Here is a 72,089-nt window from a genome sequence, read left to right as displayed (position 1 = left end):
GTGCAGGTTGTTAGAAGACCTAGGGGTGGGCAGAGGCTGGTGGGGGGTGAGAGCTGAAGTGCAAGGACTTGGCCACTTTGGTTTTCAAAGGCACCTCACAACCGAATATCCCCACTTCTGGTGTTTACTTTCTCAGTGAAGGGCAACCACAATCTATCTAATCGTGCAAGCCAGAACCCTAGGGGCCACCTGCAGCTCCCGAGATCCAGAGCGTCGTGTGTTCATGATTCCTCCTTGCTCTCACTTTCCTGGGGCGGGGTCTGATTCCCAGTCCCAATGTCTTTGCCCTTTGCCACTTGGCGTCCCAGGGCTGACAGTGTATGAGCAGACTCTTTTCAGGCCTCATCTCACCAGAGTCTTGAAATGTGCTTGTGTGTTTTGGCTTGGCCTCTTGTCCTTCTGTTGTCCACCATGGAAGAGCTTGCCCCAGGTAGCTGCAGCTTCTAGAATGAGAAACACATGCATCGGGACTTCCCTGGCGGTCCAGTGGCTAAAACTACTCACTCTCAGTGAGGAGGCCAGGTTCGATCCCTGGTCAGGGAACTAGGTCCCACATGCTGCAGCTGAAGATCCTGAATATGACACTAAGACCCAATCAGTTCAGTTCAGTCACTCAGTCGTGTTCAGCTCTTTGCGACCCCATGGACTGCAGCACGCCAGGCTTCCCTGTCCATCACCAACTCCCGGAGCTTGCTCAAACTCATGTGCATTGAGTCGGTGATGCCATCCAGCCATCTCATCCTCTGCTGTCGCCTTTTCCTCCCACCTTCTATCTTTTAATACAGTCAAATAAATAAATTTAAAAATTCTATTTTAAAAAAAGGGAATACATGGATCCCAACCAACCTGAGACCTATAACAAGAAGAAGAAATGATTACTGTAACCACGGAGAATTTGTGTTACCCAATATTACAGTGGAAACCACTGATAACTGTTTGTTATTTCACTGTGGTACAAACCGAATCAGTATAATTATCTTGTACTTCCTATCTACTCCTCCATTTAGTGCTGTCAGTTTATCTCAGTAATACCTCTGGAGCCTAATCATATCTCTCTGTCTGCAAGACCACCATTATCTTAGCTCAAGCTCTGGCCCCTTTTTCGCCTGGACCTTGGCAAAGCCTCCTGCCTGGTTACACCCCTTTGGCTCTGGCCCCTTGGCACAATGCTCTCTACTCTGTAGCTAATATGACATTTGAAAAGGACTAGCCTCATTTTAAAGATTCTCGACGATCTCCTGGCCCAGCTGACGCTTTGATTCTCACTCTGCTCTGATAATGGGGGCTTCCTTATCCACGGTGCCCCTGTCCCCACTGGGGCACATCCAGGTTACCATTCACCATGGCCTCTTGGGGGCAGAACTGACACTTGTCAGGAGCCTTTGAACCAAGGGGGACAGTCTGTTTGGGCTGAACAAAGGGTGAAGTCCCTTTTGCTGGGCTTAAGATGTGGGGGGAGCACGCAGAGAGAAAGATGGCCCCTTAGCCCAGGCAGCCCCCAGCCGTGCGCTCTCCCGGGGTATGGACAGGCTGCCGAATGGGCCAGGGTCCCACCTGGCGCTTCTGGGGCAGAGTGTGGACAGTCCCTCCACGCCCTCCTCTCTGTACAGTTCCCGCAGGCCAGCAAGTCCCTCTGGCCTCGTGCTCAGGTTCCCCTTGTCCACCTCCCCGGCCCCCCATACAGTCCAGGTTAAGATCTGCTCACTGCAGATGAACTTCAGCCCCTGATCTCCTGGGACATTGCCTTTTAATTCCTTGGATGCTCTGCGCTTACAAATCAGAGCTCCAACCTTGACCCCGTCTTTTGTCTTTGCCGTTCAGGAAAGCATAGCCTGCTTCCTCCCCTAGGAAGAGCCATGCTGGTTTAGGAGCTCAAAGAAGAAAGGCACAGTAAGACATGAACAGATTTGAAACATATCCTAGCCTGATAACATCACTGTCCGTCTCCACTTAAGACTACTCAATGGCTTCCTGCTGATCTTAAGATAAGAATGAAATCTTAATCATGGCCCCAGAGAGCCTGAATGGTCTGGCTTCCGGCTTCCCCTCCAACTAATCGTCCCCTCCAGCCCCTCCAGCCCCTCCCCTCCCCTGCCCACCAGGCAAGACCCTGTGATAAACTACCATAGCCTTTCTCCTTTTGAGGAACTCCTTTCACTTGCTGGGTTATTTGGCCACCATCTCTCTCTCCCTGATGTAAGCTGTGACAGAACTAGTATGTAGTTGTCTTTTTCATCATGAGTTTTTCTTTAGTGAATGAATGAATGAATGGGATAGATGGATAAACGGATGGATGCAAGGGTGGTAGTTACTGGTTAAAGGCAATCTCGTATCTCTGGGTCCTAATCCAATTTGGTTCATCAGAGAACAGACCCAGCCTGATGAATGGTTGGAACATTAGCTGCCTACTTGGGTTTGAAATAGCTCCTAAATCACTTGGTCCCACCCACTGGACATTTTATCGCTTAGGGTTTTTCTTTTGTGCTGATCCTCAAGATCTTTTACTAAAATTCCAATAATTCTAGGAGAGTTCAGCCCTCTAGGGCTATATTTCAGGCCGCAGAATTCATAGCTGAGCCCTGGAGATGAGAGGAGAAGGAGGATGGGGAAGCCAGAGAAATGAGAGGTGGGGAAAGAGGACAGACGACCAGGGAGACTCTAAGAGTCAGCTTCTCAGATTTGCCAAGATCCCATCCTCTTACTTTAAAGCGTCACGACCCTGCAAAAAGTCATTTTGCTGTTTTGAATTTTGCCCCAAGTGACAAGGTTACAAAAACAAACAGGGAAACTCCTTTCAATGTAACTGGAAGCACATTTATCTATTTTTCACTATTAGAGAAATGTTGTTGTCAGTCACGTGTCTGGCCTGGGCAGGGCACTAGAAGTAGAGAATGAACAGAACAGACCATGTTTTTACCACCTAGGATAGTGGGGACTTCCCACAAGGTCTTTTAGAGAAAAAGACACACGTTCTTTTGGGTCCACCCAGACTCCCCTGGCTTGAAACTGCCTGGAAGCAGTGGGGCAGGGGTGGGGATCAGGGGACAGTTGGGGACCATATTGTTGGGAGTCACAGAAAGCATCCAAAGGGAAAGGAAAGAATATTCTCCTTTCCCATCTTCCAAAGTTTTTGGTGCCAGGACATGGGAAGATGAGGGGAGAGGGAGATGTTGGAAGTTCCAACTGGGAAGTCCGGTTGGAAGCCGGACTCCAGGCGTCTTCATGGTGGTTGGAGTCACTCCGATGGCCTGAAGCCAGCCTGGAGTTTGAAGCTTTGCTACAAAGAGAGAAAACCTGTCGAGTCTGCAGAGGAGAGCTTAACTGACTTCTCTCCTTTCCCTTTCTTCCTGGTTTTCAATCTCTACCCCTCTCCAGTTACGTCAGCGCTTCCTCTTCTAGCATCCCACCCTTAATGAAATCCCTTCTATTCCTTCTCTTACTTGTATTACACATTCTTCCACCACCCCCACACCAGGCCATTTTAGACAGCACGTACAAAATACAGTGATTCTACAATTTCAATAAAAGCCATGTAATCACTTCCTAAAGCACCGCTATGCTTTGAAAAAATCAATATTCCTCCATTGGCAATTTCCCATAATGTGGTTAGTTTAACAACATAAAATTTGAAAAGTCAAAATGTTGTGAGAACAACTACATTCTTCCAAGCTCTCTTTAATTTCCTACCCTCCAGTGTTTCTTTCATGGCCTCCTACCTCACTGCTGGCGAAGGGAGAAAGTCAAGGAGAGCTGACCTTGGACCATTTCAGAAGAAAAAGTTTATTAGCCAGGGTCGCTTGGCTGTAAGTGATAGAAACTCGCCGGGGCGTTCAGCCCAAATGGGAAAGGTGTAGAGGGAGGGGTGGGCTTGTTAGCAGAGGGCGGGGAGAGGGCCTGGCAACAAAGTGAGCAGATGTCTCCCCACTGAGACCCAAAGCAAGTGGTCCCTTTGCACCTCCACCCTCAGCTGGGCATTTATGAGGGTGGTGGGGATGAAGCTGGAGGAAAACGCTCTCCTGTTTGGAGAAGGTTTCTGGGCTCAGGGGTTGAGGGGTTAATTGGAGGAAATCATCTCTTTGCCCCAGGGTTCCCACTTGGCAAACAGGAAGAGGTTTCAGCAGAGCTGTCCACAAGAACTGCATCCACTTTCTCACCAGCAGAGCTCCCAGCCGCCAGCTGTGTGTCTTGATCACCCACAACTTCCGTATGCCAACACCAGGGCACTCTACTGAACATACCTGACCGTTCTTCTTCCTCTTTTTAATTTGGCTGCATCAGGTCTTAATTGCGGCATGCGGGATCTAGTTCCCTGACCACGGGTCTAACCCAGGCCCCCTGCATTGGGACCCCCGAGTCTTAGCCACTGGACCGCCCGGGCAGTCCTGCCTGTCTTGCTTCTCGAAACACTGTTTTCTGGGCGTCTCCAGTTCGCGTGTCCCTGTTCTCTCCTCCTGCACTGGCCTCTCGCCCATGCTGTTCTGCTGGCTCTGGCTTCCCCCTTGGTCCCCCAGATGTCAGATCTGCTCAAGGCTGGGTCCTGAGCCCTCTTCTAGTCTCTGTGTCCTCTCGTGAAGCAATTCCACTGGTGAACATTCCCACTTAGATGTGCCCTGGACGTGTCAAACTCAACACGCAGAATAGAGCCCTAGGAGCACCTCCGTCAGTCGAGTCGGATCCTCTCCTACTACTCGTAAGAGGCCCCGTTCCCCACCCCTGCCCCGTCACTATCACCTCTGGTTCCTGGGATCCGTCCATGACTCCTTGCATTTCCACTCTCCATGATGGAACTGGATCTGTTATTGTTTAGTTGCTAAGTCGTGTCCAACTCTTTTGTGACCCTATAGACTGTAGCCTGCCAGGCTTCTCTGTCCTTGGGATTCTCCACGCAAGGACACTGGAATGGGTTGCAGTTTTCTCCTCCAGGGGACCTTCCTGACCCAGGTCTCCTGCGTTGACAGGTGGATTCTTTACCTCCTGAATAGGGAAGCCCCTTAGCTTGTAATTACCTCCTTGCAATTCCTTTAAGAAAAAGAAAGATGGGGGAGATCTTTTTCAGTAGCTGGAAATTTTTCAATAAAAATAAGCTTACCCTTAAACCATGGTACCATTGAACCCCCCCTTTTTTTTGAGGTTGAGCTCTGATAAAAAGGTCAAATAAACTTGCTTTATTTTTCATTACTTACCATGATATAGTCTTCATTCCATGTAGCTTTTGCTTACTTTTCAAGCACTTTGCTTTAAATAAGATTGTCTAAAAGTTTTATGTTTGCATGATAAAATACAACCATTATAAAAGTTTTCCTTAGTATTTGCATTATGTTTATAATTTCTCTGATGAGCAAATATTTTGTTTTCACTCTTTTTTTTAAACTTGGTAAATTTCACACTCATAAAAATATCTGTGAAAGAGAACGCCAGTACTTCACGGTAAATCTAAAGAGATGCTGGCGTGCCCACATTGTTATCCTGAACCAGGACAGGTGCACTGTGTCTCAGTCACTACAATAACCGCATGGCTGAGTAGCTCTGGTATTATTAATATTTTTCAGTTGAGGATACTAGGGCTTAAGGAAGTTACAGAAATCCCCTAAGATCCCACAGCTAGAGAGTAAAATAGGAACCAAGAGCTGAGCCTGTGCAGGTCTGACACCAAAGCCCATTCCACTCAGCCGCCTAACCCCATGGCAGAAACCACCAGAAACTGCGCTTTAGCAATAACTCAGCTCCCGGCTTTCTAAGAGAAAGAGGTGAAGGGACCAAGTGGGGTTGTGAAGTGCTAGAACTGGGATGGAATTTCAGAACCAAGCCCAGGGCTGCAGACGGCGAAAACTGGCCCCGGCAAGTGAGCTGGGTGCCCTGCAGTGGCACCCCACCTTCTGCATATGCTCCTAGCCAGACGCGCCCTGGAGAAGGGTTTTTATTCTCTTTCTGGTTCTTGCCTCCAAGAAGGGTTAACCCATTAGCAGAGAGGGGACCCGCATCTATGAAAACACCTACACAGGCTTTTCTCAAGTTTCAATTCCTGTAAATACCAAAAATCCTGTAAGAGTTTAATTGCCAGTGTTTCATGTATTAAGCTGGGTGATAAATACTCCTGCTATTTCTGTTAATGCCACCACTAATACTACTCTACTGGTTAAGGTTTTCTGATAGATCTAACTCCATTGTCTTCCAGTGGACCTGTCATCTCCCAGGGTGTGATGGAGCTTTGGAGAGAGGTTTGTGAGTGTTGATGACAATTTACAATAAGCAAGTTTTACTGCTTTTTATGGCTTCCCAAGTGGCTCAGTGGTAAAGAATCCGTCTGCAAATGCAGGAGATGTAAGTTCCATCCCTGGGTCAGGAAGATGCCCTGGAAGAGGAAATGCAACCTACTCCAGTATTCTTGCCTGGAGAATCCCATGGACAGAGGAGCCTGGCTGGCTACAGTCCATGGAGTCTCAAATAGTTGGGCACAACTGAATGTGCACACACACACACATACACACTTGCTTTTTATGTTCAGAATTACAAAGTTCACATTTTTAATTGGTACTGTAATATTTGAACACATTATCTTTAAATTATCACTGTTATTTAGTTAAAGCTGGATGTTCTAACTATAAACCAATAGGTACTTAACGTTAACTTACATCAGGACTTTCTGTACACTGTTTGCCTCAAACTGATTTTTAAATAAACTTCATAGATTTCAAAGGACAGACCACATACATGTGTGCGTGATCCAATTGCTGCTGGGTAGCCCCAGAGATATTTTTTAACCAGCACACATCTGTCCAGATTAGTGTGTTTGCTTTTGTTTTGGATTTCAAACACAAGCTATTTGTTGCTAAATTGAATGGGTAAAATGTACGAATAATAATTGACAAAGCATTCATGGCTATAGTCGAAGTAAAAATCCTTTGGAAACGCAATAAAACAATTGGATGCACCAGAACTGTTGTGAAACAGTTGAATCTCTCAAAGGTATTGGAAGGGCTGTCACATCTGGTATGTTGCCCTGTGTCTAAAATAAATTTCATCAGCTTTTCTTTGCCCGAGGGCTGATTTTAACTAAAAACATTTTGGATCCATACAAGTTGCAATAAAATGCAAGTGGTCATTGAGGCTGATACAGTCCCAGGGCTGCAGCTAAAGGCTAAAGCGGAGTCAATCCCACCAGGCCTTACAGGCAACATTCAATTGACGTTTTAAGGAATTTAAGGCTAAGAAATCAGAAATCCTTTCTGGTTTGGGTGTAAATTCTATGTGCTGAAATAAGTACATTGTCCTATTGGAGTTTTTTTTTTTTTTTTCCATTAAAACCATCACAATAAGGAATATGCTAAATCACTTCAGTCGTGTCTGACTCTGTGCAACCCCATAAACAGCAGCCCACAAGGCTCCCCAGTCCCTGGGGTTCTGCAGGCAAGAACACTGGAGTGGGTTGCCATTTCCTTCTCCAATGCATGAAAGTGAAAAGTGATAGTGAAGACGCTCAGTCGTGTCCAACTCTCAGCGACCCCATGGACTGCAGCCCACCAGGCTCCTCCGTCCATGGGATTTTCCAGGCAAGAGTACTGGAGTGGGGTGCCATTGCCTTCTCCAAATAAGGAATATAGCTCTGCTGAATTCTTAAGAAACTTCAAACTCTAGTTATTTCTGCATTTTTCTTTTTTTTTGGCCCACAGAGCAGTGTGCAGAACTTTCCTGACCAAGGATGGAACTTGTGCCCCTGTGTTGGAAGCAAAGTTTTAACCATTGGCTCACCAAGGAAGTCCTTCAAAGGCATGACAGTTTATTCACTCATGACTGTTCCTAGTCTCTGTACAAGTTTAAAGACGCTGGACTATTGAAACTACCAACTGGACTGGAAGTACTATTTTTTTTAAATAAAGAATTTACTAGCAAACACTGGAGACAATTTAAAAGTATATCAATAAGGAATATGGTAAAATACAAAAAAGATCTCAGAGCCATACAATTAAGTAAAAAAAAAAAAAGCTGCAAGTTAATGTAAAATACCGTAATATTTATAAAAAGACTCCTTTAGCTCATACACACATGTACATACACCCATCAAATTGTAATACAGGCTACATGGGGCAAGGAGATGAGGATGGGATAGAAAAGGGAGGTGTGTGTATTATTTTCTTGTTTATTTTGGGCATGCTACATGGCTTGTGAGATCTTAGTGCCCCTGCCAGGGATCGAACCCATGACCCCTGCAGTCGAACCTCAGGGTCTTAACCACTGGATCTCCAGGGAAGTCCCTGTGTGTGCTATTTTGAAAACATTCAGAAGCAAAACCAAACTGAACGCCAGCAGGCGAACAAGCAAACCCTGAGGACCGTAAACTACTAACTATGTGTTAGACTTCCCTGGTGGCTCAGCTGGTGAAGAATCGGCCTGCAGCTCAGGAGACCCTGGTCTGGTGCCTGGATTGGGGAGATCCCCTGGAGGAGGAAATGGCTACCCATCCTAGTCTTCTGGCCTGGAGAATCCCATAGACAGAGGAGCCTGGCAGCAGCAGTCCATGGGGTCGCAAGGAGTTGGACATGACGGAGGGACTGAGCAAAACACAACAGTGTGTGTTGGTTTGCTCAGACCATCACAACAGCATACCAGAGACTGGGTGGCTTAGACAACAGAGATGTATCTTGTTTTCCCACAGTTCTGGAGGCAGAAAGTCCACGTTGAGGTGTTGGTAGTGTTGGTTCCCTGAGCCTCCCCTTCCCTGGCTTGCAAACCGCACCTTCTCCCTTCAAACGGCTTTTTTCTCTGTGTGGGGTTGGATCCCAGGCATCTCTCCCCGTCTGCCCTGATCCCCTCTTCTCATAAGGACACCTGCAATCTTGGATTCAGGTCCTACCCTGAAGACTTCGTTCTAGCTTTAATCACCTGTTTGTTGGTCGACTCTCTCTGTGTACAGTCACACTCTGGGATATTGGGGATCAGGGCTTCAGTGCAGGAATCTGGGGGCAGACTCAAGTCAGGTCAGCCACAATTCAGTATTTTTATTTTATTATTTTACTTTATCTTACGTTATGGGAATTACTAAACACAGCACAATTTTGATAAACCACGTTTGGAGAACACGTTTTCGTGAACATCTGAACACTGATAACAGACTTAATTGGATGAATTTTCTAAACCATTTAAACTAAAATTATGGTCTGACCATGGATCCTTCAAAATTTGAAGTATTTTTATTTTAAATTCTAGACCAGATGGCTTATGTGCCACAATATGTTCATTTTAACAACCATATGATTTTACACTATAGAAAGGCTGCTGCTACTGCTGCTAAGTCGCTTCAGTCATGTCCGACTGTGCGACCCCACAGACGGCAGCCCTCCAGGTTCCCCCGTCCCTGGGATTTTCCAAAGAACACTGGAGTGGGTTGCCATTTCCTTCTCCAATGCATGAAAGTGAAAAGTGAAAGTAAAGTCACTTCAGTCGTGCCCGACTTCGCGACCCCTTGGACTGCAGCCTACCAGGCTCCTCCATCCATGGGATTCTCCAGGCAAGAGTACTGGAGTGGGGTGCCATTGCCTTCTCCTAAGGATACACTAAAGATGACTCTGAAAGTGGATTCGGGGGCGTCCCTGGTGGCTCAGTGGTTAAAAAAAAAAAATCAGACTGCTGATGCAGGAGACAAGGGTTTGATCCCTGATCTCACATGCAGAGGAGCAACTGAGCCCATGTGCCGCAACTCCTGAAGCCCGTGTGTGCCCAGAGCCCGTGCCCCACAACCAGAGAAGCCACTGCAAGGATAGGCCCACACACCGCAACCAGAGAGGAGCCCCCACTCACCACAACTAGAGAAAGCCCATGTGCAGCAACGAAGACCCAGCATGGCCAGAAACAAGAGAGTTATTTTTTAAAAAAGAAGTGTATTCTGTTGAAATCTCCTTCATCAGACTGCGATGCATTTTAAAGGTTGTGCCTAGTACTCAAAAGTCATTTCTCTGAGGTGCCCCCCTTTACACTCCCTCGGAAGATGACTGATCCTTCCAGGGTCCTGCTGATGGGCTGCAGCCTACTTGTAGAAGGCTCTGCTAAACGCATTCCAGTCTGGATAATGCAAAGACTGCATATCCACCTGTCTTTCCATCTCCCAGCATCTAGCAAAGGTGTGCCCCCAACAGGTGTCCCCACAAATTCATGCCTGGAAGCTCTAACTGCTGGTACCTCAGCACGCGACCTTACTTGAAACAGGTCATCACGGATGTAACTGGCTCAGGTGAGGTCCCACTGGGATGGGGGTGGTGTGTGGAGCAAGTCCTTGATCCACCATGACGGGTGTCCTACACAGATATGCAGATACCTTGTGAAGATGGACAGATGCTGAGACTCTGTTACAAGCCACAGGACATCAGAGATAGCTCATAACCTTGGGGAAGCCAGGACGGAAGTGTGGCACAGTTATCCCCTCCAGCCAAGCCCGCTGACAACTTGGTCTCGGACTTCTGGCCTCCATGATACCGTCTCAGTGTTTAGGGCACCCAGCCTGTGGTACTTTGTTAGGGCGCTTCCAGGAAGCTGATACCGTGAGGATCAATGAACAGAGTGAAAAGGGGCCCTAACAGAAGTGTAGCCAGGGCCTTCCCTGGTGGCCCAGGGGTTAAGACTCTGTGCTCCTTGCAGGGCAGGAGTAGAGCTGCAGATGTAGAGAATGGGCTTGTGGACCAGGGGGAGGAGGAGGGGACAAATGGAAAGAGTAGCGTTGACATTGGGCTTCCCAGGTGGCTCAGTGGTTAAGAATCTGCCTGCAATGCAAGAGACACAGGGGCTTTGGGTTTAATCCCTGGGTCGGGAAGATCCCCTGGAGAAGAAAGGGAATGATTGCCCAGTCCAGTAGTCTTACTTGGAGAATCCCACGGATGGAGGAGCCTGGTGGGCTATGGTCCATGGGGTCACAAAGAGTCGGACATGGCCAGGGTGACTGAGCACAGCATAGCCCTGGCTTATACACACTGCCATATGTAGAATGGAAGGCTAGCAGGAAGCTGCTGCAAGTTCAGCACGTGCTCTGTGATGACCCAGAGGGGTAGGATGGGGGTGGGGAGGTGGAAGGCTCCAGAGGGAGGAGATATATGTACACCTGTGGCTGACCCACTTTGTTACACAGCAAAAACTAATGCGGCATTGTAAAGCAACTATGTTCCAATAATAATATAAGAAAAATGTCCTCGACAGAACACAAACAGAAACCCTCTGTGCTCCCAATACAGGCTGCCTGGTCAGGGAACCAGCTCCTGCGTGCTGCAGCTAAGGCTCAGCACAGCCAAATTAAACAACATCAAAAAGAAGTGTACCCAGCACAGCAGAAACTAACACAAGATTGTAAATCAACTAATACTTCAGTAAAATTAAAAAGAAAAAACATTGCATCCAGACAACAGGCATCACTGGGCCACGTGGTTCTCCTTCCTATAAATTACTTGTTGGACTTGAGTCTGTTCAGTCTCTTGTCCCCTCTCCGCCGTGTCTCCTCCTGACAAGACCGCATGAGGCTCTTAAGCTACGGGAAGGAGACCTGTTTTCCCGTCCTGCACACACAGTCCCCATCTGTCTCAGATGCAGCAAATATTTCTTGAGAGCTGCCGAGGTCGTCATTTGCCCGGAGGAAAGCACACCCAAAACAAGGGCTCAGATGAGAAGGAATGAGCTTTCTAACCCAAAGTCACCAGCACAAACTTATTTGCAGACTCATATTCTTAACCAGCCCAGCCTCTGTTCCCGGGCCAGGCACAAACTGTTGCGATGCTGGTTCTGGCTCCCACACTTGTTTACGATCTTGGAGACCATTCTCAACTGTTTACAGCGATGGCTGCGTTTCTTCCTTGGGAACTCGTCTTGGAGATCCCCACAGCCGTTTTGGGGAACTGAGACAGAGAACCAATTTGCATTCGTGGCTCATGCCTTTACCCTCTCCTGTCCCACGCCAGGTCCTGACTGTCCTCATATTTACAATTCAGGTGTCCTGGCCCCTGGGGGCCAGGCTCCACAGAGCCCCTTATCTTCTTGTTTATTTCTTTGTCCAGTACGGATACCTGGCCTACCTCCCAATGTGTTCAGAAGCAAGAAACGGCTGGGATGGGTCTATTTAAAAAAAAAAAAAAAGAAGAGGCAAGAGAGTTCACATCTTTTGCGCGTTTACATGTGTGGGTTTTTGCGTGGGTATTAGCTCATGGGAGCTCAGCAATCATCCAACCACTGGGACACTGGGTGTTCTATCCCTGTTCACATGGAGAATCGATGTGTAGAGGAGTGAGACTGTGCCCACACTCGTCAGACTGACTTATGCTGGGCCTGGGGCCAAAAGCACCTCTGTCTGATGGTGGGGCTTGTGTTTTTCCATGTTACCTACAGGGCTTATGTAGAGCCTGGACAGCTGTGTAGACAGTAAATGGAAAAGGAAGGCTAAGGGCATAAACAGCTGCCAGCGGGTGTAAAATAGAGCTCAGAGTTTTCGAGCACCAAGGAACGGATTGCTGGCTCTGGTCTGATAACTAGGTCAACACAATTCATGAAGAAGACACTTTTTTGAGAAATTTGCTGCAAAGACCTTCTGTCATTATGGAGTCAACCCAGTGATGTCTAAGGTCTTCCACCAGTCAGGAACTGTCGAATCTCCCCCCTTGGAAAGTGGGGCTGCGCTGGTGCGGGTTTGGCTGTGGGACGTGTCCAGGTATGCGGGCAGCCTGGGGAGGTGAGTGGCATCTAGAAGCAGGGCCTGGACACCTGGTCTCCAAGGAGCTGCCAGGCCAGAGTCAGAAAGAATGGGCCAGTGCTGGGTTTCCAGGACACATGAGGCTGGGCCTAGGGGTGTGTGTGTGTGTGTGCGCGTGTGTGTGTGTGCATGTGTGTGTCTGTGTGTCTGCGTGTATGGAACCAATGTGCAAAGGGGTCAAGCAGGTGGAAACAGGGTAAGTCTGGAGTCATTCCAAAATAAAGGCAATCCACTTCTGTGCTTCCTTTTTTTTTTTCCCTCCTGGATATTCCTCTTCTTCTTTTAGTTGGAGAATCATTTTATTCTCCAGTCATTAATTGGAGAATCATTGCTTTGCAATGTTGTGTCAGTTTCTGCTGTACGACCACATGTATCAGCTATACGTATATACACGTCCCCTCGCCCTTGGACCTCCCTCCCTCCCCCTCCCATCCCCTAGGTGGTCCCAGGGCCCGCGCTGAGCTCCCTGCACTGTGCAGGAGCTTCCCATCAGCTGTCGCACACACAGTCGCGCATACATGTCAGCGCTACTCTCTCAGACCCACCCTCTCCTCTCGTTTTGTCCGTGTGTCCGCTCTCTATTCGTGCCCTCTAGATAGGTTCACCCGTACCAATTTTTTTTTAGATTCCACATGTATGCACTAATATACAGTATTTGTTTTTCTCTTTCTGACCTGCTTCACTCTGTAATATCCAGATCACCTTCTTATTTGTGTGTGATGGATTTGGGGTAAAACAAAAGTGGAAAAACGGTTTTCATCTCTTCACCTTTAGGAGTCTTTGAATTCTTTATAAAAAAGTTTTTTTTTTTAAGTACAAAAGCAGTTTGGTAATTTATAATTTATTACAGTAGAAAGGCTGGAGGGGCCAACTGTCTTCTAGAGGGTGATCTCACTGCTCCAACCCCCTGCAGGAAAAGTCCAGATTTCAGAATTGGAGAGGGGTTGCTGCTGAGTTTCCCCACATTGCATTCCTGGCTGGATTTTCAAGGCTCAACTTTCTCATTTCCTCCCCCTCAGTCAGGGACTCGGTGTTCTAGACATACTGTGTGCATGCCCAGTTGCTTAGTCGTGTCCAAGTCTTTGCAACCCCCCGGACTGTAGCCCAACCAGGCTCCTCGGTCCATGGGCTTCTCCAGGCAAGAATACTGGAGTGGGTTGCCATGCCCTCCTCCAGGGGATCTTCCCGACTCAGGTTTCAAGCCCGAGTCTCCTGCTTTGGCAGGAGGACTCTACCACTAAGCCACCTCGGGGCTACTCACAGTTTCCTGGCCAGCTCACCCACTCTTGTGTCTGGGCCTTTGCATTTCCGTTTGATTGCATCACTGCCCCCCACCTTAGCCCCAACCTTTCTCTCTGACCCTCCACCATGCTCCTTTTCCTGGCCAAGGCCTACTCATATTTCTGGGCAAAAAAATTATTTTTTTATTATGGTAAAATACATGTAAGACAGAATTTACCATATTAACTATTTTTAAGTGTACAAGTCGGGGCATGACATACATTCATTGTGTTGTGCAAACATCACTGCCATTCATCTCCAGAACACTTTCGTCTTCCCAAACTGAAACGGAGTCTCTATCTCCCCAGCCCCACTTTCCCCGACTCCCGGTCACCTCTATTCTACTTTCTGTCTCAGTGAATTTGCCTATTCAATGTACTTTGACTAAGTGGAATCATTATTTGTCATTTTGTGAGTTGTTATTTCACTTAGAATAGTACCTTCCAGGCTCCTCCAGGTTGTAGCCCGTGTCAGAATTGCCATGCTTTTCAAGGTTCTGTTGTCGGACAATGCAACATTTTGCTTCTCTATTCACGTGTTTGAGCGGTTGCCATCTTTTGGATACTGTGAATAATCTTGCTATGAACACTGACCTGCAAATCCCTCTCGTTTTTTACTCCACTTGGACACTGTCTACTCCCCAAACCAGTTCTGATTCCCCTACCATTCAGGTAACCTTCCCCCTTTGCCCACCAAATTTCTGATTTTTTTTTTTTTCTCATTCCTCTTGTCCTGTGAAAACAACCAGCAAAGCCTTAGCACGTAGGCTTTGCCTCAGCCTCTACTCTCTAGGGAACCTCAGCTCAGAAATATATACAGTGAGTCCCCTATATATGAACCTTTAACTTTCGAACTTTGGAAGATGCGGACATGTGGCCTCATGCCCAGTCAGGTAAGTCAGCTCATGAGTCTGGCGCACATTGTCGCGCGTGTACATCCTCTGCAACACGTGTGTGGCTGTGCTTTTCTGTACTCCACTGTACAGCATGCATGGAGTGAGGCTCCCTAGTGGCTCAGTGGTGAAGAATCCACCTGCCAATGCAGGAGACGCAGGTTTGGGTTCCTGGTCTGGGAAGATCCCCTGGAGAAGGAAACGGCAACCCACTCCAGCATTCTTGCCTGGAAATCCCCAGAACAGAGGAAGCTGGTGGCCGAGTCCAATGGGTTGTAGACACAACTTAGTGACTGAACAACACTGTACAGAGTACAGCAGTTCAGCATCTTTATTTCAAGCCTTGGCAGGATGTCTGGAAGTAGTGATGTAGCTGGCACTGCTAAGAAGTGCCAGCTGGGATCCTGCACTGCTGTCCTTTTCAAGGTACTGTACAGTCTGAGATGTTTTTTGCTTTTATGTATTGTGTGAAAAGTACTACAAACATACTACAGTACAATACTACTTGGCCGCTTGTGTTAGTTGGGTGCCCAAACTAACTTTTTGGACTTAATGGACAAATTGGACTTACAAACACGTCCTTGGGATGGAGGGCTTTCCTTGTGGTTCAGCTGGTAAAGAATCCACCTGCAATGAGGGAGACCTGGGTTTGATTCCTGGGTTAGGAATATCCCTTGGAGAAGGGAAAGGATACCCATTCCAGTATTCTGGCCTGGAGAATTCCATGGACTGTATAGTCCATGGGGTCACAGAGTCGGACACAACTGAGCAACTTTCACTTTCTTGGCATGGAACTTGTTTGTATGTAAGGGACTTACTGTACTAAGTGATGGTCACATTTCAGCTAAAATGTGATGGTAGTTCTTTGGAGACATTGAGGATTAAGGAAGTCTTAGTAATTACGTAGGGTTCCCAAGACCATCCTCACTGGTAAGAAAGGCCACACTGGAGGGGAGAAGGAAGGGGTGGGTGCCTAGAAATGAACGAGGGGTGTGGTGGGGGGTGGTGGTGAGAGAATAACGCTGATGCAGAGGACAGAAAAGAACAGAGAAATTCAGGAGGGAGTCAGATTTAGCTCCTGTTAAATAATCCATTCTTGCACCCAATGTGTGACTCCCCTGTGCATCCTCCCTGCAAGAAAGGGCCTTTGTTCCTTCCAACAGCCTCTGTTCGAACACTTCCTATAACAGCAGTCTCACTACTCAAAAAGAGCTGCTTTCATTTCTGCACTTCAGAACCAAATGGAATCAAAATCTGCCTACTTGCAATTTCTGCCCCTGAGTTCTGTTCTGACCACCGCAGCAGCTCACATGAGGTACCTGGCCTTTCCTGCATTACAGACCTTCAAACATGTGAAGTTATCTGCTTCTGTTTTTTCTTTGGGGGGTTAACAGCTCACTGGTGACATCATTTCCAGGTTGTTTGGTACCCTGGTTGGTCACCTTTGGACACACTCAGGTGTGTCACTGAAACTTCAAACGTGGGGCCCAGCACAGAACCCAGATACAACATCCCAGGAGGGGGTCTGGGGCAATGGTGGGAGGCGGGCAGGGGGGCGGTACTGCTCAGGCAGCGTGCACAACGGCTCCTACAATCCTGCCCAGTATGCCCATCCGGCTTTGGTGACTTGAGCCCAAGGCAGCCAAGTTCCTCTTTTCCATCTCCAGCCTCTTACCCCATTTCCATTTCTGTTTTAACTCCACTTGTTGCAGTCTTTCCACTGTTTTCCTTTGTGTTCTTGGTATTTAAGTGGTTCAGTTTCTGGCCATCTGCAAGAAGGTGACCATTTGGAGCCACAAGTGTTCAGGTTTCATTCAGCTAATGTGAGAAACCCCAGCATTAATATGAAAAAGTAAAAAATTTTAAAACTCCCCAGGTGGTTCCAGCATGCAACCAGGGTTGACACCCAGCAGCATATCACTGTCCTGTCCTTTCTGAACACAGTAAACATGTACTTCTTATTTCTTCTCCACCCAGCTCATTCCAAGCGAACATCATTCTCCGAGGTGTCAGACACCTACTATACTCACCCTTGATTTACGTGGCCAAGCTCCCGGTCTGCTCATGCTAAGTTATGAGACAAGAGATGACTTGCCTCGATGGTCTTTCCTTCCTCATCACAGTAACTTGCGACTATATGGTCATATTTACTTGTGAGGGATCTGCATGCCGAACTTTCTTTTCCCTTTTCCTAATCTACTTCTTCGGGACATCTAGAACCATGTGGGTGCCTGGCCTCTACTTAAAACAGAAGGCCCTTTGACAGGGTTGCAAGTTGGTCAGGTAAGTTCTTTGCCCAATCAGTGCTCTAAATATTTATCTTAAAATAATCCTTACAACCCTACAAAATAGATATTATTCTTACTCTACACATGAACCAACCAGAGCCCCAAGGTTAAGGAAGTGGACCCTGAAGCCCTGTGGTTTTCCTGCATGGTATCCTGTGCTCTGAGGGCTGAGGGGCAGGGGTAGTCAGGATGGAGATATGTTAATCAAATTTTTAAAAATGTCTGAGAAGCACTGGTAGAAAGCATGCTGATCAGTGGAGCGCTGTTAAGAAACCCCACCTCCCACCCCAGAGAGAAAACCACAGTGTGTGATGAAGCAGCGGGGACTGGGAGAGAAGCCAGGCTCCAGAATGCCAGAAAATCCACCTTATTGAGCAGACAGCTGAGAACGAGATAAATCCCTCTCTTTTATCATCACCACGTGGAACATGTAGCTGAAGAGCAGCATGGATTAAACCTGGAGGTTCCAGCTCTGCTTGTGGTCAGCACTGTTCCCCTCTACATCCTGCTCCCTCGTTACTTAAAATGAGGTTTCTTCTACTACAACGTAGACTCCCTATCCATCAAAATAAGATGTCTGTAGAAAATACAAATCAGATACTAAATGTCTGAATGTACAGTAACTACACTCTAGAATTCAGTCTCTACCTGAGATACTGTTTTCAAAACAAATTACTTCTAGATCTACATTAAGAAATATCTGTGTCTTTTTCTCTTTTTTTGCCCACACCAGGTGGCGTGAGAGATCTCCCAGCTAGGGATGGGACCCCGGACCCCTGCAGTAGAAGCACAGTGTCCTAGCCACTGGACTTCCAGGGAAGCCCTCAATTCCTGCTTTTAATTGGCTGAATCAAAGGAGAGACTGGCACACCTCCTTTTCACAGCATTAATTTACAATGCCTACTGTGTATTTCTTTAAAGTTGTCATCTCGAAAGAGGCATAATTATAAAAAAATAATATCACAAGACATTTGATGTCACTGTCAAGAGTCACAAAATAACTTTAGTAAATGAAATGTTCTCGTGTTCTAGTACTGGATTAAACTTTACCAGGACTTAGGTGTTGACTTGATTTTGTCCATGAACTCTTTCAGAAGTCAGCTCTCCAGTCACCCAGTCTGTGAAAGGGCTTCATTTATCAAGAGTCTTCTGAAGAAAAGTGCGCCAGGAGGCTGGCTGCGATAGCCTGAGGGAGCCACTGCCAACGGCCAAGGGGCCTGCTCTGCCAGGACAGGGAAACTGCTGAGGAGACGGCCAGCAGCCTGTGGTTTGGTTTCAACCCCAAGTATAGGCTATGCGTGCTCCTTCAAGCCCTCCTCCCACCCCCAATCACCTGGTTTGGCTAACCAGTGACTATATCACAAATAATGGGAAAAAAAATTGAGAAGGGCCTGTGACAGTTACCAATAAGGACAGTGTGAAGGCATACTCAGTCTTCCTTGATCACTTTCCCTTTGGTTTAGGTAACACAGAAGAATAAAAGGCTGACACAATACTGACTTTACTGAAGAATGTAATGAAATAAACTGAAGGAAAAAAGAGGAAGATAGTGGAGACACAAAATTTTTATGCCAAAATTATGAACAGAAGTCATTTAAAAGAAGAGAAATATTCTACAACAGATGAAGAAAGTTTTAATTTCTTTTCACATTAAACATCGTATACCACAATCAGCTAACAGAAATTACTGTAACATTGGTCAAGATGACATAAAACTAAGGATAAATGTCTGTTATGAGGAAACCTCATTTAATGTCAGTGATGATGTCAGATACTATACTTTTCATAAGAAATAATTTATCTTGAAGAGAATGTAAATAAGTCAGATCAAGGAGACATGCTGAGGTTTTAATAAAGAAGAAAAGCTTTGCCTTTCCCAGAATGCTTAAAATCCAGGACAATTTAGGTAGAAGACAGGAATTAAATACCAAGTGCTAGGAGGGTCACAGGCCCGTAACTCAGGCTGCGTTCACAGGACTGAACCTCTGTAGCCCTCACCTTTCAGTGAGTGAGCTACTGTTTCTGGTGGAGGGATCTTCACTGGGATGTGGTATTGATTTTAACCATCAAGCAGTCCAAATAACTATTTTAAAAAGGGACAGCTGAGTATTTTCATGTACACACTATTAAGGCATCTACATTTTTGGTGTTTTCAGTATATAATTTTACTGCTATTTTTTATTCTTTTTTCATTTTGCACAACAATGATATTAGGTATTAAATGACGTTTCTTTCTCTACTAATGATCCAGTTTATCCATTTTGCAAACTCCAAATTGCAGTCTTGTGAAGGGAAATTTATAATATGGGAACACATAGAAAAATACATAGAAAACCAATAGGGAATGTGGTTAGCCATCATAAAATTTCAATAATAATTTAACTGATAGTCTTTAACTTTGGAAAAACAGAATAATTAGAATTAAAATAGGTATTAAAAATAATTACCAGTAGTTTATATTAGGAAAGAATACAGCCATAAATGGCTTAATTGCCCAATTAAGTAACTACCAGATTCTTCTTTAGTCAACACTAACAGAATTCACATTTGAGCCAGTCAACAAAGCATATAAATATTTAACATCTCTTGAACAGAACATCTTAGTGATAACAGAGACTACGTAATTCTACCCATTGTCATGACTGTGCACAAATTAACCAGGTTAAATATCAGAGATACACTGGGAATCCTCCCAAAACTAACAATAGAATATTCAACAAATTTTCTTAAAGATTCAGAAATAAAAATTGAACAATTATAACATGGATGAGACAGTATTTAAACAACTATCAACCTAATCAAAGACCTTTAAAATTACCACCAAAATGCACTATGATATTTTTTTATTTAGTGTACAGAAAGAATCTATAAGTACAGGTTGCAGAAAGAAAATGTTTAGTGCTATTTACATTCATTTTAAAACTCTGCTCTATACAAATTTAATTCTGATCAGTATGAACAATATTTTTGTAGATCTACTGCATATAAAGCCTTTCCATCAAAGCATTAACAATGAATAAAATAACCTGATCACCTTTAAACGAAGCTGACTGAAACCATTTACACTTACTGCTTGTAAGGGCCGTGGACACTCATTTCAGTACAGGACATTACATCAGCCTGCAACTTCATTTTTATAAAGGCTAGAGTTATTTATATGGAATATTGTTCTATATACTACACGCCAATCTATATTTAAGTTCTATAGTTAGGTATTTTATGAGGTTTTTATTAAATATATTCTACACATATTCGCAATTTCACCCAGGAAGAATTTCTTCCCAGTGAAAAAATATAAAATCTTTTATATCTTTTTTACAGGTTTAGATGAAACTAGCTCATGCTTTAGCGCTGTGCAAATTGTTTTTAGCATATCAATTTTTAAATTATCGGTACAAAACAAAAGAATGGCATCCCTAATCAAGTATGCCTTGAAAATCAGCTTTTGATTTTAATACAATTGCAAGCACTAATACCCAAGGCAAACTACATAAGGAAACAAAATTAGTCCTATGGAGAATTTTTGATTTTAAGAATTCATCTGAGCTCTCTCTCATTAATGATGAAGTATGACACGGGACACAGAGATGAGCAATAATTACGGAAAATTGAATTTGCTGATATTCAAATACATAAAAGTGGTGAATCAATGAGGTTTTCTAATATTTCTGTGCAATCATGGAAATCTAGAAGTGACTGGAACTACCCCCCGCGTTAAGGCTAAGACGCGCGCGTTCCCTCTTGTGCTGTGTGAACAAGCCCCCAGTCAGTCTGACTGGAGTGCACGTGTGAAGGAAAAACAACTAGCTTCACGAGCCCTCTGCTGAGCACTCCCAACAACAGGCACACTGTGTCTTTCCACTTGTTGCAGTGAGAATAGCCGAGCTCAGGGCAGGATTCTGTGCCAGTGCAGCCGCCATGGCTGACTGCGGTAGAATTCACCCAACATTTTAGTTTCTTTTCTATTTTTTCCTCTCATGTTGGCCCAGCAATTAACTTCATTAATTGCTGAATGTCTTCCAGTGTGGATTTGCACATGAGTATTTCTAGGTACCATAAACCATGTTATAAATTCTGCTGATGAAGAAAATAATTGTCAATGATTTTTAGTGCAAAATTGCATTTGGAACACTTGATTTTGTTAGTTCTGGTGATGAAAACCTTTGTGGCAGGAAAATGGTTTCTGCTATGAAAAGTCACTTGTTAACTTTTCCCCTGGAGATTGACTTGCATTCAAAAATCAATTTAAATTTATATTTTAAAACTGCTTAACATAAACAAAACTACTAGGAATAAAAGTCATAGTGAAAAATGTCCTTGGTTCTTTTTACTTTCATGAGAGAAGATGACAGTGTCCACGTGGTGGTTGAGGTCCATGGGTCTACAGGCAGACGCTTCCTGAAGGTTCTGAAGTGATGCCAGGTCACCCCTGGCCCGGCAGCATGAAAGACAAAGACCACGCCACACGCGCCAGGTAGACCGCTTACAGGATGACACAACAGTTACTCTCTCCAGTCTTTTCACGATTCCTCTGACCTAGGGAAGTGAAGAGAAGCCTTGTTTATAAAGATGCTTGGGGGAAGCAGAGGGATTCCAGCGTAATAAGAAACAGGGATTTTTTTTTTTGCTTAATGTTGGCTTTTTTTTTTTTTTTAAATTAAAAGGCTATAATAAATACCCTTTTAGTTTTAGCCTGTTTCCAAAATGCCTGGTTATCTGCTTAGCGAGCTCTGACCATACACTATGAGAACATCCTGTCCTCAGAATGTCCAAGAGAACTGGAGCCATTTGTGAACGCCTGCCTCTGTGGCGCAAGGCAGGAAGCTCCCAGCACACAGCTCACCTTGGGAGTTTGGCTCTGGCAAGGTCTCTCTGGCCACCAAATGCATCACTGTTGTTTTGCCAAAAGGAAGCTTTAATGCTGTGTGAAAAGAAGACAGTTTGTTACACATACATCAACCTACTGGAATCACTCACCAAAATTGAGACCACTTTAAAAGCTGACTGCCTTCTGTATGACTTCCCCAACAGACAGCACTTCTTACTGGATACAGCATTTATTACATAATGAAATTAGGTTAATATTATCAGAAGCAATTTTTATAATTCAGAAATTATTTAGCTATGACTATTAGTTTGACATATAAAAACATAGTGTAAGGAAGGGGAAAGAGAAAATACATAATTGCTTAACCTAATTTTATTTAGTCACCTAATAAAATTCCTGCATCAAAGAGGTCACCACAATGTAGAAATAGAAGAAATGACATATTAATGATTTTAAACATAATAATAATAATTTTATATTTTCAACCTTATATTCTTCTATTAGAAAACAATTTTCTTTAAAAGGTTATTTTAAATAAATGAATCACTGTTTGGCATTATTAGTAATCACTGTTTTCTATTCAAGCCTTTAAAAGGTTTTTCTCATTTATAAGTAACGATTTTTGTTATAAAATATTTCAGAAATAGAGTAATAGAATACACCCATGTACCTATGAACCAGTTACACAAAGTAAATCCCTTTGTCATTCTGTGTATACAGTGAGAAGCAGACAGTGCAGCTGCGGCCTGGAGTTGTTTCTGCAGTTGCAATGTTCTAGTTCTGAGTTTCAATCTACTCCCCTCACTTGGAATTAAAGGCAGGCTCAGATCAGTACCCAACAAGCTCGGTCCTCCTGCTACCCACTGTTTAAATCTTCCCTATAGGATGATGGTTAAGAAGAGCCCTAATAATCTTCAATATTCCTAATATTTCATATGATCAACATGACTTTCCATCTTATTTAACGCTAGCCAGCCACTATACAACACTTCTAATTATATACTGAAACGTTCTATCTATCTGTCATAATAATCATTTGCATTCATCTGCTCCAGCCCTTATCACACAGTATTTTAACAGTGAATTTTATCGGCTTCTACTCTCTAATACCAGAGTACCTTGAAGGAAGAGATTCTATCTTTTTCAATCCTGTATCTTTAACTGTTTAGCACTGTTGTCACATAAGAAATAAATAGATGCTGAATGAGTGAGTGAATGAATGAAAAGAGCCTACCTTGAAGGAAGATCAGATTAAACATTTCAATTGTTAGGTTTAGAGGAAAAAACTCATGACTATATGTATACAAAGATACATTAAGGTAGATCACTTCCTCTGCCTACAAATTTCCATTGATAATTATAATGTATGTGAAATACTGGTACTTAAAACCAAATTCTGCTCATGGTAGAAAATGCACCCCCATGAGGGGGCACTATTGAGCCCCATCTCTTCATTCACACGTGAAGAGCAGTAAAAACTAACAGTGTGTAATAGGTACCAAGCACTGTTCTGAGGCACTGTGGTTATTCTACCTTACTGATGAAGAGACCGCAACACCAGGACAGAGAGCAGGCAAGGAACTGGCTCGAGGTCACGGAGCCAGTGAGCAGTGCAGCTAAGCTCCCACACGGACAACCCGGCTCTAAGGCCTGCTCTTCCAGTCGCTATGCTTCACTGGTTCTCTAACATGACTCGCTGACCTGCATGTCTGCATGATTAGCAATTCCATCAATTACAGTCAAAATGAAAAACATCCCTTCAATATTATATGTGAAAATCCACCATCATAAACTTTGCCGAGTTTGTGTCTGGATTTAACTTAAAAATATGACATCTAAATTACATTATCCAGAGGTAAAATTAAACTACATTTATAAAATAATAAGTGTGGATTCCCATCTGTAATGGCTTAAGAGTTTATTTTACAAGGTGGTAAACACTTAAGCATAGAGCTGAAATTAGAACGCAAAATGCAAAAAAGTAGACATACCAAAAACTAGGCAAAATTCATAGAGTTTGAAATTGTATGTTTTTAGCAAAACCAGACATGAGCATCTAAACAAACAAATGAGTGATGCTGCTGCAAGACAGGCACTAAGTCCCATTACAAAGGTGACCATTACCTCCTAACGTGACATTTCCGTGCAGAAATCTTCCTTGATAAATAAGGCGTAGAATATTTGGACTGCTGACCTGCTCTTCTTCCCAGTCTGAAAAGAACCAGGGAATTGTTAGGTGCATTTCAACATAAAATTAAGGCATTATCACACTGTTCTAAAATTCTGATCCCATTCAGATGAAGAGTATCACAGAGGACACCTGGAGCTTCCTGCTAACTGGAATAATCACGAGTCTCATAAGCACTGTTCTCGCTGCTCCTCACTACACAGAAGGAACTGCTTAAGATTAGTCTTTGCTTCTTAAAGAACACTAAAATGTGCCCGAACACAGTCCTGAAGTTTAAAAACTAAAACAAATGAGTTGGGGAAAGTCTAATCTTAGTTAAAAAGAAGTCAGTTGAAAATTAATTTTAATTATCAAAATAACAAAACATCGCAATATTCCAGTATCTGTACCTGTTAAAACATATATTTGAGGCTGGGAACAGTAGGTTTAACAAAGATTTTTAAAAGCATTAGCATATTGGTAAAGAGCATAACAACAACAACAAAAAATTATACCTCAGTAACTAGAAAATTAAAATTTTAAAAAGCAGAACAGTGTCTACTTTTTCATAATGTGGATAACTTTATTGTTTTTAAGCCAACTGATAAACATTACAGAAGATACAATTTTAGTTCACTTTACCCAAAATTCTCAGAATGAACTTGAAAAGCAACGGATATCAAAAGGTACAAGTATGAAATCTAGGATCATGTACAAAGACAATCGAAAGGCAACTGGTGTGTAGAATGGATAACAGAATACTTCAGTTTAGAGTATAACTTACCTTATTATGGTAAAATACGGAATATGATTCTGTCAAAATAGCGGCCTGAGGACACTGTATCATGACAAAGTATGGGGTCAGTAATTTTCACTGCCTTGTAGATACAGAATTTTAAGTTGTGATTTTGATAGAGACTTGAGAATCCCATCATCACCTTTCTTAAGAGTTCTAGCATCATGTGTGTGTTTCCTACAGAAGTTCCTGCTTTCATGAGATAACTGTCAACACAAAAACTAGTTTAAAACACTCCCAAGAGCAAGTGACAGAAGATAAAGGAGGTGAGTGGAGGGCTCTCCCTTTTGCGTTGTTTTGACTGTTCAAGATGATGGAGTGAGTCTGATACCACCAGTGCCTGTAGGTGACTCAGCATGGCGGGAAAGGAGAGATGAGCCCCAGCCCTACCCCCAGCCTCTCCCCCATCCATCCCCCTTCAGTGCCCTCTGACTCCCATGGTCCCAGGCCCCTCTCCTCCAGAAGGAAAACCAAATAAGTTGTTAACACTTTGGTATGGATTACTTTGAATTCATCACACCCAAGATTATTATGAGTAGAATATTTCCTTTAGCATTGTTCATTGTGTCAATAAATTAGGAAAACTCAGCAGTGGCCACAGGACTGGAAAAGGTCAATTTTCACTCCAATCCCCAAAAAGGGCAATACCAAAGAATGTTCAAACTATCACACAATTGCACTCATTTCACATGCTAGCAAGGTAATGCTCAAAATCCTTCAAGTTAGGTTTCAACAATAGGTGAACTGAGAACTCTCAGATGCACAAGCTGGATTTAGAAATGGCAGAGGAACAGGAGATCAAACTGCCAACATCCACTGGATCATAGAAAAAGCAAGAGATTCCAGAAAAACATCTATTTCTGCTTCACTGATTATGCTAAAGCCTTTAACTGTGTCAATCACAACAAATTATGGAAAATTCTTAAAGGGATGGGAACACCAGACCACCTTACCTGCCTCCCTCCTGAGAAACCTGTATGCAGGTCAAGAAGCAACAGTTAGAACCTGGACATGGAACAACAGATTGGTTCCAAATTGGGAAAGGATTTTACATCAAGGCTGTATACTGCCACCTTGCTTATTTAACTTATATGCAGAGTACATCATGTAAAATGCTGGGCTGGATGAAGCATAAGCTGGAATCAAGAATGCCAGGAGAAATGTAACTAAGATCATGGCATCCACTCCCATAACTTCATGGCAAATAGATGGGGAAACAACAGAAACAATGACAGACTTCACTTTCTTGGACTCCAAAAATCACTGCAGATGGTGACTACAGCCATGAAATAAAAAGACACTTGCTCCTTGGAAGAAAAGCTATGACGATCCTAGACAGCATATTAAAATGCAGAGGCATCACTTTGCTGACAAAGGTCCGTATAGTTAAAGCTATGGTTTTTCCAGTAGTCATATATGGAAGTGAGAGTTGGACTATGAAGAAGCTGAGCGTCAAAGAACTGATGCTTTTGAACTTTGGATTTGGAGAAGACTTAAGTCCCTTGGACTGAAAGGAGATTCAACCAGTCCATCCTAAAGGAAATCAGTCCTGACTATTCATTGGACTGAAGCTGAAGCTGAAGCTTCAGTACTTTGGCACCTGATGCAAAAAGCTAATTCACTGGAAAAGACCCTGATGCTGGGAAAGATAGAGGGCAGGAGAAGAAGGAGGCAACAGAGGATGAGATGGTCGGATGGCATCATTGAACCAATGGACATGAGTTTGAGCAGACTCGGAGACAGTGAAGGACAGGGAAGCTCCGCACGCTGCAGTCCATGAGGTCTCAGAGTTGGATACACCTTAGCCACTACACAAACAACATCACTCTCAGACATTTGAAAATGCTTTTCACAGTCTTACTTATCTATCCTGCCTGGCTGTGAAGACAATCCAGTATTCTAAGTTTAGTTACTTCAGCTCTTCTGAAATTCCTTATCTATGACCTTTAGCTCCAGTATCTGATTCAGGAGCTAGTATTGACTTGTTCCTTGGTTATCAGCAAGAAGAAAGACCCAGTCATTTCAAAGTATTTGTCTACAGCATTGTTTCTCAAACTCAGGTCTATGAGGTTCTTTGGGTCTGAAAGTCCTCATCAAGAGTTTTTAGATTGTGTTTTCATTTTAATGATAACCTGGATGAGATTATCTAGATAATTCAAATTATTACCTTACAACCAAGTACAGCCTTGGGACTTTAGTGCTCATGTATGAGTTTAAGCTTATGACTGTACTGGTACCAAGCAGTACTTCTTTAATTGTCAAGAGGTTAACAAGAAAAGAACAAAGGTCGACTTAATACATAAATGACACGTTCCTGTCAGTGAAGGCTGAATGACAATTTGGTACACTGTGTGAATGAAGGGTCTGTGGTAAATCCACACACAACTGGGTTCTCATATAGCCAGTGGGCGAAGAGGCACGCCATACTCCACAGTACCATATCCATGGGGCAAGCAGTGAGTGAGTTTTAGCAAAAATATGCCACGTGGCACATTAAAGTTGTTAATTTGAACATTACTGGTTTTAGAGCTATATTTGCATTTTCTTTGTAGATCTGTTTTAGTTTTATGGTCTATAGAAGTTAATAAGGATTAAAGACTTTCTTCTAAAAGAGTTTCATATAACAGTATTTTCAGTTGAGCAGTACTGATCTAATTGATTCATTTTGCATACACTGTGTTCTTTGTTAATACAAGTCTTGTGCTTTAAAAGTACAAACTGTTTTGGTTAGCTCCTCTGTCCATGGGATCTCTAGGCCAGAACACTGGAGTGGGTAGCCTTTCCGTTCTGCAGGGGATCTTCCCAACCCAGGGATCGAATCCAGGTCTCCTGCATTGCAGGTGGATTCTTTACTGTCTGAGCCATCAGCGAAGTCCAGTAAAATTAGTGAAATCAGCACAAACAGTCGTATCACTAGGTACATGCAATTAACAGGATCAAAATGACTTGGGTTAGCTTCACAGGAAGAGCATAAGTTGAAGACTCGTTTGAGGACGGCACGAGTCTTATTACATGGAAAAGAACCAGAGAAAGGATTTCTCTCTCTCTCAAACACACACACACACACACACACACACACACACACACACACACACACACACGCACACACTCCAAAATTCTGTCATGGATATTGGCTTGAAAATGCAAAGCATAAATGGATTTTATACCTTCTTGACCTTGGAGTAGTTCAGAAAACACAGGAAGTGACATGAATGAGATATTCACTTTCTGTCAAATGCAGGTTGTATACAGAATAGACCAAAAATAAAAAAAATGTGTTATAATTTGTTAGTTTTTCTTTGTTTTTACTTTGTGCTTTGGTGTAAAGAGTTACTGATATGAAAGTGTCTGTGTGTGTTAGCTACCTTGTGTTTTCCTTTAAAAGATAATTTTCTTTTACATTAAAACAGCTGTAAGGCCACCCAGCGACCTGATGCCCAGGCTCCTTTACCATTCTGCAGTGAGGGAGCTGAAAGGCCAAACCCAGCAGGGATGTGGCAGCCCCTTCCACTTTAAGCCGTGTACCCTCAATCATTTGCTTGTTTTCTTGTATTTTACTTCAACTTTTTCAAAGTGTCTGTGAAACAAGGCAGGGCATAAAGAATCAACATTATTCATTCTCAAGAGAAAACCACCACTCACCCATCGGCCAGTTGTCATACACGTGCTTTGCGATGTCAGAAGCAGAATCATTAGGAGAAAACAGGAACTCTTTCGTTTTCCCGCTTACCAAGATGAGGCGCAAGTTTATCTGAAAGAAGATAATGATTCTTTTAAAGTCTTAACATTTTTAAAGTAAAATAACGACTTTTCATTTCAATCACATTCTCAATTATTACTAATGCCATTTTCTGTTTTTTATTTACTTAAATTCTGAAAAGATTCTTTTTAAAGGTCTGGAATTTGAGACATGATTTTATTTTCATTATTTAATACATGTGTGTGTGTGTGTGTATTTACCATATAAATGAACAAAGGGAAAGCAAAATTCATTATGCTTTTAAATTTACTCCAGCAATGTTCAGAACTGGACTTTTACAGGTTATCACTATAACTATAAAATATTCATTTTCCATTGAACAGCTAATACAAGCTGTTACCCTGCAGATCACATCACTAAATAGGAAAAAAAATTCAGCTGCTAATATGCTTCTTAGAAAAAAGGAAGAGAAAAAATGAACTATATATAACTTTTTATCCTATAAAAATCATTCAAACCTAAACAAATTAACCAGAAACTAATTTTGAAGAACTTTATTAGTTAATTGGAAGAGTCAGTAACAGCAGTTCCTTTAATCCCAATTACATGATCATTCACTTTCGTGGAGCTCTGTGTAACAAAGAACACAGATGCACCCTCAGTGGAAAACCTGAGATGGACAGTTGAATTAACATTTTTGAGAGCCACTCGATTTACAGTTCCAAGCCAATATATATTTGCTTATACCATTCTTAATATAGTTTCCAAAATGTTCACTTTAAAATTTTTATCTTTGTCCATAATTAACAATTTTTTTCAGCAACAATATTCATTCATCTCCCTTACAAGTTATAGATATATAGGTGAGGTTTTCTATACCTATAAGGCCTGTTATATGAGAGGAGATAACACCTTCTTAAAAAAGAAGGGCACAGCCAGAGCCCAGCTTCTCTACACACAGAGCACAGAGACTGCCAACGCACCAGGTCACCCAAGCTCTCCTCCTCAGTTACTGACATCTTTCTATTATCATTAAAAACCCAGTAAACCTGTAAGATGACACAGTCTACAGTGAATAAACTGGAATCTACTGCAGCACCACCAAGATACCAGTCACTCATTTACCATCCGCCACCAGCACAGCCACTGCTGTTCCCAGCACCTCAAATCGCCACTTAGAAAAGGAACTGATAATTATAAAATATCTCCTCTCGCAAAATGCTATACACACCCACCTCTGCATTCAACGGGATGTAACTGGATTTCACAGCAGATGGAGCAGAATCAGGTTCCAAATTAGAAACTGTATTCTAACTGCCCTGTACCCTATTATCTCAATTTTTAAAGTATTTCAAAAGATAAAAGAAGTCAGGTGAAAAGCCCTTTCGATATGACCTGTGAGAATTTTTGCTGCCTTTCCTAAATAAAATGAAATCATACCAAAGAACTTAATACAGGAAGAGGTCTGATGAAACAACACTGTTGGAAAGAAGTAATTTGATCCGGAACCGTAAGTTCCATTAGAATAAAATTCAAGGGAGGATTTACAATAAGGATTCAGTTGTAAGAAAGCACCACCTTCTTTCTTTCCCACAACAAATGAGTAATGGGTGACTGCTAAAGCAAGGAGCCTACTGTCTACATAACACAGTGTGAATTTTAGTTCTCACACATACATCACTATTTAACACTGTCTCTTTATGTGTGAATATGGGTAAATATCTATTTGCTTTGAACTTACAAGGAATCTTTTAATAGCTTCAAACTACTGCGGAAAGGCCCTTCAGCCATTAATGCCCAAGAAATTATGCCCTTCAAAATGGGTCAGCCACATGTCTGCTTCACTCAGAAAGAAATATAATTAAATCCAGGCTTCCTAAGAGTTATGTAAATAATAGGAACCTACTATTTCCTGGGATCAACTTTTAAGTTAAAAATTAGTTTCTACTGAGCTTTTATTCAAGTTTTAATATTTTAAAATAACAAAAATAGGAGAAGAGGACTTAACCATTATTTTCCACAAAGGTTACACTGACACATACTTTTAAATTTTCCCTAATATCCATCAGCAAGAAAATGGAAAAATAAATGATAGTGCATCCCTATCATGGAAGCTTCCTACAATCACTAAATGACATGAGATACAGACCTATATGATTTGATGTGGAAAGACATCCACAATGCATTAAACAAAAAATAAAACACACACCTCCACCTCATAAATACATAATGCTAACTGCATTCATGCTTCGAAGTTCTCGGCTTTTCCTATTTTAAACCTGATACAATCACTGTCACTAATTAGCTCTTTCACATTTCAAAATCAACGGTCTAACAAATTTATGTTTATCAAGATGATCAGAATGTTGACAACTTTTGGCCTGTAGATGTGCCTGACACAGTTAACTTTTGTTTTAAACGTTTACAGGTGGACATGAACTTTTCAGTTTGACATATATACTCCCAATTTACTCACGCTGGTCTGCTTTATACACTTATACTTGGGTGGCCACAGAAATTAAGTTTATAATTCATGGTACAGTTTCAAAGTGGCTTTGAGCTACACACTGAGAAGAAAAAAAAAAAAAAAGAGTAAATCTTGAAGCAATCATCCAAACATCTAGCTATATAGGTTGGTCAGTAGTTAGTTGTTCTTATAGTATAGTTAGGATTTCCTCAGTGGGTAAAGAGGGCAATGCAGGAGACAAAGGAGATGTAGGTTTGATCCTTGGGTCAGGAAGATCCTCTGGAGAAGAAAATGACAACCCACTCCAGTGTTCTTGCCTGAAAACTCCCATGGACAGAGGAACCTGGTGGGCTACAGTCCATGGGGTTGCAAAGAGTCGAATACCACCGAGCAACTAAGCAAGCACATTATAGGTAGAATCTATCACGCTTATTCAGCTTAAATGTCAATTACAGCTCCTCTCAGTAGACGTACAGCAATCCCTAAAAATGTGAGCTAGTTTCTTTAGAAAGATTAAGTATTAATTATTTAAATACTTTTTAATGAAAGACCTTTTTTCTTCTTTGAACCCAAGGTAAGTCAACCTATAAAATACCTTAAAAGAATCTCTGCTTGTGAGGTACTGGGATTCTCAACACATCAACAGTGGGTTACAAACAACACTCTTATTTACAGCTTAAAATGTGATATACTCATATACATACTCATCTAAAAACAAAACTGTTCATCAGGACTCTGAATGACTTGATAGGAGATGGAGTTCTTATCACGGAATAACACACCCAAGGGATGGCACTTAGACCATCCAAATGAATGATACACATTTTATAATTACTTTGGAGGCAAAACAAATCAAAACAAGACTATCAGTGAAGCAGAACTACCATGATCATTTCCTGTAAAGCCAATGGAAACAAAAGAAGCTCTTTCATGCATATAATTTCAAGTTTTTGTTTTTGTTTATTTTTTTTAGATTTTCAGTCAAACTTATTGTGATTCCCATTTGTTGGATTATATCGATTTGGAGAAATCTTATCTACAGCTTAATTCACTCAACAATTTGTTTTGAGTAGGTCAGGATGGAAAAAAATAAGAGGAAAGAGGGGGAATGGAAGATGGGATTAACTGGAACAGCCTTTGGAAATAAAACAGGAGATTATTGAGATGGACCATGCCCTCTGAAGAAATATAACTGTTTTTCACAAAGAGATCAACGCACTGATCAAAAGGGGAACTCCTGACTTCGAGAGTCTCTGAGGAGCAGAGTGAGTCCTGGGACACACAGGGGAGGGCTCTGCCTACACCTTTGTGGGGCTCATTCCTGCCTGTTTTTGCTAAAGGACAGGTAAGTGGCCAGTGGGAAAGAGATCAGACTTTCTTCGAAAATCACTTTTAAAAAGTTCTCAATTTATCTCAAGGGGATGATATCGAGTTTTTAAAAAAAAAAAAGTCAATTCAAAAGATGACGTGGCATATATGATTCCATTTATACAATATTTTTGAAATTACTAAGTAAGAGATGGAGAGCAGTGGTGGCCGGGTTCTAGGAAGAGGGGAAGAGAGAGAGCGCGGCTGTTTCTATAAAGGGACAATAGGGATCCTCGGGGTGGAACTGAAACGCGTGCTGCTGGAAAGCGGCCTGTGAATCTGCACAGGACTACATATGCACAGACACTAATGAGAGCACGCTAAATTGGAGAGCTCCGAACAGAGCCTGTGGATTTTATCAGCGTCCATTCCCTGAGGCTACTGAACTAGTTATAAGATGCTAGCTATCATTAGCGAAAACTAGGTGAAGGGTGCACGGGATTTCCCTGTATTATTTCTTTCTATCCCATGTAAATCCATAATTATCTCAAAAAGATTATTTTAAAAAATTAAGAGCTTGACTTCCTAAAAATGTATACAGTATTGTATGTTTGTCTTTACTTATGTTTCTTATTTTTATGAAGGTGAATAGTGCTTTTTAAAAAATAACCCTGTATCAAAATAGGTACTTGATCTAGAGTAAAAATATAAACTATCAGTGACTTAAGGTATGAGGCTGAAAATAGATAAATTTTTTTTTCTCTAGACCTATGGACTTAAATGGCATGTTTTGAATTTCTGTTAACTGCATGTTAAAGAAAAATGGAACTAAGGAGGAATATGTTCATGTTTCTACACAGGACTGATTAAAAACAAATTATTCAAATAACTGCAGTGCTTAGATATGATAACTACATATTCATAAACTTTCTTTTAGTTGTTCATTTATTCAGACATTTTCTGAAACAGATACAGTGCTTGGTGCCTGATTACAAAATATTTAACGTGAAACTTCTGGAGATTTCATACCCTGGAAGCTAGGAGGCATACAAACAACTGAGTGTGGAGGAGGGGGTGGCTACAAGGTGCTCAACAAGTGTTTGCCAAATGAATATAAAAGAGAAAAGAAAGGAGAACCTGTGAGTTGGAGATTCCAGGGTAGGGTGTGTAATGTCCAGTGGCCAGAAGTAAAACCTCGACTACCCATGCACCTAGTTGGTACTCAGTCTAGCGGACTCTGATGCTATCACCCACATCTCAGAGTCCTGGGAACAACAGGAGAGATATTAGCAAGTGGGAGGCTGAGTGCTGAACCCAGGGCACCGCCACCACCAATACCCGCTTTGTGCCACCCAGCTCAAGTGACCGGGGGCCCAGGCAAACTCCTCAGCAAGGTCTCCGTGATTATCCTGTCACTCCAACCCCTCTTGCCCCACCATGCCCCAGTTGCATGGACCTTCTTTCAGGGCCTCAAGCTGCCAAGCTCTTTGCCTCAAGGCCTGCATCCAGGTTGTTCCTTCGGCTGAAATGCTCGCTGCCCCACTCCAATCCACACACTCTGGGCTCACATGTTTGAGAGGGGATGGCATAAAAAAATTCCCCTGCATCTAGTCACCCTGGATGAAGTGATAAAACTACATTTTCAAACAAAGAGCAGGAGAAGAATTTCAAAATATAACCGAAGAAGCCAAGAAAGCATTCCTACTTTTTTATTGGAAAGAAGGAGTAATCCTATTTGTGAAGAAGTTGTAAGGCATTCATGAAAACAGATTTTACTTCTATGAAAACACACCTGGATTCTTGTCTCTGAATTTACTTGTATTATGTACTCATAAACTAAGGGGCACTGAGATTTGCTAAATGGATTGAAACTATGGGATCTTTACCTTCTTTTTAACACTTAAAATGATGAAAATGATGTATATTCTAATGTACATGAACTATTAAATCTATAGCAGTAAAAACTCAATGAGATTCCTTATTTTTTAATTGTAGAAACATCTACTCTGACAAATAGGTAAAGGAGAGGTCAAAGAGTCCTCTAGCTTAAGTTCCCAAATAAAATTATCAGAGAACACAAGCCCTGCAACAGACCACAGTGATAAAAGAAAAACAGTTGCCCTGAAGAGGGAAAAAAGAACAAGGCATTTAAAAAATCATCCTATTCTTTACAATATGTCTGTCAGTCAACTGATTATTCAAAAGTGATAGCCAGCTCTCCTGTCCAAGAAGCACTCATTCTGGGCAGCCATGAAGACGACGATTGTCCCCAGCCGCCCGGATCCGCAAGCTTATTCAGCTTGCAGACGGCTCGCGTCGACCTGTGACTAGGGATCCCGTCACTCAGTGGTGCCCCAGAGAGCCATGACCTCATGTGCTCCTGACAGCGAGGTTCTCATTTATAACTGGACGTCTCTGGAACACTCGTCAATTCTTACTTGAATATAATTGCTTTATTACTTATTATTTATTAAATTTTAAAGTCACAATAAATGATTTTACTCAGGATTTGTGTGGCAAATTACTTTGCTGCAAAACTCCACAAAATGAGCAGAAAGTGAAAAAGGCAAACATGATAAATGCGTCCACGTGAGTATATAATGTTCAGTACAACTGCCAGGAAAACAGAGCACAGAAGTCTGCATCTATGCAGGATACGCCACCTGAGCTAAGAATGTCTATCATTTATTAACATCATCACGGAGTGCTCCTCATTCGGGGTGAATGCATCAAGGCTATTCATTTAGAAAAACACAAGACCTGTGTGTTACTGAAGTTGTTACTGAATATAAATCCAGCATCATCAAAACATTTAGCATTACAATACAGAAAGCAAGTGCAATAGCAGCAGATGGCTTCAATTAGATTGTAAACTCCTCAAGGGCAGAAATCACAAAGCCCTGGATCACAGGAGACCCTGGTCCAATTCCTGGGTTGGAAGATCCCCTGGAGAAGGGACAGGCTACCCACTCAGGTGTTCCAGGGCTTCCCTTGTAGCTCAGCTGGTAAAGAATCCATCTGCAATGCAGGAGACCTGGGTTCGATTCCTGGGTTGGGAAGATCCCCTGGAGAAGGGAAAGGCTACCCACTCCACTATTCTGGCCTGGAAAATTCCATGAGGTTGCAAAGAGTTGGATACAACTGAGCGACTTTCACTTTTCTTTCTTTGGATTCCTTCTATGTCTTTACTCCCTTCTACTTCCTCCCACCATCAGCCAGTTTGTTTGTTTTTTGTTGCTGTTTTTTTACAGATTAGGTATCTGCGGCAGCATTACGTATTAAACATCCTAATGAAGGCATGCTACAAGTACTGAACCAACTAATCATGCTCCCTGAAGTGCGTCAATAAAATCACCAGGGGGCCATTAGACAGGAAGAGAAAGAGACCGTGATCAGGACGCTGTCTCTAAGAAGCCACAGCAACACTGAAGAGGTGGCCTGACAGTCCACGTGCTTATTAACAACCCTTATTCCAGAGTTTCAAAGCCCTCTGAACGTCTGCAATCGCTCTACACACTTTTCAGTCTTTAAACTGCTATTATTTTGGTAATTTAAATCGGAATAAGGTAGCCAGAGCATATATGATTAGAAATTATGTGGAAAACAAAACCTTCTGAGCAGTCTTGCTATGCTGCAACACAGCTATTGCACAACACACCTGTATATGTGAATGACTCCTCAAATGAGAATTTAGCAAAGAACTCACAACTCTCTAAGACTCAAACTGCTCACCAAACTACCATTTTGGTCATTTTTGTCGTGCTTGATGTTACTGGTGGTGGTGACAACAAAAAGATTTACTGACTACTTAGCATGTGTCAGAAACTGTGCTAACTTCTACTGCATAAAGCAGACAGTATCTTTATTTTCCAGATGAGCAGACTGAGGCTTAGCTGAGGCTAAACATCTTGCCAGAGTTAAGAGGGAGATTTGTCCGGTTTACTGCACAGCCGGAGGCTGGTTAACAGCCCGACCGCTCACCAGCTGTGACGTCCCAGACACCGTGCCAGCACTTCACCATTCTGGGAGCTAGGTTTGTTCGTTCTAACACCACTGCTACCAACGTGCTTCATACTGCTGAGTTCACAAAATTTATATAAAATCTCTAGATACTCACACCACCCTCATTTTCTCACCTACCCAAGGCACGTGCCTGGTGGCTAGACAAAGGCTTACACACAGAGAATACCCTAACTACTCAGAATCTACTTCAAATGAGACAGTATGTGAAAGTATTCTGTAAACTCTAAAACTTTCTGTAAAAACATAAAATAGCATGTTATTATCCATGTTCCCTGATTAGGGAGGAAGTGATTGTATTCAATGATCTCTAGAGTTCCATTTAAACGTAAAACTGCAAGTTAGAAGAGTTTTTAAGTTTTCCTTTGCCATTAGAAGCTAATTTTAAAAAACAGATTCCCACCATAGGACTATTAGCATTTTTTACACAGTATGATCACACTCTACAGAATTTTTCTTTCTTTTTCTCAAAATAATGTTAAGAATCTCTCCATGATATTAACCATGCATTCAGCAAAAAAAAAAAAAAATTAGTATCTACTATGCAAGTGAAAGTGGAGGGTGAAAAAGTTGGCCTAAAGCTCAACATTCAGAAAACGAAGATCATGGCATCCGGTCCCATCACTTCATGGGAAATAGATGGAGAAACAGTGGAAACAGTGTCAGACTTTATTTTTTTGGGCTCCAAAATCACTGCAGATGGTGACTGCAGCCATGAAATTAAAAGATGCTTACTCTTTGAAAGAGAAGTTATGACCAACCTACATAGCATATTCAAAAGCAGAGACATTACTTTGCCGACTAAGGTCCATCTAGCCAAGGCTATGGTTTTTCCTGTGGTCATGTATGGATGTGAGAGTTGGACTGTGAAGAAAGCTGAGTGCCGAAGAATTGCTGATTTTGAACTCTGGTGTTGGAGAAGACTCTTGAGAGTCCCTTGGACTGCAAGGAGATCCAGCCAGTCCATTCTGAAGGAGATGAGCCCTGGGATTTCTTTGGAAGGAATGATGCTAAAGCTGAAACTCCAGTACTTTGGCCACCTCATGCGAAGAATTGACTCATGGAAAAGTGAGCGACTGAACTGAACTGAATGCACAAACTGGGTATGAAAAGAAGCAAACGGACAAAAGATCACCTGTGAGACGGTGCCATGAAACAGCCAAGACTCTGGAACAGGGAGCTTCAGGGGGGCTTCACTGAAGGCCTCGCTGGGGACCTAGAACAGGAGCCAGAGATCCAAGAGTGGGCAGCAGGACACTCCGGGCAGTGGACCAGCACATATGACGGCTTCCAGGAACAAAACGAAGAACCTGCCAAGTGCAGGGACAGACTAGCGGCTGAGGACGGCTGGCACAAATGAGGCTGAAGAGCTCGCAGGGGCTGGATCCGCTCACACAACCTGCGAGGCGTCTGAGTGTTCACTGTGAAACCACTTAAAAGCTTTAAACAACGAGGCTCATGATCCAAATTCCACTGAAGATCACCTTGACTGCTATACGGATAAGCTGGTGAGATAAGATGAGAGCCCAGACTGAGCCCCGAAGAAAGTTAACAGTTTCAAGCAAACTGAGAGCTGGCAAAGGAAACTGAGAGGGGAGCTGAGGAGACAACACGAGAAGGCTGTGCATGTGGGGCACGTGAACCAGGAGAAAAGTGTGTCAGGGAAGACCAGACGCGCTCCTATTCTAAGTTCTGCTGAGAGGCCAAGTACAACGAAGATAGAAAAGCATTCTCTGGATTTATATCCTACAGATCACTAATGACCTAGAATAGTTCCGGGGCATGCAGCCCATTCTGTGCACAACCCTTGTAAATATTTAATGACTACTTAATTTCCCACTAAGTGAAAATACACTCATTTTTTCCTATAAAAATGAGTTTCCTACATAGGAATTAGATATTTTTAAATTCAATTAAAGAACACGATTTACCTTATTTGAACTAACACTGCTTATAATACAAACTAGGAGGGAGAACTCTTGACACAGGAAAGGGAGGTGCACGAAGGACACACAGGGACCAGAGCCCCTCTGTCTGAAAGGCTGGCTCCTGCGCTGGCACCACCAAGACTGGTGAGTTTCCAGCCTCTACAATCAGGGCCTGAAAGGGCTACTCAAAACACCAGCACCATATACGCCTGGGCCCTTGACAACTCCAGGACAGAGGTTACAGCACCTGGGGAGGAAGGCCCTTCTCAAATAGAGCACTGCTCAGGAAAAGCCTTTCCATCTTTTCACCACCTGGAACATAATGTGATGTCTGGAGTTACCTTTAGACCACCAGACGGAAATCCACAGGCTAAGGAGAGAAGAGCAGAGAGACAGGAGGAGCCTGGTCCCTTGAGAGCAGCCTCAGGCCACTGCACTAACCCTAAATGGTCACCATCCAGATTTCTTGCTGCAGGAAGCATGTAAACCCCTCACTTTTTTAATGCCACTAAGTACAATTCTGCAGTGACGTTAACAGTTAAACATGCCACTAAGTACAATTCTGCAGTGACGTTAACAGTTAAACATGCCACTAAGTACAATTCTGCAGTGACGTTAACAGTTAAACACAATGCTAACAGATTCATGCAATGTTCTTTTCTTTCCTTCCTCATAAAGAGTATAAGAAGCAACCTTTAACACAAGAGGACATCAGAACTACAGCAAACTTCACTGCAGCTAGGAGCGGCCATGTATCTAGTTCCGACCAACGAGACACACGGAAGACTGTCCCAGGTGGCCCAGTGGTAAAGAAGCCACCCGCCAATGCAGCCAATTTGGGTTTGAGCCCTAGGTTGGGAAGATTCCCTGGAGATGGAAATGGCAACCCACTCCAGTACTCTTGACTGGGAAACCCCATGGACAGAGGAGCCTGGTGGGCTATAGCCCACGGAGTTGCAAAGAGTCAGACATGACTGAGTGACTAATTCTTTCTTGCTTCAGAAAAATTATGAATTAAAACACCCAAAACCTGGGAAATGTTTTGCCTAATTCTTTATACAAAATTGACCCTGCTTTTTGAAAACTGACCCTTACAAAACTGGATTTGTTTCAATATGGAAATGGTATAAAAATTAGTCTACCCTTCCATTAATTAATGTTGAGCAAATAAACATTTTTAAAACATTACTATTAGTTCCCAAACTACATGAACTGACCCAACCCAGGGCGAAACAAAACAGCAACTGAAATGTCAATCCAGGGTAACCCAGCACTACAGCAGAAAGCCTGTGTCATCCGTCAGGCACACCGAGCCAACAAGCACCAACACAGACGTGCAGGCCCGAGCACAGCAGCCCAGAGAGGCTCTACCCTACACTGAGAGGCCAGGCGAGTTCATCTGGTACAGAGTGGGTGAGCGGAAGCACCTCTTAAACACACCTGCTTCAAACTCCTGAGATCCTCTCATTTGGACGCCACAGAGCCACAAACATGCATACTTTGAGAGACCATCATGAACTGTCCATCTGCCGTGGATCAAAGGAATCAAGGATATTAAGGTTAAAACTACTCTACCAAGTTAGAAATTTCCTGAATAAATTTGGGAGGCCCAGAAACCCACTGCAAGGCTAAAAACATCTTCATTTTATTCTCAGTTTTCTGAATACTATTTAATCCCCAAACATGTACTACCTTCTCAACTCAGAACCCCAAAACAAAAATTCAGACATTACTGGCATTTCGTGGAAATTCTCAGGAAGTTGTGCTTCCTGAATTGCACAGACATCTAAGTTACTAGATGAGTTCCATACCAGGGCAAACAACTGGCTTTATCATTCACAGGCTGATTAAATGAGAGAGAAGCACTCCGCAGATGGTGTCTGAAAAACTCGCTTAAGGCAATAGGGGAAACCCATATAGCCCTTTCTTAACTTTATTTTCTGGGACCAACTCTTGAAGGGAGATAAGCTCATCATCTTTCAATATACATCAAGTAGCCAGACTCTGCAGGGTGCCATTATAAATATCCTTTATCAAACAATGATGCCTTTAGGATCTATTAGGTAGATGCTCAGGGACGTTTCCCCCAAACTTTCAGGATGCTTGCTAAGAATTCTGCCACTTTTTAGGATTTTTTTTTAAGCCAGCAGACTCTCTGAATTAGAAGAAATAATCTAGAGTTCCCTGGTGGCCTAGTGGTTAGAATTCCAGGCTTTCACTGTCATGGCTGTGGGTTCAATCACTGGTTGGGGAACTGAGATCCCACAAGCCACGTGATGCATCCAAAAAATTTTAAAAAAATAAAGAAAAAATCTATTAAATAAAACACTAGGAATGAAAGCATTTTGTTGACTTTATGAAAAGCACTCCATAAGTATACTGCAATTTTATCAGTATTATTTAATTATGTCAATGTTAGTTATTATGTTCCTATGTATAGAGCTCCTTCTTTCCCTCAGTTAAAGCACTGAAGGTACTGAAGAAAATAATTATGAAATATAATCATGGAATTTAGGGAATTTACTTTTAGAACCAACGAACAGTAAAGAGATTTTATCACAGAAGTTGCTTGTGGTGGCTATCCAGAGAGCTTCTCTCTTGCTACAGGCTGAGATAATCAGTTTTAAACTGCATCTAAAATAAGAGCAACTATGCCATCAAAGCTGACCTCTGGAAATCTTATAACCAAACTCAATTTGGTTATAAAATTTGCTGTTTAGAGGCCTCCATTATTATTTGCTTGGCCTTAGCTAAACTCTACACAGCAGAGACTGCTATAGAGACAGCAGTCTATTGCTGTATAGATCGCTATACAGACAGGTAAATTAGGGGTTATCTATCCCATGCTGTGTTATATCCTGATTCAAGATACGGAACACAAATTATATTAGGGGCATGTAACAATCCTCAGGAGCAAGACAACACCGGGGCAATGCTGCTATGTTATCCCTGGACATTTTGTTCTGAGGACTATTCAATTCCTAGCTACGGTGCAAAATGCTAAACCACTTCAATTTTTACAATCAGACGTAGAAGGTGAATATACACATTTGTCTGTTTTATTCTTTCTAGAATAAAAAAACAAAAGCATTTTCTAGTTTAGAGTTTGAATGTCAATGTGGGGAAAGGCTACTACTAAACAGCTCAGTATGCTATAATGTTAAGAATTAAAGTATAAATTACAATAAATAAATTTCAGTTCCTCTGTTTTATTCTATCTCCTGTTTGATAGATTTGTAGAGGCAGCAGAAACTCTGAATTTTTAAAAATCTGATTTAAGTAATTCAGGCTTGCTCTTGCGATTCACATTTCAGTCCCCTCCCCACCCTTGGGGATGGGAGTATGTGTTGAGAAGGACAGTCTCAGTAACGGTAATAAGAGACTGGGTCTCTCAGGGAGGGACAGGGAAAGGGCCATAAACGAAATTGTTGAAATGTATTAGAAAGGATAGGGTTTCCAGAGGCTTTTGATATTTTAATGTCAACCTGTGATCCAACTCTACAAGCAGAAAGTGATCATAGGAGAAAAAACATCTCCAAACCAACAGAAGATCATCAAGTTTGTTAAAAGGGATATTCAAGTGCAAATCCACAGGTACGGATAATCTTGCACATGGGGCCAATCCCTACTCAGATCTAGAACTAGGTCAGGGTTTTGAGACAAGAGCAGGTAACTGGGTGAATGGCAACCAAATGCCTTCTCTGTAAGCCAGGGATGCCAGTGAAACTTGGATTCAGAGTTTTTAAACTTCTGCTTTTATTCAGTTTAAGGATTATAGAAATATAACTGCTGGCTTGGACTGTTTGCAAATGTTTATTTTTAGCTCTCCATTCACCCTTAACTGCATAAAGAATCGAAAAAACACAAAAGGCGGCAACCGCAGCAAAACAAAACTAAAAAATAAAAAAACAGCCATACTTTACCTCCAGTTCAGATACCCTCATAAACTTTCTAATGCATGATGAAGTCTAAATTTAGACAAAGGAAAAAAGATTCTATCCTATACATCCTCTTCAGTCAGGAAGAGAAAGTTAATAGTATCTGTGAACCACAGGAATTCAGAGACACTTAACATCAATTATTTAAGTAACTACTAACCTATTATAGAGCAAAGGAAAAAAGAGAACAAACTGTTTAGTTCACTGGCCAGAGGTACAACCGTAATTTTCTTCCTTTTCCTTGCAATAAAAAAGGAAGATAGCAACCTAATGATTTCCCACATTAACGCCAATCAATCACCTGAAATATATTTCTCTGTCCAAGAACTATTTTTACGTCTTTAGGCAATTTTCTTAGATTTCAAAGATTGTTATTTATTGAAAACGTTCTTACGTCACATAATCTGTATAAGTGCAATTATGCTCAAAATCTGTGGTCAATGTTTAAATTTGTATATTCTGACAGCAAAGTCAGAACATTTTCTACTTCTTTTTAGAGGTAAGAGAAAAGCTGAGAATGCTAAGAATATTATTTACAGTAGGATTAGAAAAGGAAGTTGCTACACTATGACTTCTTCAGGTCTCAATGTTCATAAGACAAAAGAAAAAAAAACACTTTAATGTTAAACAGCCTTTGAAACGTTAAATTTTTCAGCACCTTCAGTTCAAAACTAAAAGCGGCATAGATACTTGTCTTTATATGCTCTGTATCTGTAAGGTTGATAATGTTAGGTAACTATTGCTAATTTCAACGCTGTAATGATTACTGTGGTTTAAAAAGTCATTCTCATGCATATTTCATTCAGACATATCAAATGTCATCTGTAATATGATCTGTTTCAAAATCATTCAGGAAGAGCAAGTAAACATGACTGACCATGAGTTAATAATTGTTGAAACTGGAATGTGGATACATGGGGACTTATTATACTTCTCTCTCCACTTTTGTCTGCAATTTTTCATAAAACTTAAAATAAGTATTTACAAAATCCCATCTAAGGGACTCTTAATGTTGTAATCTAAAGAAGTTGAGTCAACTGTAAAGCTGGTCATTTAACTTTGGGACAGAAAATGAGAAACTATCATAGCATGAGACAGGAGAGAAAGGCCAAGTAAGGTGTTTTGTTGCATCTGTATCAGAAATCTTGGAATAACCGTTATAGAGTTAACAAGAAATGTAGCCACCAGGGAATAAAATATTCCACCAAATCCATGAACTAAGAAGGATGTTATAACAGTATTTTTACAAACCTGGAAGAAGTTAACCTACCTATTCAGGTAGTCAGAATACTTAATAAAGCAACTATATACTTTGTCCAAGCCATCCCAGATAATCAGTTTATTTATAATAATGAATTGATTAAACTACCAGGGCATTGCAAATTATATCCATTTCTTTCTTCTAAGCAGTTTTTCAAAGTAAACAAAGTAAAACAGGAAAAAAAGTTTTTCAAAGTAAAATAAAATGTGCTCTTCTTTCCACCAGAAAGAGAACTGTAGTGTTTTAAAGTGAAAGTCATTTCAGTTCAGTTCACTTCAGTCACTCAGTCGTGTCTCTTTGCAACCCCATGAATCGCAGCACGCCAGGCCTCCCTGTCCATCACCAACTCCCAGAGTTCACTCAGACTCACGTCCATCGAGTCAGTGATGCCATCCAGCTATCTCATCCTCTGTTGTCCCCTTCTCCTCCTGCCTCCAATCCCTCCCAGCATCAGAGTCTTTTCCAATGAGTCAACTCTTAAGTCTTTGGGACCCCACGGACTGTAGCCTGCCAGGCTCCTCTGTCCATGGAATTCTCCAGGTCAGAAGACTGGAGTGGGTAGCTGTTCCCTTCTCCAGGGGATCTTCCCAACCCAGGGATCAAACCCAGATATCCCACATTGCAGGCGGATTCTTTACTGTCTAAGCCACCAGGCAAGCCCAAGAACACTGGAGTGAGTAGCCTAGCTCTTCTGCAGTGGATCTTTCCGATCCAGAAACTGAACTGGGGTCTCCTGTACTGCAGATGGATTCTTTACCAGCTAAGCTATCAGGGAAGCCCTTTCACTAGAAAAGACACCATTAAAAACAGAGAGAGAGAGAGAGGAAAGTTAGAAAAAAATCTGATTAGCAATTTGGAGAGAAACAATCTAGAAAGAATCCAAGGACCACCCTTCCACAAAGAATTAATGAATAACACTCACTAATGTTAAAGCTTGACTGAAAGAGCGGAGATCTCCGTTACAGGGAATAAATCAAGGGTAATAATCCCTTTTCGCCACTCGTTTTTCTACAGACAACTGCGAGGATAAAATGTCAAACACTTAGAAATGTGGAAGATTCTACACAGCTTAACAGAATGACTTATGTTGTTTGCATACGCTGAACAATGCCTCCTAACTTACGGTACCAGCTCTCAGTATTTTCTTTTCTGGAAAGAAGCTTCTCTAATGAAGACAATGAGTGGTATGTTAGTGACCCTGCAGAAAAGATGCACTGGAGATAGGCAGAACCCCACTGAGAGGTCCTCTGACTTTTTTATAGTAAGAGAGAATGAATTCTAGGTTTAGACTACTCCCAGATTCCTTGCAGTCTTAGAGTTTATTTTACATTCATGGTTCCTATATCTGAAATGGTATTAGAAATTAAAGATGATTAAATTCAAGTTGTTTTTTCCTTGAGTTATCTTCCATTCCTCATTCTTTCAATCTAAGGAATCAGCTATGGACACTGCCCAAATCAACATGCTAGGTTACAACCATGATATAAACAAAACTCAACTGCATAATAAAGACATCAAAGGTGACCCCTTTACCTGGCTGCTGCTGCTGCTGCTGCTGCTCAGTCACTTCAGTCGTGTCCCACTCTGAGCGACCCCATAGACGGCAGCCCACCAGGCTCCCCCGTCCCTGAGATTCTCCAAGCAAGAACACTGGAGTGGGTTGCCATTTCCTTCTCCTATTATTTGTTAAATAAATGCTACCTTTTTTGTGTGTACACAAAATGAACTGGCTCATTTCTAATAAACACAGTAGCACTGAAGAACACAGTATACCTTCCCAGAATTCCCTGATAGCTCAGTTGGTAAAGAATCTACCTGCAATGCAGGAGACCCTGGTTTGATTCCTGGGTCGGAAAGATCCACTGGAGAAGGGACAGGCTACCCACTCCAGTATTCTTGGGCTTCCCTTGTGGTTCAGCTGGTAAAGAGTCTACCTGCATTGCAGGAGACCTGGGTTTGATCCCTGGGTTGGGAAGATCCCCTGGAGAAGGGAAAGGCTACCCATTCTAGTATTCTGACCTGGAGAATTCCATGGACTGTATAGTCCATGGGGATGCAAAGAGTCGGACACGACTGAGCAACTTTCACTTTTCCCAGAATTCCAGAGATGTTACACTCATAGTATAGGCTCTGGAAACAGAATACCTAGATCTGAATCCTGGTTCCACCAGTCACCAAGATACTGCTTAATTTCTCTTGTTTCAGTCTCCTTATTTGTAAAACGGGGACAATAATAATTCCTAGCTCACAACATTGTTAGGGAAATTCTACTGAATGAATGTGTGTGAAGCAAGTGGGATAGGGCCCGCTTGGACACTGAATACTAGGATAAACTGTACTTACATAGAAAACAGAAACGATACAAGAAGGCTAATCAACCTAAGCTCCAAAAGGACTGTGTTAATAAGACAGAAATCCAAGCAAAGTTCCAATACATCTGATGTTACTTGTGAGTTTTTTAAAAACCTATTATTTATAGTATCTGACTTATTACACCAAGTTCATCAGAGAAAAATAAAATACTTCCGAGGTACAAAACTGTAACACAAATCAGGACTGAACTTGTGTTTATTATTTATAACTATACTATGTCATTTCACAGTAGTCATGGTTCTTGGGGAAACTGAACAAATTGCTTAGGAAGCTATTCTGCCGAAGTTTCTTGGTAGGTCTAATTTTGCTGTTTAGCCCCTCAGTCATGTCTGACTCTTTGCGACCCCACTGACTGCAGCCTACCAGGTCCCTCTGTCCATGGGATTTCCCAGGAGAGAATACTGGAGTGGGTTGCCAATTCCTTCTCCAAAGTCTAATTTTAAAACTCTTAAAATGAAGTAAGAGATGGTGTTATTATTGCTTTGCAGATATTAAATTTTACCTTGAACTGGGAGACTCAATCCTTTCCGAAAAGATCATGCTAATTTCTTTGGCTGGATTTTCTACCATTTTCTATTGTGTATCTTTTATTCACTGAATATGTATTCCGCAGATGGCAAAGTTTAGTATGCCGATAAAAAGCTTTTAGTTGCTCTGTCTTTCTCTACCACAAGGCCGTGATAAACACTATGACTTTCTTCAAACTTACTTTCAGTTTATATTAGTATTGTGTACTGATTTTGTAAAGAAATACATGTTATGAATTTACTGTACATAAATCCCCAAAATAGAATCATTAACAGTGGCTCTCAAGAAATTTAAATGAAATTAAGAATGTTTTATAAATAGTCACCATGTGATTGCAACTGGTCCTCTACAGTCATATTAAATTACTTAAATTAGAAGATCTAGAAATCTAATCTCATTTAGGACTGTTGAGAAATAGTGTTGATATTCTTAATTTTGATATAATTAATACCATCACTGGAATACACTACCTATTTTTGGCAGACAAAATAGCTTATAAACTAGAAGAGCCCAAATTCACTAAGTCAATAATCTTACACAAATGTGAATTCTGAAGAGCAAAAAACAAGTATACATTTTGTAAAGAACATTTATTTGTACTTGAAAATTTATAAAGTACAGTTAGAGACTAATTTTTATTTATTTTTGACAGATGATTAGAGAGTAAATAAAATTTAAAGTATAAGGTTCTTTAAAAAATCATAAACATATATACATGTTATTATCTTTATGTATATATTTCCAAACCTAGAAACAGGATAAAGCAAAATACTAGTTGGAGAAGGGAAAAGCTTAAAAAAAACAACAAACAAACAATAGTTGAGACCTTTTGTAAGATCAGAAAGACATTAAGCACTCCTATAAATCTCAAATATTATTCAATAAACTCAAACTCCTCCTTCTTTGATTCTACTGAAATAAAATACTCTGATTTAAGTGAATTTTTGTTTTGCTTTCACTTTAGGGGAAATTACTGAACTAAAATTAGCAAAGTGTTTCTAGTCATTGGTGTTCCATATTAGACTCCACAGAATCCCCAAAGATAACGACTGCATTTTAAAAAGCAAAACTGTACACTCTAGCGTTCCCAGCAGCACTATTCACCATAGCCAAGACACGGAAATGACCTGCAAGTCTATCACCAGAGGAATGGATAAAGAAGACGTGGTGTAAGTGTATGTGTGCAGGGAATTCTCAGTAGGCTGCGATGGCCACTTGAACTATTCCAGGAAGACTTCAGTGTACAGCTAGTGGTTCTACTTGAGATTTCAGATATGACTTGTGAAAATAAAAATATAACAATAAGCTTACATCTGCACTCTGCAGTATAAACAACCTAGGAATGAGCCCATCTCCACTTCAGAATAAAGATATTTAGGGAGAGTGTTTTCCCGGTTTTCTCTTTTCACCGGCAGTCTGTCCTAAATCCCACAGGAGTGAGGCAAGCAGGGCTCTGGGAAGTCTGAGAGCTCTCTGCCTGCTTCCTCGGCCAGCTGGGAGTCTGACAGAACCACCGAGAGGCTAGATGTCTCAGTCTCTTGGTAAACCTGTCTTTCTCTGGGTACGAAACACCTCTTAGTAAACCCTGCATCAGAACACAAACTCCATGGCTGCTTCTGAACCAACAACCCTCCCACCAGGTAACAGAGAGACTGACCTGGGCAGGATTAAAAAGGAGCAACTTCAGCCCAGAAAGCAAGTATTATTAACGCTTGTCCAGACAGCAAAGCAAAATATTCTGACAGAGAAGGTTGAGAAAAGGTAGATACGGACACAGAAACTGAAAAACTGCAGTGACTTAAAAAAAAAAGTGGACATGCTGGATTCCTCTATGCCTAGCACTTCAATATGGAAGAAAACTCTATGAATTATAATGAAAACAACGTTTTGACTATAGTGAAATATCTGACAATGAGTTAAGATCCATGCAACCTTTACCAAATTACACAGGAAGGACTTTAACTGGTCCTGATCCAACCGCCCCTGCAATCTCTGCTGTTGCCCACCGCTACTCTTGCTTGGCTTCCTCCTTGGGTGGCTCTCCTGAGAGTTAAACTTTAAAAATCATTTTTGCACCATAACTCCGTTCCTTTTCTCATTTAAAAAATTACCCTACCTGTAACTAGAGGCACTATACTTCTGGGCTGCTCTTTCATCTCTTCGTGAATTCATGTAATGTCATATAGGTATTTTTTCTTCAATTTAATGCCCACAATAATTTGTATTTTTAGCCTTCTCTCTTCTTTTCTGAGGGCTATTCCACATTCTTACTGAATTCTTATTCCACATTAGGAAAGGTCAAAGATGACTTCCAGGCCCCTCTACCATTTGCTCTTTCTGAAAGAATTCCATTAGCTTGTCTTTCTATGTCATGTAGACCAAAATCCAAAAAGTTAAAAGAAAGTTGATGACAGTGTACACAATGACAGTAGCAAAAACTGCTGACAGTGAGAGAACAAAAATTACAACAAGTAAAACCAAAAGCTGAGCAGTTTGGGACCATCTGAAATACAAGCCAAAAAAAAAACTGAGAGAGCTCTTTGGTCCACTGAGAGAAATAATTATGTAAACTATATAACCGCACTGTCCAACGCCACCTGTAACTATTCATATTTAAATTCATTAAATAAAATTTAAAATTCCATCCTTTAGTCACACACCACTTTCCAAGTGCTCAACAGCCACGTGCAGCCTGTGGCTACTCTACTGGACAGCGCAGATACAGAATATTACAATCGCTGCAGAATGTTCTACTGGACAAAGCTGCAGTGTTAGCTCAACATTCACCTGGTATTCTCTATACAACCGGCGCAGTGCTATTATAGGAACAGGGGTATAGAGAGAGAAGGAAGATAAGGCTTCTCTCTGCCCTCAGAGAGTACACAGCCTGTCTAGTGGACAAAACAGAAATATTTACATGTGCTAGAGTAGAGGTAATAACGCGGATGAGAGAAGGACTGATTGAGAGGCCCAGCTCTCGGAATTCCAGACTAATCAGCTGGAACTGCAATCCTTTCACCTTCGTTTCCTATGGACCAGACCTTGTTCCCGGCTGTTATGATGGCACAACAGGTAACGCTGAGACTCGTCACTACCTAGCAATTCTGGGCTCCCTGGAACCAGAGATGCTGAAGCCTGAACAGGACGTGTGTTGGCTCTGTGTGCTTCACCTTGCTGGCAACCCTGGAAGAAGAAGGCCGTGCTGCCCCTCTTCTTCCCCTTGGTCCTTCCTAGGGAAACAGCTGTGCCTCCACTGTCCCTTTGGTTTGGAACTCCTAGCATGTGCTATACTTAGAATGGCCAAGTGCCTGACCAAGTAGTTAGGGCATTACCAAGGAATTAACACTGCCATGAAGCACAAGTCTTCAGTGCAAATAAATCAAGAAAGGAGGGGGGAGGTGCCCCAAAGCAGAAAGGGCAGGCTAAGCAAGGATGAGAGAAGCAGGAACGCTGACTGAGGGTCTGTGGGCCAGCAGAGGGTTCATTATAGCCCCACACAGGGCACACACAGCGGGCAACTGCAGCAGATGAGGCTGGATGGCAGCCTAGCTGCCAAGAGCCTTACTGCCACCACCTAAGGAGCGGGGCGTGGACTGGCCAACCATAATTAAGTAGAAGAGCTAAACAAGGAGATCTCTGTAATGAGATCTGTGATTTCAAAAGACAAACCTGGGGTAAGGGTAAAAGGCAGATAACTAGAAGTAGACAAAGGGGGATGCTATCTGGATGAAAACCTGGCTGGAGGCAATGGAGATAAAGAACAGGAAATTCATTCAAAACACACTGTGTGTGTGTGCTGACATCAGAGAAAACTAACTGGCTCCAACTACTGACAGGGTCTATCTGGCACATCGGCAGGCGATAAATGTTTGTTGCACAAATTAGTGAGGAAGATACTGATCACGCAGATGACACAGAAGGGCAGGGAACAAAAACTATGAGACACACAAAAACCTAAGGCAAGGGCTGACAGTGAGAGAAACTGAAAAAGGAACAAAGAAATCAAACAAGGACATATTCCTTCTGCCTGGCATGTGATCCCCCAAGACACTGGATGGCCCGCAATTCCCTCAGACCCCTTCCCAGTGGTCTCCCCATCACCCTTTGTAAAAGTGGGCAACACAGCAACTCTCCCTCAGCATTCTCCAAACCCTCTCCCTTATTCTTCCCTGGAGAAAAAAATACCACTACCTCACACACTATGTATTTTACTTATTGTGTTTAATGTCTATCTCCCTACTACTTAAATGTAAGCTTCACTCACTGCTGTACACCAGAGCCTAAAAATGTGCCTGGCATAACCACATGCTCAACAAATACTTGCTGATTAACTGAATAACAATAAACAGAGCAGGACGATTACCCATAGACAAATAAGTATGGAAGTAAATTGATAGCTAACATGGAAGTTATATCCATTATATTGAGTACTAAAGGTAAAAATCTATGTAATAGTCCTTTAAGTACAAAAGGCTCAAACACCATTTTCTTCAAATATATGTTTTTATATATACCAAATATATGCATTTAATAGTAACACAGGCTTTCTATTTAGTCACAAAATAATGAGAGAGATTTTATGGCTTGAAAAATCACTCATAATACTTGGTAGCCACACTGCAAATCCACCACTTTAAGTATTTAAATCTTATCAATACTTCTTCAACTTCCATTACAAATTTCTCATTTCCTTTCTGAAATTTTGGTTATTTTAAAATGTTAAGCAAATTCAAGAAGCTAAAGTGGAAATACCAGAATATAAGTATAATCACAGTCATTAGCTTTAAGATATAATGAAGACGATATAACATTAAAATGGTGAAAAGTTAGAAATGCAAAAATACCCAAGAACACAAAACAGGCCCACCTAGCTGGCTGGCTTCGGGAAAGTGACAAAATATCATTAATTTTCACCTTCCTCGTCAATGAAATGCAGCTAACACGAGCACCTACCTACCTGGTAAGTTTGTTCTGAGAGGATTTTTTTTTTTTTTTTGAGAATTAAGTCTGATTCAAGTCATTAGTTTACACAGTGCCTACAATATAATTACTTCTTAAGCCCACAAATACTTATGAAAAACCTACTATATAAAAGGCATCAAACTTACTGGCCAACAGTGGCCAACAAAAGAGATATACCTACCCTAACAGAATTGTCGACAATTAAAACAAATCTAAAGACAAACTAATGGATTACCAAGTGTGACAAGTGCTACAGAGGGAGCCCATGGGCTTCTGAGTCAGAAATCGAGGGATGAGGGAATTCAGTTTTAGATGTGAGCTGGAAGAGTGCCTCTGAGGACAGGAAGCAAGACGGCACTGCCCACAGCTGTAGGGCACAGAGGACACTGAGGAGGATTTCAGGCTCAGCCCAGGTGCGGCCTGTCTGAGAGGACCCAGGATAACTGAAGCTTAGGAAGTCAAAGGAGATAAGATTACAGGGACAGGCAAGAGCCAGATGATGCAGGACTCCGAAGGGCCACTTTAAGTATCTGTGATTTTATTCTATGGGAATTTATTCATCAATGGAAAGCTGCTGAAGTTTTCTGGTGTTTTTTTTTTTTTTTTTCAGAAGGAAAAATGATCCAATTTACGTCTCACAAAAATCACTTAAGCTATTTTTGGAAAGTGTATCACAAGGGAAGGTAAACAGAAGCAGAACAATTAGTTCCAAGACTAATGCCATGTCCAGGAGAGAGCGATGGTACTTGGCAATGCGGTAGTGGCATGGAGGAGAGAAGGAGTTGATGGATTCCAGACGCAGTTTGAGATGGATTGAATTTGGGGGATGAGGGAAAGGGAGAGATCAGAGATGACTCCTAGATGTCTGACTTAAGCAACTGCCTGGCTGATGGTGCCATGGTAAGTAACACAGTTAAGTACTGAATTAATTTTAGCTACTCATAGCTACTATCAGGATAGAAAAAAGAGAGGAAAAAAAAAAAAAAAATCCTAGAGCCAAAAGGGAGGGAGGGGAACTAAAGCACACACAGAAAGGGCAATTGGGTCAAGCAATGAGGAAGAGCAGTATCAGACCAAATTCCCCACTGAAAGCAACTACAAAAGTGATCTAACATACCAAACAAACTGAGCTACCTGAAGGTACACAGAAAACCACCAAGAGAGCCAGGACATCACTTGTCGAGAGAAGGGAAACACACAGACGGCCTGTTTTCCCCTTGAGGCATCTGCCAGTTACCAGTACAGGGCATCCAGGCCAGGCAGAACAGGAGCCGGGAGCTTGTGGCAGTGCCGCCGGGCTGGGAAGGCAGAAACTGGACTTCTGTGCTACCCCAGAGGAGCCAGGATTGAGGATCCCAGATAAAAAGGAACTGCAAAGGAGCCCAACATCCTGCTCAGTGTTCGCCCTCCAGGAATGTGCTGAATCATAAACAACATGGACTGAAATGCAGAAAAGCTCCTCAAAAAGATGTCGCAAAGAGGCTACAAAAGCTAAGCAGAGCTTTTATCAGTCTCATCATATTTAAAATTCAGGGCCTGCCAAGGAAGAAGCATCTTGGTAAACACTTCAAACTTTTAAATGAGACCTCAGAAGAGCTATGTGTTAGAAGCCTATTTGAATTTCCTGATTACCCTGAATTCAGGCTTATTTCTTATTAATCACTAATGAATCAAAGTGATCAATGTTTACCTACCTCCCTCCCAGAGAATATTAATATTTTTTTATCTCAAGAAAGATAACATCATTCAGACCCACTATAATGTTTCATTACAATGTTATTAAAACATTACCAGGCATATTGGGAAAAAGGATCAAATGATCAAAAGCTAGACAACAGAAATGGGCTCATGGGTGATGGGGATTAGTATCACAGTTATTAGAAACATTGCAACAATGTTTATACACTCAAGAAAAATAGGTAAAACATTGTGAGAATCTGAATCTGTATAAGTTTTAGGACTGAAAATACAAAAACTGAAATTAAGAACTTAATAATTGGGTATAACTGTATACTGGACAGAGAAGATAAGCAAACTTGAAGACAGTTCAGCAAAAATATCCAAATAGATACATACAGTGGGAAAAAAGAATGAAAACTGAAATGACCTAACACACATGCATTTGTAGTCCCAGAAAGAAAGAACTGAATAGAAACAGTACTTTAACCCCAGCTTACGGAGAGGCTGTGGAGAAACAGGAACCCTCCTACACTGTTGGTGGGAGTGTAAGTTGGTGTAGCCACTGTGGAAAATATTATTGAACTTTCTCAAGAAGCTAAAAATAGAATTACCATACAATCCAGCAATTCCACTTCTGGGCCTGTATCTGGACAAAACTCTAATTCAAAAAGATATATGTACCCCTATGTTCACAGCTTTATTGACTATGCCAAAGCTTTTGACTGTGTGGATCACAAGAAACTGTGGAAAATTCTGAAAGAGATGGGAATACTAGACCACCTTACCCACCTCCTGAGAAATCTGTATGCAGGTCAAGAAGCAACAGTTAGAACTCGATATGGAACAATAAACTGGTTCCATATCTGGAAAGGGGTTCATCAAGGCTGTTTACTGTCACCCTGCTTATTTAACTTATATGCAGAGTACATCATGAGAAATCCTAGGCTGGAGAAAGCACAAGCTGGAATCAAGACTGCCAGGAGAAATGTCAATAACCTCCGATATGCAGATGATACCACCCTTATGGCAGAAAGTGAAGAGGAACTAAAAAGCCTCTTGAAAGTGAAAGAGGAGAGTGAAAAAGTTGGCTTAAAGCTCAACATTCAGAAAACTAAAATCATGGCATCCAGTCCCATCACTTCATGGCAAATAGATGGGGAAACAGTGGAAACAGTGACAGACTTGGGCTCCAAAATCACTGCAGATGGTGAGTGCAGCTTGCTCCTTAGAAGAAAAGTTATGACCAACCTAGACAGCTTATTAAAAAGCAGAGACATTACTTTGCCAACAAGTCTGTCTAGTCAAAGCTATGGTTTCTCCAGTAGTCATGTATGGATGTGAGAGTTGGACTATAAAGAAAGCTGAGCGCTGAAGAATTGATGCTTTTGAACTGTAGTGTTGGAAAAGATTCTTGAGAGTCCCCTGGGTTGCAAGCAGGTCCAATCAGAACATCCTAAAGGAAATTAGTCCTGAATATTCATTGGAAGGACTGATGCTGAAGCTGAGACTCCAATACTTTGGCCACCTGATGTGAAGAACTGATTTATTTGAAAAGACCCTGATGCTGGGAAAGATTGAAGGCGGGAGGAGAAGGGGACGACAGAGGATGAGAAGGTTGGATGGTATCACCGACTCAATGGATACGAGTTTGAGCAAGCTCTGGGAGCTGGTGACGGACAGGGAAGCCTGGTGTGCTGCAGTCCCTGGGGTGGCAAAGAGTCGGACACGACTGAGTGACGGAACTGAAGTGAACTGAATGTTCACAGCAGCACTTTTCACAATAGCCAAGACATGGAAACAACCGAAATGTCCATCGACAGATGAATGGATAAAGAAGATATGGTACATATATACAATTGAATATAACTGGGCCATAAAAAAGAACAAAATAATGCCATTTGCAGCAACATGGATGCAACTAGAGATTTTCACACTAAGTGAAGGAAGTCAGAAAGAGAAAGACAAATACCGTATTGATACCGTTAGTATATGAATCTAAGACATGCCACAAATGAACCCATCTATGGGACAGAAACAGAATCAAACACACAGAGACGAGACTAGCGGCTGTCAAGGGGAAAGGGGCAGGAGAGGCTTGGATCGAGAGTTAGAGATCAGCAGATGCAAACTGGTATGTATCGAAAGGACAAACAACAAGTTCCTACTGTATAGCACAGGGAATTCTATTCAATATTCTGTGATAAAGCATAATGGAAAATATGAAAAAGAATGTATATACATGTATCAATATAACTGAGTCACTCTGCTATAAAGCAGTAATTGACACATTTTAATTCAATTATATTTCAATTAAAAATAAATTAAAAAAAAAGAATTCCAGCTTAGAAAATTCACAAAATAACAACAGCAAGCCACAGACTTGAAATGCTCTACAAATTCCATGCATAAAGAATAAAATAAAGGCTCTGCACATGCACACGACAGTAAAACTGCTAAAAACCAAAGACAAAGATAAAATCTTGAAAATAGCCCAAACACATTAAGCTCAACAGAAGTTAAACAGAAAAACACATTAACTTCAAAGGAGAAATAGTAAGACCACAAGTTGACTTAATAAAAACAGTGGGAGCCAGAAATTATAAAATAACTTAAAGGTGATAAAGGAAGAGACCCTTTAAAGATGAAGGTAGTAAATACACTTCCAGGCAAACAAAACTAATTATTACTAGAAGACCGGCAAGACATGAAATCTGAAAATTGACTCTGTGAAAGTCAACAGAGAGCAAGCAGCAGCACAAATTACCAACAATCAGGTTTTAAAAGCACATTTCATTACAGATACTACAAATGTCAAAAAGGTAATAGAGATTGTAAAAAAAAAAAAGAAAAAAAAAATCTTAAGCCACATTGGAAAATTTAGGTAAAATAGATAAATGCCTTGAAAAGCAAAACTTGTCAAAACTGACAAAAAAGTAACAGAAAATATGTATAGTCCCACGTGAAATGAAGAAACAGAATCGATAATCCCCACCCCTCCCCCCACGAAAACCCCAAACTCCTTCACCAGTGAACTCCTCCAAACATTTACGGATGCAGTAAAATCAATTTTCACAAACTCAAAGAATAAAAAACATTTCTCAAGTCATTTTATAAAGTCAGAATAACCTTGATAGCTAAATGTGTCAAAGACTTTACAAGAAATTAAAAATCACTAGTCAATCTTTTTCATGAACAAAACTGAAACAATGTAAATGAAATATATTGTAGCATATTAAGAAGATAATTCATAATGAAAAAGTTAGGTTTATCCAGAAAATCAAGGATGCTTTAAAATTAATAAAACGTGTATCCCTACCTCACCCGAGTTGTTAACATATCTAAACCCACAGCCGCTACATTCCTAAGAATTTTATCCTAGGAAAATAATCAGACAAGGCACAGAGACATACTCTAAGATAGGCATTACAATATTGTTTTTAATAGCTTTTAAATGCTTTATGAATATGGAATAGCAAACAATTTTTGTACATCATTCAGAATCAGTTCAAAATTATAAGATGGTTCTATACTTATTTGTATGGATAGTTGTTAATGATATATGACTAAATGAAAAAAGCAGGAGCATTTCTATGGCAAAAACATTAATTTTATAAGAGAGTAAACAAAATCAAATATCTGTCTTGAGAGAGCATTTTGTCTAGACATAATGAATTGCCATGTTAATTTATCTTCATACACACGATATAATGCCTAACTTAAGATAATTTTCCTCAACAGAAAGAACATTTTCTTTTGAAAACCTAGTTATAGAGGACTTCCCATGTATATATTTTATTCAGACCATAAAAAAATGCTGCTAGACTGTAATCAATTAACAGAGAATCTGCATCATACATAAGCAGATACTAGGAGGAAGACAAAAACGAAATACGCTGAAAGCACTAAATCAACCTATGTGTCTGTCCCATATATAATGCAACCACTTCAGTGTTCTTGCCCGGAGAATCCCAGGGACGGGGGAGCCTGGTGGGCTGCCATCTATGGGGTCGCACAGAGTCGGACACGACTGAAGCGACTTAGCAGCAGCAGCAGCAGTCTTCGAATTCAAAGTGGTAAGTTTATAGGAAAAAAGTTCTATTGTATAATATATATACAAGAGGACTCCAAGCTCCAACAAGTTTAAAGAAAATTCCCTTGAATTTAAGCAGTGAGTAAGAAAAGTGTGTTACTCGCTGCTGAGTCGTGTGCTACTCTTTTTGATCCCACTGACTTTAGCCTACCAGGCTCCTCTGTCCATGGAATTCTCTAGGCAAGAACACTGGAGTCGGTTGCCATTTCCTTCTCCAGAGGATCCTCCCAACCCAGGGACTGAACCTGGGTCTCCTGCATTGCAGGTGGACTCTTTAACATCTGAGTCACCAGGGGAAAACCCACTGGCATTAAAATCACTCCAACCCATAGGTTACACAGCATTTTGCAAAGATACCTGGAGCAAGGTGCTGGGAGGGGATCCAGGTATTCTGCTGAACAGAGGGCCTGAGGGGTGAGTACTGTCTGCTCAGGTACACAGGGGAAAGGCTTAGGGCGTTTATCACTGTTGCCATAAAACCCAAACTCCTACCCTCGCTCTGTATTTTCCTAGCTATGCGATTCCAAAAAAGATCCTGACCCTCTGTGAACCTAGGCTGAGAGAAAGTAAAAATAGCTCTGCTGACAATCACTCTGTGACAGAGGCAGACAAGGCCGGCAGAAGACCAACAGGTAATAAACTCTCCCAGGGCCGCACTACAGCTCCGCAACGACTGACGAGCTCCTCCAGCCCACTTCCTTTTTCCTGCTTCCTAAACAAAGACAGCTGGAAGATCCAATTACCAGCCCACTTCCACTCTGTGTCTGCAGCATTCTACCCTGAGCTAGTCTCCTCTTCCCCGGCTCTCCCATCAGCACCATGAGGCAAACCCCAGCGAGAACCTCTGCGATACCCTCTTCTGTGACTGCGTGGCTGCAGCAAGTCAGTACATTTGACTTGTTCCACTGCAGATGTATTCCTGTTGCTCTTCACCAGGGAGTAACAGCCGCTTCTTTTTTTACTTACCAACCTATTTCTCCAGAGTCACTGAAAGGATGAAACTAAATGTTATCCTGTCAAATGCCAAGCATCTGCCTGGGAAACAGCTAGGACACAACAAATATTAGCATCTCTCCCCTCTGAGCTCAAAATAAAGCTACTCATGTAATTTTATTTTTTAAATTATCTATCTAGCTCATCCCTGCAAAAATCTACATCTCTCCAAAACTCAGCCAGGAAATAAGCCCCTCAAGTAAGCAGAACTCTGAACCACCAAGACAGACATGACCAAATGAAATAGAAGACTATGCAGTTTCCCATAAGAATGCCTGAAAAATCCCACTTGGACGTCATTTACTCGTTTTTAACACACTTTGTCCTCACAAACTTTGGAAATCTGATTTCTGTTAGAGAGGGACAGTTAGGCATACTGACAACAGAAAAATACTCAACAAGGCAGGAGACAGGAACAGAACTCCAAATACTTAGAAATCTGAAGTCATCTTACAGCTTCTAAAGTTTGACTGAACATCCCAACCATAAAATACTTCAGCATACAATGCCAATATATATGATATATTCATTTATAAACCATATATTTTATGCAAATTATAAAACACACTAAAAATTAAAAGATTAAAATATTGGTTTAATTTTAATTAACTATCTTAAACATTGTTTTCATCACGCAACCACTAAAAATACTATTACTCTTAACATTAAGAGCAGTGTTACTGAACATGACTATTTTTTGAGCAGCATCTAAGATATTCATCTTTAGTAAAATAAAAACGTGTTGTTCAGTTTTGAGTTCTACAACTCTTTAAGGTACTTTAACAGTGAGCCTCTGCTCCCCATTTCCATTCAAAGTATCACAGATTCTCTTAAAAAGTACCTAGGGCTTCCCTGGTGGTTCAGTGGTAAAGAATCTGCTTGCCAACGCAGCAGACGCTGGTTTCATCCCTGGTCCAGGAAGAACCCACGTGTCACAGGGCAGCTAAGCCCACGCGCCACAACTATTAAGCCTGTGCTCTAGAGCCCGGAAGCTGCAATTACTGAAGCCCATGAACCCTAGAGCCCACACTCTGCAGCAAGAGAAGCCGACAAGAAGCCTGTGCACCACAACTCGAGAGTGGCCCCTGCTCACTGCAACTAGAGAAAAGCCTGGGCGGCAAGGATGACCCAGCACAGACAAAAATAAATAGATAATTTTAAATCACCTATATAAAAGACTATCATAGAAAAACTGCAAGAACCTTGAGACACTCAACAGTCCTGCTGTCTTTACATTACAAAATTCTCATACTGTCCCTCAGGAAAATGTTCATTAGAATGTGGACCTGGAGAAGCCTGGAGGTTTTTTCAGACCCAATCCATGTATTAATAATAAAAAAGTTCAATTTCTCCTTCTTCTTGGAGCACAAAATAAACTAGAAGTTCTAATATTTTTATTCTCAAATCGCAATTGACTTGCCTCATCTCACTTTGTCAATTACTAGTAGTGAACCGGCACAAAGCTTCAAAAGCTGTATTAGATGCTGAGCTAAGACAGCTGTGGTTTATAGAATAACGATAGTACATTACAAAGAAACAGTCAGTGAACTTCATTGAACTGAATCAATATTATTAAAATGATGCCTCTAAGTCACCAAAAGTAAGTTGAATTATGTGTCACATATTACATGTAAGCAAACAGGACAGTAGTCCAAAATAGATTGGGATATTCCCCAAAATAACCATCATGTATTCAAAAAATTTACTGATTCAGAATAATTCATTACCCAGGGTCTCCAGTCACCATGAATTCTAGTCACTTTCAATTTTCGCCCTCCAGAAAGAGAGGAATTCTTAAAGAGCTACTGAAGTTCAGTCTCCTAAAATGTATTTACTGTTTCATGTTATGAAAACTAGTAGAGCCATCAGTACTTTATCCACTAATTTAAAATAACTTCAAAACTTACACTAAAAATACACTTTTCATATTCAAAGTAGTATCAGACATCACAGACCTCATGCTTAACACCATTATTAGTAGTAGTAGTACAGGACAATATTTATGTTTCCCATAAATAACAAAGAGTAATGCCTTACAAGTCAAGAAAATCACTCAACAGTTTTTAAATGTTTTAGAAATTACGGTAGATATAATAAATACAAGACATATATTCATGTAAATCTGACATCATGTTGGGTGAACTCCGGGGGTTGGTGATGGACAAGGAGGCCTGGTGTGCTGCAATTCATGGGGTCACAGAGTCGGACACGACTGAATGACTGAACTGAACTGAACTGAAGAATACCAAATAGGCAGAAAATGGTTCACAGGAAGTAAAGATCACTGTGGACTAGAATGGACTAAAAACCAGTTTCACAAGAGAGGGACATGAGCTGGAGTAGGATTCAGATCTGGAAAGGAAAAGTCATTCAAAATGGAGGGAAATAATGTGTTATTTGTTTTCTCAATAAAACTGTCTAATTCAAGATACCAAATTTAAGACACATTCAAGCAAAACAATTTAGAGAAATATACCATAAGAGACATGTTATTTAATACGTTGTTCATCAAGTCACCTACATATGCATGTGTGTGTATATATTAGCATACAGATATTAATATATAAATGGTACTTATCTACCCTTAACCTTCATAAAACCTCCAACTCATATTAGAAACAAGAGCTCCAGCAAGAGAAAGAAAAATTTAAAGAGCTGTAAGTAAAGAGAAAATTTTAAGGCATTGGATCTCAATATAACTCCTTCTCCAAAGTTAAAACTTTTCTATTCTCTAAACCTTTTTCGAGCATGACATTTCCCCCCTGGTATACTCTATATCTGTCATTTAACTTAGAAAAGTGATAAAACTTCACTTTGAAAAGAAATTCATTTGAATAATTTCCTGTCCACTAGAGGGCTCCAATATTTCTTTCACAAATGGAAAAGATATGACATTACAATAAAAATATTCATTAAGCACTGAAAAAAATCAAATTATCATTAGCTCACTTAACCCCAGACTAAACATAGTTACATCTGCTACAATTTCACATTCATAGCTTAAAAAGGTACAGGATTCTTTATCACCTAAAATGCTTCAAATAACCAAAACTGCTTTGCCATTATTCTCACACTGACAATGTCTCTCTTACACAGGGTTTTCAATTTTACAGATATCATAAAGTATAATTTCAGTCCAAAGCTCCCAACAGTAGTTCCAATTTTTATATAATAATTTTATAAATATATTAATTTACATCTTGAAAACTTTCCAAATCCAGAAAACAAAATTACCAGCTTATCTAACCAGCCTTAGGCTGTATTACTGATAGAAAGACTAAACATTTTCTTTCAGAAAGCCTAAATCATTAACATAATTCATGCTACAAGTATAAACAATGAATACAGCCGCATCATGAGCTAAGATTTAAGGGGGGAAATGAATCACTTAAATACAATGTGTTATAATGATACTCAGTTCAGGACAGTATATTTTCAGATTTTTCTCACAAATTAGTTATTACACTGAAATGTCAGTAAATCTCAATTCAAACTTAATCACCTTTAGCAAAGAAAAAGCCAACATTTTAAGTAAATACAGTTATACCATTTATAGGACATCTTTACAGAATGTTAACTGAAAAAGTACCAACTACAAATTATTTTTTGTAAATATAGCAAATCCATTCACTAGGGGTACCATTCGTACCCTGCCCTAGAAGACGGACTTACTAAATTTGGATTCTAAGAAAAAGAGACCCCTTATGGTACACAAAAAAATACACCGAATGTTTAAAAAAATATTTTAAATGTCAGTAACAAAATAAGTCATGCTAAAAAAAATCGATTTTAAAAAGTGAGTCACAATAATTTCTATAAGGAGACTTTACCAAAAACATCAACTGCTTTAGCAATTATTAGAACTTCCAAGAATGAACTATCTCTATTGAAACCATGACAGGGTTTATTTTAATTTCACTGCCCCACCTCTTCTCCGAAATAGGATTTTCCTATACAGGTGACAAGCACCATTAACAGGTGAAAAAGCGTAACATTTGTTTCTAAATAGCACACACTGTCACCAATGAGAAACTTAAAATGCTTACTGCATCTAGCAAATGTATGTATTCATACCTGCAAGAATATGCATCCCAATCAATTTAGAATTATGCTGCAAGGGAAGTATCAGATTGTGGAGAGGTGGGGCTGAGAAGGCTGATGCTTTTCAAGAGTGGTGACATTTTCCTCAGTTTAAGTCAGAATGTAAGTGCAGACTGTCAATTATTGATACTGAAAACTTTAACAAACACGAAGTATTGAGTCCACGACTTCTAACTGGTATTTATCATGTTATATTTCAAAAAGTTGTAATTCTAGGTACATATCAAAGGAAGACACTTCTTAAACAAAAATGCAATGAGTAATAGCAAATGACGTTTAAAAGGTTTTAATGCTGGGAAAAAACCCTCAAGGCCTCCAGCAAGTTGTATGGCTAGAAAATGAAACATAAAAATTATTCAGAATCATCTAATCTGAGCTGTACCCTAGACACATTCTGAAACAGCATCACCAAGGAATTATGTTTATTACATAATACTGCTTTGCCCTTGCCTATCACCTTTAATCAAGGGATCTCAAAGCACCACAGAATCATCAAGGCCTTAAAATACAATCTAAAACAGAAACAGCTGTATTTGATAACTACAGCTATTAATACAACCTTGCCATCCCTTCCTGGCACCCCGATCCAAACACTAGCTTCCAAACCTCCTCTCTAACTTGGAAACGGTATTCTCCAAATCACCCCGATTTGTGAGTGAAGCTACGCACATTCAGCTCTTTCTCGTCACTGGGCCTAAATAAAGAAAGTTGTTGCACTGTTTTAATCTCACAGATCTATTGCACGACAACTTCTCTGATCATATCGCACACTGCATGATGATAGAAGATGGAGGTTTCAGCCAGAGATCAAGTCTTTGCTGGAGGGTATGAACCCACAGAGTACCATCGGGGAAAGCGTTTTCCTGCTCCGTCCAGAGACCTAGCTAGGCAACTTCACCAGAAGGGTGAAGGGAATCCAGTCTGGTTAGCCTTAAGCCGGCAGGAGACTAGGCTCCGGTGTGCACCCCAGGAGGGAAAGGAAAACTAAAAGGACAATGCTCGAGTTTTAAGACTCAGGAAGGAGTGTTGGGTTGCTCTATGGCCACCCAAGAGACAGAACATTGTGGTTCCTTTGCATTTAAACAGCGCACTGAAAGGGAAATCAAACACAAGCAAAATGTCTTTAAACCAAGGTCAAAATATGCCATTTAGAGCCATTTAATTTAATTTTATAGCCCGTAAATGGGGTTCACTCTAACTGAAACATCTGACATTTTAAAATTTAATCCTCAGCAAAGTTCAATTTTGTTTTTTCACTGAAATATACAAACGCTCAAATGTTAACTTCGTATATATGAGCATAACTATGTTAACTTCATTCAATTCTTTCATAAAGGAGATTATTCCCCTTCCTGTTAATTGCATTGTTTGTCCCCAGGACAGCAGAGTAATTTCACCTCACACAAACCCACCTTCCCAGCGCTGTAAGTCTACACAGACCTGTTAGTCAACAGTCTCATAAGCTTAACCTTCTTTATGAACAAAAAGAAAAGCGTCAATAAACAAGAGTACTTTGGTTTCCAGTTCTTAACATTCCAGGATCAAGGTTCAATCAACAATGTGCTTCATTTGCCTTTAAAAGTCCAGTGATGTCATACTACTAAATATTTGGTACTAAAAGTCCTGGAATATTCATTAAAAGTACCAAAATACAGTCAGTCAGGATTTGTGAACATTCCAAAACGTCTATTTCTGTCGCCGTACTTGTTCTCCCAAACGTTTCGAAAAGCTCACAGCAAATCCTGGCCGAGAGATAAGACGTCCCCACTTCTTGGAAATAGCCGGCTTGCACCTACTGCATTCACGACCAGCGTCACAGGGCAAGATTCCCGATTTCCTGCCCACCTCTGTATCTAGCAGGGACACCCGGCCTCAGCCCTGCCGTTTTCAGAAGCTTTCAGACACAAGTGTTCAGAGGCTTCTAGCAAAGCGGAAGAGATTTTTCTCCACTTCAAGGCACCTTGCTACATGTTCCCAACTTCTCCATTGTCTTTAACCATTTAGAAAACGCAACCAAGTGAGAAGATCCGTATTCAAACCAGCGCTTTCAACGAGAGCGACACCAGACCCTCCAACTTCTTCCACAATCTCCCGGGACCGTGGCTTCCCCACCCCCACCCCGCAAACCTTCACCCTACGCCTGCATCCTTTCTGATTTAAAGAGATTGGAAACCACAATTAAATCAAAGGCTGTCGTTAACTCTTAATCCTTCACTTACCATATCCGCCGGGACATTACTGGACATCTTGCCGTTTGACATATACCCAGATGTTTACGCAAAGAAAAAAAAAAAATTTTTTTTAAGACGACAACAACAAATTAAAGAGTCTTCTGTTCGTCTTCGAGCTAACAAATCAATCTTCAAGATCTTGACTGGTTCGAGATGTGCTCTCCAAAAAAAATTTTTTTAAATAAAATAATAAGTTCTTTCCGAGCCGAAGTGCCGGCCTGGCCGGGCGCAGAGGAACAATCGCCGGCAGAGCTGTGGCCCGAGCGGAGCAACTCCCGGGTCACCGAAGTCAGCAGCAGCGGCAGCAGCAGCCCCAGGACCGGCCGCGCCAGGTGGACCGAGCCGAGTGACACACGGACATGGAGCGGGGTGGGAGGGGGTTAAATCGCCTTCCTCCTTTCCCAGCCCCGCCGTGATTCACACTCGCTCCCGAGTCGAGTCCTCATGAAGCGGGAGGAGGATGCCCAGGCGCCGCGGCACACAGAGAACTTATGTGGCTACACATGGACGCGTCCCCGGCGGCCGGAGCGGGCAAACGGCTCTCAACTCGCGCGGCCGGGGCCGCGGAAACCCGCGCTCAAGGGCATTTAACTCGTTGGCAGCCGAAGCGCTAGCCCGGGTCAGAGAGCCCGGGGCGGGGAGCTGGGGCAAGGGGGCGGAGCGCGGGGCGCTCGGCCCGCCAGGAGCGAGACCCCCACGGCCCGTCGGGGCTCAGGCCGCGGGCGCCTCCGGGCAGCCGCGGGGCTCGGGGCGCATCGTCTCCGGCTTCCCAGCGCTCCTCTCCCGCCTCCTCCGCCTGCGCCTCCCCCCCACCGTCTCCGCCTTCCGCTCCCCTCCCCGGCCTCGCGAGCTCCCCGCGACGCCGACTTCGGCCGGACCCCGGAAGAGGCCGGGTCCTTCCTCTCCTCAGCCCGGGAACCGTTTCCTCTTAGAGCTCCGTCTCTCTGCCTCCTCCTCCTCCACTTTTCAGTCCCCGACGCCGCAGCCGCCTCCTGTCATCACCCCTCAAGCCAACATGGCGGCCGCGGCAGCAGCTGCCAGAGCGCGAGCCGGGGACCCGCGGAGAGCACGGCCCCCCTCCCCCCTGCCTTCCTCGCAACCACCGCCTCCGCCTTCCTTCACCCCCCCCACTCCCCCTTTCCGCGAACACCGAGTGCGTCACTACGGAGACCACCCTGGAGCATCACGGGAAATGTAGTCTACGCGGTGGGGTGGGGGTGGGGAGCGGGACACCAAAAGCGTTCTAGTCGGACTCCGAGGCCACGCCCCTCTTAGCAACAGTTGCTAGGAGAGGAAAGCTCGCTTTAGCCTGGCGACTGCCCAGGAGTTTAGGGAGATACCTGCTGCCAGGAGGGCTGTGATCCTGCGAATTATTGGGGGAGGGGTGGGTAGTTGGGAAATGATTCTGCACAGAGAAATTCCCTCATGCACAATATACTCGCAGACTAAAACATGGTTTACCTCCAAGCAGAATCATTCATTTTAATGACAGCGCGCTCTCCACATCCTGCAATCTCAAAGCATTTCGTATAGTGATTTCATCTAGGTCTCTCCTCAACAATACATTTGGAGGATCAGAAGCAATCATTGATTTCCAATAAGGTCGTAGAAGTTCAGCAAGAGCAAGGATATCGTTAAGCAGGGAGAATGTATGAACATGTGTTTCTTGACGACCCAGGGCCATAAAGCTATAATGTAGTTAATTGAAATTACCCAAAACTGCATTCAAGACAATAGTGTATGAACCAAAAACTGGGTTAGATACAATCGTGTACGATGCAAACTCTCTGTCAGGAAACTGCTACCTACGCTAAACCACATGGGGTGACACGGGTTTACCAGGCTAGCCCTGAAATCCCACTTAACTCAAAATGTGACTGAAAACTTATACACCTGCAGTGATTAGCAAGCAACAGAAAATAATACCATCGGTGAGAGACTTAGATGAAGAATATGTCTACCCCAGATTTAGGAACAAAATGCAGAGACTGCAAACGTCTATCTGACTCATCTCTCTCTCAGTGCTCCGAGTGTTTTAGGAAAGGCCATCTCAATAAGATACCTGTATAAAAATACCAACAGACTTAAGAGTCTGAAAGCCACCTCTCCAACCTCCAGCTCTGTGACCTCATCTGTGAAACAGTCTTGCCTACCTTCCAGGGGTCAAGTAGGGGCAGTTGTGAGGATGAGTCCATGCATGGGAAATAAATCACTTTGTAAATAATATGCATCGTTTGATGTGAAACGTTACTACTTATTCATTCAGCAAACCCTCCAGGCCCTTGGCGAGGTACCGGAAGTTTAAAAGATGACTAATCCAGGCAGTGTCGTCCATTGGCTGGGAGCCTGTGTCATTCCCGCAGCAATCTCTCCAGTCAGGTGTGTCTATCATGATGGAAACTCTCCGGAAGTTTAGAGTACCTACCTCGCGGATAGCCTGGCTGGAGAAATTCCAAACACTCCCAGGGGTGTTCATCATCCCGGGGTGAGTTAGAGTGGTAACCAGGGAGGAGGAGGGTAGGTCAAATTCCCAGAAAGACCAAAGGACAGAAGACAAAAGAGACCCAAACCTCGCCTGGAGTAGGTTTCAGGACTTGATCTAGGTATGTCTAAGTCTGTAGCTGCGTGAGTCTCCCTGGCCTCATTCCCCATGTGTAGCAACCCCAGCACCCTCTCCACCAGCCCTCCAGGAAATCAGGACTGCTGAAGATACTTCAAGGAGCTCACCAAGTTCGTCTTCCACCCCACTCCAAATCCCAACTTTTGTCCAGCTGCTGTCCTGCCCAAGGCTCTGCTGAGTCTGAAAGTAATTGAAAGACAAGAAAGAGAAGAGAGCAGGATGTATAGAAGCCTCAACCCACTTCCTCTGCTCTTTCCCAATAATCATGCAATGACAAGAGAGGTAACGACCTCCGCCGCTAGCCCGAAACCTTGACATCTCTGACACATGGTGCTCTGTTTGCTGCCACAGCAAAACACAACATCTTTCAAAAGTAAAGTCCGCGCACCTGGCTGTTTCTAATCATTCATCTAAGAGAGGCTGCGACATTATTCTCCATAACATTCATTATAGCTCTTCCCTAATAGTGTTAAGGCATAAGGAAGCATGACCAGACACCACTGCAGACTTTTGCACTCTCCTGTCTTTACGCTGGACTTCCCGATTCAGGTGGGTAAGATGAGAGGCTGGAGAAAGAGTCCCTGTGTCCACAGTGAAAAAGAATAGCAATTTTTTTTGATACCTTCAATCCACTGTCAGCAACAGTCTAAAGGAAGTGAATGACACAGCATTTTTGTATTGGGAAAAGCAACTCCATGGGAAATCAGAAGCCTTGCCTCTGCCAATGAATTTGCTGTGTGACCTTTGCCAAGATGCTTTGCTTCTCAGAGCCTCAATTTCTTCATCTGCAGAGACTGGACTAAAAGTCTCTAAGCTGCTTCTAAGAGTCTGTGAAGTCAAGTTCCAGAAAAATAACACATGACACCCTTGATCTGTTAGAAATATCTCTCCCAAGTGACTGCTCACATGTATAAGGGTTTGTTTTTTCTTTTTTCGGAGGTGGGTTGGGGTGGAGCCGGGTGTGATAGAAATATTCTAAGATTAGATTATGGCAATGGCTGCATAACTCTAAAGTAGATACACTATAAACCACTGAATTTCACACTTTATGTGGATGAGTTTATTTTTTTTTTTAGAATTATAGTTAAATATACATAATATAAAATTTACCATCTTAACCTTTTTGGGGCACACAATTCGGTATTAACATTCACTTTGTTGTACTACCCTCACTACCATCCGTCCACAGAACTTTCATCTTGTGAGACTGAAACTCCAAATCAATGAACAAACTCCCATTCCCCTTCCCTCAAGCCATTGGCAACCACCAGCCCCTTTGCCACCTCCATCCAATGTTACCCAAGGCTGACCTGGTCTTCTTTGGTTCCAGTGTAAGAGTCAGTTCGAGGTTTTACTTTGTAGAAGTATACTACGTTTCTTTCTCATGAGAAAACCTATATGAAGCCCCCTAACACCAATGTGAAAACTATCATAGAAGTGTCCTCAATAAATGTTAATTCCTACCATAATAAAAGATCAAGGACTTTTTCTCTGAAACAGGAGATAATTTGATAGTTACTGGTTTAGTAATGGACTTTCCCTTTTAGTCATATATATATACAAAATTGGCTACGCCAGGTCTTAGTGGCAGCACGAAGGATCTGGTTCCCTGACCGGGATCAAACCCAGGCCCTCTGCATTGAGAGCACCGAGTCTTAGCCACTGGACCAAGAGGGAAGTCCCCCCACCTTTAGTCTTTACTCTTTCCAGAACAGAATGAATGTACTATGTGTGTTTGTTGATTTAAGAATTGTGCTGTGAATGCATTTTTTGGGATGTGAAAAAAAGAATTAAACTGTCTAAGGCAAGGGAACAGGCAGACATGTGGTGGGCCCTTTTTCGCTCCTGAGGAGCCCCTTACACATGAGTCGCAATTATGTCTAGCCCTTTAACCTTACACTCCCCTAACCAGACACTCTCAACCCTGTTCCTATAAAAATCACTAGGAGCCATTTAAAAAGATGGATGCCCCACCCCTACCCCAGCACAAGTTAAGTCAGACTCTCCTGAACCAGACATGACACCACTATCTTTCAAAGCTCACCCAAGTAATTCACTTGTGCAGCCACAATTGAGAAACACGGTGTAAGTCAAATTCCTTCAAGTTCAGCTTCTTTCCTATGTGATCCAGCAATACCATTCCTGGGCACATACCCTGAGAAAACCATAATTCCAAAAGATACATGCACCCCAATGTTCATAGCAACACTATTCACAATAGCCAGGATATCAAAGCAACCTAAGTGTCCATCAACAGAGGAATGGATAAAGAAGATGGGGCATATATATACAGTGGGACAATAAAAAGGAATGAAATTGTGCCATTTGCAGAGACATGGATGGACCTCGAGACTGTCATACGGGTGAGGTAAGTCAGAAAGAGAAAAACACATATTGTATATTGACACACATATGTGGAATCTAGAAAATGGTACAGATGGACCTCTTTGCAAAGCAGAAATATAGACACAAGCGTAGAGAACAAATGCATGGACATAAGGGGGGGAAGAGAGGAGTGGGATGGATTGGGAGATTGAGATTGACATATTAACATAGATACTGCTATGTATACAATAGATAACTAATGAGAACCTACTGCATAGCGCAGGGAACTCGACTCAGTGCTCTATGGTGACCTAAATGAGAAGGAAATTCAAAACGGAGGAGATATATGTATAGCTGGTTCACTTTGCTGTACAGCAGAAACAAATACAACATTGTAAAACAGCTATACTCCAATGAGATCTTCCCAACCCAGGGATCAAACCCGGGTCTCCCACATTGCATGTGGATTCTTAACCATCTGAGCCACCAGAGAAGCCTTACTCCAATAAAAATTCATTCAAAAGTAAGATCAGCTTCCTTCCTCTTTGTCAGTCTTGCCTTGATAATGAGTGATAACCTCTGCAGGTACTGTGATGTGCAAAGGTGGCCACAGTCATAAAGATTAAGGGAGTAATCATCATTGCCCTGCTCTCCCCTCCCCCACCCCACTGTGCTCATTCAGCCACCCAGATGTTGACCTCCCCTCTGATACAGCCTGAGTCTCTTTATCTCAAAACATTTCCCTCTTTGCTCAGAGTCCAATAAGAAAGAGAGGTGGGGAAGGTGAAATTTAAAATACCATGTGATGAGTTGATAAATGCCGCCATGGGAACTGGCACCGGGCACTCGGAAAGCACACAGGAAATGAGGCAAATTTAGCTTTGAGGTGCCTGGAATTGAACTGGGTGAAGGCTGGTTGGGCAGGTGGGGTGATCAGGAAGAGCACACACACATACATACATATACACACACATACACACACTCCAACCAGATAGGAAATCCCTCACATTTAGAAACTTTGGATCTGTCCCAGACTATCTATGCTAATTTACTGTTCAGTCGCTCAGTCGTGTCCAGCTCTTTGCAACCCCATGAACTGTAGCACGCCAGGCTTCCCTGTCCTTCACTGTCTCCTAGAGTTTGCTCAGACTCATGTCCATTGAGTCAGTGATGCCATCTAAACATTCCATCCTCTGTCGTCCCCTTCTCCTCCTGCCCTCAGTCTTTCCCAGCATCAGGGTCTTTACCAATGAGTTGGCTCTTCGCAACAGGTGGCCCAGGGATTGAAGCTTCAGCTTCAGCATCCCTGAGTGCATTCTCAGTGCGCGTTCAGTTATTTCAGTCATGTCCAACTCTTTGAGACTCTATGGACTGTAGCCTTCTAGGCTCTTCTGTCCATAGGGGGGTTGCCATGCCCTCCTTCCAGGGATCTTCCCAATCCATGGATCAAACCCGAGTCTCCTGCAGCTCCTGCATTGCAAGTAGAGTCTTCACCACTGAGTCACTGGGGAAGCCCTTCAACATCAGTCCTTTCAATAAATATTCAGGGTTGACTTCCTTTAGGATTGACTGCTGCGATCTCCTTGTTGTCCTTTGGTTGAAAAACAATCCTATTCCTTGTGGTTTTTCATTTTGCATTGAGATGATTTCTATCTGGTCGAAACTTTCCCTGTGTGTAAGAAGTAAACATTTCTGAAGGCTGGACACTGAGCAAGCAGAAACAAGGCAGCAAGCACAGTAAGGTCCAGGGCCAGGGTGGAGTAAGCCCCAGAATCTTCCCTGTTGCACAGCTGGGAAGGGTCTCCCATAGCTGGAGGATGCATCTTCCCCTGGCTGGGCATGGGTCACACGACCCTGGAGTTCCAAGGATCTTTTATTTTGTTGCACTGCCTGGCATGTGGGATCTTAGTTCCCCAACCAGGGATCAAACCTGCACCCCCTGCACTGGAAGCGCAGATTCTTAACCGCTAGACCCCCAGGGAGTCCCTTAAGGATCATTGTAGTACAGCTATCAATCAGGTAACAGTCAGAAATTATTTCTTTCAGTTCAGTTCAGTTCAGTCACTCAGTCGTGTCCAACTCTTTGTGACCCCATAGTCTGCAGCATGCCAGGCCTCCCTGTCCATCACCAACTACCAGAGTTTACTCAAACTCATGTCCATTGAATCAGTGATGCCATCCAACCATCTCATCCCCTGTCTTCCCCTTCTCCTCCTGCCTTCAATCTTTCCCAGCATCAGGGTCTTTTCAATGAGTCAGTTCTTTGAATCAGGTGGCCAAAGGATTGTAGTTTCAGCTTTAGCATCCAATGAAAATTCAGTCCTTCCAATGAAAATTCAGGACTGATTTCCTTTAGGATGGACTGGTTGGATCTCCTTGCTGTCCAAGGAACTCTCAAGAGGCTTCTCCAACACCACAGTTCAAAAGCATCAATTCTTTGGCACTCAGCTTTCTTTCTGGTCCAACTCTCACATCCGTACACGACCACTGGAAAAACCATAGCTTTGACTAGATGGACCTTTGTTGGCAAAGTAATGTCTCTGCTTTTTAATACGCTGTCTAGGTTGGTCATAACTTTTCTTCCAAGGAGTAAG

At 42.0% G+C, this 72,089-nt stretch overlaps 1 protein-coding gene across 1 annotated transcript; it reads right to left on the bottom strand.

The window, feature by feature from the left end:
- Positions 1–18,790: 18,790 nt before the first annotated feature.
- Positions 18,791–65,567, bottom strand: UBL3 (ubiquitin like 3). The gene is made up of 5 exons (XM_004012146.6): positions 64,539–65,567; positions 28,613–28,721; positions 24,132–24,218; positions 22,023–22,100; positions 18,791–21,715 (listed from the first exon to the last, which is right to left on the bottom strand). The coding sequence occupies exons 1-5, from the start codon at positions 64,578–64,580 to the stop codon at positions 21,663–21,665; spliced, it is 369 nt and encodes a 122-aa protein (XP_004012195.1). The 5' UTR covers positions 64,581–65,567; the 3' UTR covers positions 18,791–21,662.
- Positions 65,568–72,089: the final 6,522 nt, after the last annotated feature.

This window comes from Ovis aries, chromosome 10, assembly GCF_016772045.2.
Source record: "Ovis aries strain OAR_USU_Benz2616 breed Rambouillet chromosome 10, ARS-UI_Ramb_v3.0, whole genome shotgun sequence".
NCBI lineage: Eukaryota > Metazoa > Chordata > Mammalia > Artiodactyla > Bovidae > Ovis > Ovis aries.
This window is presented reverse-complemented; position numbering and strand designations above follow the sequence as displayed.

What these genes read in the sequence shown, in the direction of transcription:
- UBL3 (XM_004012146.6), bottom strand. Translation starts at nt 64,580, where the DNA reads ATGTCAAACGGCAAGATGTCCAGTAATGTCCCGGCGGATATG. An exon ending in GTAATGTCCCGGCGGATATG is followed by an intron (nt 28,722 to 64,538) that starts GTAAGTGAAGGA and finishes ATCTTCTTTCAG; the next exon opens with ATAAACTTGCGCCTCATCTT. An exon ending in GTATGACAACTGGCCGATGG is followed by an intron (nt 24,219 to 28,612) that starts GTGAGTGGTGGT and finishes GGTTCTTTTCAG; the next exon opens with ACTGGGAAGAAGAGCAGGTC.